This window comes from Pavona decussata, unplaced genomic scaffold, assembly GCF_977016875.1.
Source record: "Pavona decussata unplaced genomic scaffold, jaPavDecu1.1 SCAFFOLD_190, whole genome shotgun sequence".
Taxonomy (NCBI): Eukaryota; Metazoa; Cnidaria; class Anthozoa; order Scleractinia; family Agariciidae; genus Pavona; species Pavona decussata.
Genome location: NW_028145599.1, coordinates 1,336,212 through 1,408,300, shown reverse-complemented (window position 1 = coordinate 1,408,300; position 72,089 = coordinate 1,336,212). Strand labels below are relative to the sequence as shown.

General features: G+C 40.4%; 2 protein-coding genes and 1 pseudogene across 2 annotated transcripts; all 3 read right to left on the bottom strand.

Moving 5' to 3' along the window:
• Positions 1 to 19,072: 19,072 nt before the first annotated feature.
• Positions 19,073 to 49,066, bottom strand: LOC146462262 (uncharacterized). The gene is made up of 18 exons (XM_085085960.1): positions 48,955 to 49,066; positions 43,752 to 43,874; positions 42,485 to 42,633; positions 41,915 to 42,089; positions 39,233 to 39,348; positions 37,440 to 37,557; positions 36,798 to 36,917; positions 35,387 to 35,548; positions 34,172 to 34,405; positions 30,961 to 31,154; positions 29,858 to 29,965; positions 29,154 to 29,504; positions 27,190 to 27,442; positions 25,448 to 25,785; positions 25,264 to 25,356; positions 22,100 to 22,316; positions 20,881 to 21,092; positions 19,073 to 19,369 (listed from the first exon to the last, which is right to left on the bottom strand). Exons 1-18 carry the CDS (start codon positions 49,055 to 49,057, stop codon positions 19,238 to 19,240), a joined length of 3,198 nt encoding a protein of 1,065 aa, XP_084942086.1. The 5' UTR covers positions 49,058 to 49,066; the 3' UTR covers positions 19,073 to 19,237.
• An 8,925-nt stretch (positions 49,067 to 57,991) lies between these two features.
• On the bottom strand, positions 57,992 to 59,076 carry LOC146462261 (adenine DNA glycosylase pseudogene; annotated as a pseudogene).
• Positions 59,077 to 59,587: 511 nt separating this feature from the next.
• On the bottom strand, positions 59,588 to 62,206 carry LOC146462260 (uncharacterized). The gene has a single exon (XM_085085823.1). It carries the CDS (start codon positions 62,204 to 62,206, stop codon positions 59,588 to 59,590), a length of 2,619 nt encoding a protein of 872 aa, XP_084941949.1.
• Between the last annotated feature and the right edge of the window lie 9,883 nt (positions 62,207 to 72,089).

Genomic DNA, 72,089 nt, shown 5'->3' with positions numbered 1-72,089 from the left:
TTAAAGGCATTGATGGGGCAAAGTTCTGGTTACACCGGGGATTATGTAATTTGTTGCGCAACATTTTTACACGGGATGGAATTCACTTGAACGATGAAGGCCATCAAGCGCTGTACCGCAGCTACCGAGGGGCTATTTTATTCGCCCTGAACTGGAAAAGAGATGAGCATGGCATTTAGTCTTAACTCGAATCACATCATAGCTTCTGCTACAGGGCTCGTATTTTAGTTCGCAGTGATATTAGATTGTCATTTACTCTTACTTTCAACTTAAAGCAACCCAAACAGATGGTTACTGTATAGTATTGTGAGACAATTTACTTCTTGTGATAAGTGAAAGAGCGTTAGTGTTTTGAAAATTATTATGATTTCACAGAGATATATTACCAGTTTGTCAAGGTCTTTAAAGTTAGAGCAAACCTTTCAAGTTAGAACAAAGCCTGCTGTATAGTTTTAGATTCCTTTACTTCCTATGAGGATAAATGAAGATTGTTAGTGTCTATAACATTCTTATTGAGTTGACATTATTATATTGCCAGCTTGGGGATCATGTTATTTGTGCGAGGGTACTGGTTGGGGATGGTATCAAAATAGGTTCATGTGAGAGTACCCCTTCCTTCCCAACCCCCCTCCCTCCCCCATGTTATTGTTCAGGGTAAGAGTTACCCATTATCTCCCGTGGTACTGTGTACCGTGAGACTGTGTCTCAGAATGTTGTTGTTTAGGGTACGAGTTACCCATTATCTCCCGTGGTGCGGTGTACCGTGAGACTGTGTCTCAAAATAATTTGTTTGAGGGTACAAGTCACCCATTAACTCCCATGGTATGGTGTCCCGTGAGACTGTGTCTCAAAATGTTAAGTGTCATTTAGCGTACCAAAGGTTAGGGGAGAGCTCGTGGGGGATATACTCCTAACATTAATGGGTGGACCTAGCATTTTTCCTGGGGTAAAAGTGTGCCATGTCTGGCATGGTAATTTTTCGGCAGGGGCTATGTTCCTCGAGCCAATCATGCAATAACAGTGCCGCTGGCAGAGTAAGAATATACTTACCGGTGACTTAACAAGTCAACAATACATACTTCAGGTATTAATGTTTCCCCACTTTTCGGGGTCATACAGTACAATGAAAGCCTTAACAGGCTCTGGCTAGGTGGGAAACTGTTATACTAAACATTGTCAACATTTGTTAACAGTATGCCACCAAAAAGGAAAGCCAGCTACACAACTACAGTGGCCCGAAGGAGGCATATCCAGGAAAATGATCCTCACCCGAGCCAGCTTACCATTCAGCCAGCTACAGCGGAGACTCCACAGAGTTTGGCAGGGGCCAATCCACTGCCAGCACAGAATGAGCAAAGAGTTAATGCAGCCTGGCTGGCTAATTTAGGAAACTCCATAGCAGCAGCAGTGCAGAAAAGTTTACAAGAGGCAGGGATCAGCATCCCTAATACACAAGTACCAAGTCAACCAAGAATACAGTTTGTCTCAGATGTGCCACAGACCAACAGTGTGGGCAGCCATCCACAAGAGGGAGCTGTAGGCCAATCATCCGTTCAAGCAGCAGTTCAACAGGTTACAGCCAACCTAGTGGAAGGAGCCAAAGAACCTCCAAGTAGTAAGAATACATTTGTTTCTGGTGCTGTTCCCTTGTCCCACAGAGTGTCGGACAAAGTCAAAAAACAGATGTGGGGTAATGAGTATGTAGATTTTGCAGTGATATTCAGTAACAATTCAACAAGTGATGATCAATATATGTTTAAGATACTTAATCTCACCTAAATGGTCCGGTTCAAGCACACTAGATAAGGTTAGCCGTTTGAGAACATGGGGACACTTGCTCAAAAAAATGGTAGTCTTTTATACATAAGTCAGTTATATTTCAATGTAATTAGATATTATAATTCAATTTAAAGAAAAATAGTCATCTCAACGCTGTTGATGCACGTTTCATCAACTTCGCATTGGCAAAGCAACTTACGTTCAATTAAGGCACACCAATCGCTTTATATTTTTATGGAAATGACAACTCTAGTTTAGAATTCTGAGATATAACTCTAGAATATCTACAGCTGTAAGTATCTCATTTCATTAGAAAGTAGTAGTTTGTTGTTTAGCATCGGTTCAGCAGGGTTCAGTGTTTAGTAGATAGGTTTTTTCATTTTATACACTAATGTATTACCTAGGATGTATAATTTAGTAAATTGTATACGATGCAAAGAGTATGTAATAAACAGATGGCATTCTTGACATGTACACGTTTGTTCCCTTGGTGTTTCGATTCCATGCGAATTGAAAAAAAAAAAGAAGAACATCCTGTCAAGCAATCATCCAAAAAATCTATATTAATCTCTTACTGCAGCTTACTGGGGCTAAAAAATCGCTTGAAACAGGAAAATATTTTTTAAATCAAGGCAATCCTAGCTGGGGAAATTTCTGTGATGCGCCGTGCATCTTAACTTAATTTTTTTGTCCGGCTGTGAATGTTTTGTTTACACGAGTGCGAATATTTTTTGTCGCGTTTACCAAAGCCTTAAATCAGCAATTGTTTGGAAAATATGTCATGGTTTTCAAATAACCTACCTTTGCCTGTAGCAAACGTTCCGGCTTTTCTAACTTTTCATAACAACTATTCGACGGTAAACGATCGCTGAGGTATAATATACCTCACTTAAATATTACATAATACTTAATATTATTTAAGTCCTAACTTACGGATGGTTTCCATATGATCATCGAGATCACTTGGATCGTTCAGATCTCTGGCCGTTTTTCAGCATCCCAACAACCACATGGAATCCACGTTTCATTAGCATCTTGTATTTCGTCGGGTGAATTGACGTAAGTTCGGGTGAAACGCTTTTGGGCAAGTGGACTTTCAGGCGAAACAACCGCCAGCACAATGGAAGAGGTTTTATCTGGACCTACAATCATCACATTTTTGAGGATCTCCATTTCTGTCCCATCATTCACAGGACATTCTCACTAATACTCTCATCTTACTTGTAACAATATGCATTGTTTGTGGCATGCCTCGTTTGGGTGTCAGTCAGTTTAAAAGTTGCTGTCTTAGGTCTGAGCAGCCATTAAAATAACAGGACACAGTGCCTCTCAACGGCGTGTTCTTGCTAAACTAAACATGGTGTCAGGAGTGGGATATGAACCCACGCCTCCATTCGGAGACCAGACCTCCTGTAGCCTCGGTGATCTTAAAGATTCACTGGTGAGAGACCAGATCATTTGTGGAATCCAAAACCGACAGCTTCGCGAAGAGCTCCTTAAGATCCCAGATCTTGATTTACAAAGATGCCTTAGCGTTTGTAGAGCGGCTGAGTTATCGAAAACACGGACTAAAACTTTGGAAGGAGCAAATGAAGCGAGACAAGGTGCCTGTTAACAAGAGGCGTGACAATTCGTACAACAAAAGGCGCGAAACTCATGAGCAGGAGGCGAAAGATTTCAGCCGTAAAGAAATACAAAGATGCAAATTCTGTGGCAGGAAACACCGGGCTGCCAAGAAAAGTTGCCCAGCGTTCGGAAAGATTTGCTCGTTTTGTGGGAGAATGAATCATTTCGCATCACAATGCTTTACTAAAACGAAAGTAAATCTCGTGGAATCAGAGAGTGAAAGCAAAGTCAATGAATATTGCGGCCATTGCTAGAACTGGCACATACGTGCGCTGGGCGCACTGAGAATGTACTGAATGGGCGGCCATGGCTAAAACTGGCACACACGTGCGCTGGGCGCACTAAGAATCTACCAATACGCAGCCATCTCTAGAACTGGCAAGTAGTGCACTGGGTATATGAGCAAATGGCGACAATTCAAGTGAATTGAATGACGTGACCTGCACAGAATTACTATCAATATTAGGGTTTTCTCTGTGCTATGAGCTAACGAAGGGTTAATTAAGTGCGTCCAATTGAGAACTGTTGGTGCCTCATTTTCAGTGTTTTATGATCCACAAATGCATAGTCCCAAGTGTGACTCTCATGCGAACCCCGGTCTATGCGTGATCTCGTTTGTTTTTCATCTGCCTTACTCAAGTACATGTTTTTCACTGCACATACTTTAGATGCCGGGGTTTGTAAGATATCGCCCCCACCGCCCCTTTCCCATCTCCTCATATTACAATATATGTGGTGTTGTTTTATGGGTTTTGTTATTTTCCTGTATACTTTGCTTCGGAGAGGGGACGTTTCACCATTTACACCCCCCTCACCCGTGACATCGTCAGGAGTACAACACTGAGATGCAGTTGCAACTGTGCTTACTGCCTTTGAAATTACCAGATTAGCCAACACGGTATACCACCGGCAGATACAACTCAGTTATATCTGCATCGGGCGCTGTTTATGCTATCTTTATTGTCTTATCCAACTGGAGCTGGTTATACTCTTAAAACAGTTAAAGGGGAAGGTATCGGCACTCTCCAGAGTGGATCATGCCCGTCGTTATCGGTCGTTACGTGACGAGCTGAAGGCATATCGTCATTCAACAACACGTTCCCTCCTAACCGACATTATCCCAACAACAAGAAGTGTACGTTTTACCGTGACATCATCTCAAAAGAGATTGAAACAAAGATTGCAATGGGAGCTCTGAAAGTGCTGGGGGGAGTAGGGGAAACCCGTCCCCCTGCCATTGTCATGCCATTAAGCAGCGAGCCATCAAAGCCTCACTTGGTACACAATCAACAGTATCTCAACTGTTTCATGCGCTCCTGCCCGTTCACCTTGGATCAAGTCGTTAACCTCCCACGGTACCTCTCCTCTAAATCATTCCACACCAAAATGGACGACAAATCAGGCTTTGATCACTTCTTGATATCAGAGGATAGTCAACGATGCATGGGCGCAGAGTGGGGTGGCTGGTGGCTTGTATGGCAAACCTTACCCCAGCATTGGAAAGAAAGCCCCTATGTCTATCAAACCTTGGGCCTGGTAGCCACACACGCTATATGGGAATTGGGCGTGCCCTGTTCTCAATATATCGACGATCGGCACCTCGGCCAACTACAGCCATCCGGCCTGGAGCGCTGCTCAAGCTTCGACGTGGCGAACTGCACCTTTTTTGTGGGAGCCTCGCTATTGACACAACTGGGATACTTCTTGCACTTAGCAAAGTGTGTACCTCTCCCTACTCAGAAGCTTGTTTTCTTGGGCCACCGTGTCGATACAATACGCCAGACATTTTCAATTCCCAAGGAGAAACAACAAAAGTTTGTTATTCTAAGGGAAGAAATCCTTTCTAAGAAATATGTCACGCTGTCCACTCTGCAACGGTTTCAAGGAAAATGCATTTCCCTTATATGAATGGTTCCCGCGGCACAGCTTTATACTCGTGCGACAGCACACACTATTTCACGTTGCCAGCGCCAATACAAATCATCGGTCAAAGTAGAGGGTGATCTGCGCAAAGAAATCCTTCACTGGCATTTTGTCGACACTTGGACTGGATGTGTCCCTTGGCGCTCGGTAGATCATAAAGTAGTACACCCAATCGGGTCTGATGCTTCACAGTGCGGCTGGGGTGTGACCCTCTCTCTTCATGGAAACATCATCAAGTCAGGAGACTACTTTGATCCATCCCTCCTGGGACAGGATATCGCCACTAAAGAGGCACACGCTCTCCTCAGAGCACTTCAGACCTTCTCATCTCGAACACGCACGCACGGACTCTATAGTGGACAGCAAAGGCCTCTACCACACATGGCTGCGCAGCAGGTGCAGGAACCAAGGTGTCAACCAGGCCATAAAAGACATCTTTGAAACTACCCTGCGCTCCAATATAGCAGTTCACTTACAATGGGTTCCAAGTTCCTCCAACCCTGCTGACGAACCATCCAGAGCTTGGTCAGATGACAATGTCTCTCTTTCCCCCAAGTCCTGGGAAAGAGTCGCATTCTTGGCAGGGCCCCACACCATCAACCTCATGGCCCCAGACTCCAACAGTCAATGCCCCCAGCACTACAGGCCCTTCCCAACCTTGCAATCAAGCGGGGTAAATTTTTTTGTGCAGAATCTGCGCCTGAGCTTGTAAGGGCGCAAGGAGAATGGCTACCTCTTCCCTCCACTCCATATCATTGGCCCAGCACTCTGCCACCTCATTATGACGGGTGCGAAGGCTCCGTCATTGCCCCCAGCATCATCCCGAGACCTTATTGGTGGCCTATATTGTGTCAGAGGGCTAGTGAGAGACACCTCGTCGCTAAGAAGGGGGATCAGGTGTTCCTCCGCTGGCCATCCAAAAAGCACGGTTTCCACCAGCCGCGTACACTCCCGCTGGCGTGGGACTTGTGGGTTTTTTGCATCCCCAGGGGGTGCACCACCGATTAGGGCGCCTGACAACAAGGCTACTTACTTTTGTCTTTTTCTTGTTAGTTGGCTCCCACTATGCTCACATTATGGAGGCCCGCTGTACAAATTGAGCGTGGTCAATGTTTTGCCCCTAACGACCTCCAGTTCCGGCATTGCCAACAGTGTGGTACTCCCCGTCCTCTTCCATCGGCTACACCAGTCCCCTTGCGTCCCGCTGGCAGGAACTGGACCTTGTTTTAGCCTCGTCGAAATACTGCAGAAAGCGCAGTGCCTAGAACAGGAGTTTTCATCCTTCCTGACACGTTTCTCCCCTCCAAAAAATCTACATAATGTGACCCCTGGTATGGAAAGACAAGGATTCAAAGACCCAAGTCCACAAGGACGGCTGCAGTTACTTAGGCTCGGCCGCTCACCAAGTACAGTCTTGCGGGTGTCCTCGCCGCCTTGCCTTCAAGACTGTAGATTCGTATATTGGTCAGATACGAGCTGTACTTCGAGACCATTTAGGAGCATGTGTGTCCTAACCCTCGAGCCAGCAGACGCCTAACCCCGCAGCACACCTGGCAGTAAAACAATATCTGAATGCTGTGACGGAAGAACAACTAAGGGCACGGGCAATCCCCCAACAGGTGAGCCTCTCTTTATCGCAGACCTCCTTTTCCTATGCAGAACGATTGATGCCAGATTGCGCGCGGCCAGCAAGGACCCGATTCACCTCTACATTCATGCGAGAGACTTAGCCCTTTTTCAAACTACACTTCTTCTCTGGGGACAGGCCATCAGACCTCACGCATATTAAAACATCCGAGATTTTGCAGTTCCCCAATGATAAAGGCATCCTCTTTAACCACGTGTTTGGAAAAACCTTACGCTCTGGGAACTCGGACGTCTTTGCGGTGGCACGCCACCCAAACTCCTTCATCTGTCCTGTGCAGGCCCTGGACGACTACAGTTCCATATGCACGGCAATTAGCATATCTGTTCATACTGGTCCCCTTTTTCAGGCCACCCCAGGCAGCTCGGTCCTCACTGAACCATTTTCAACTGACGTAGCTGAGGCACGCCTCAAGTGTTACCTCGAAGCAGCCCGGCTCACAAATAAGACCCTCTACAGTTTCCATTATGGTGGGGCTATCACCATGGCCCTCACTGGGAGTTCCCTCAACGATATTGTGGAACATGTTGGGTGGTGCTCCCACAGCATGGCCAGGTACTACCTCCAGCTGCATAAGTCTCTGCAAACGGATTCTGTCACTTCCCACATGGCCCAGGCTACCCCTACTACCTCTGCTTGGTATGAAGAACTCAATCAACCCAACGGCTTTGAACCGGCTTTCCTTCCACCCTACTTAAAGACAGCAGTGACACCTACGCGTTGCTTACCAAGGAAGAGGACCAACAAAGGACCCTAGTCCCTATAGTTCCACGCTCCACCTAGGCCAGTGTCCATTTTTGTGCCCTATATAGGAAGTTTTGGGGAGTGGGAATTTAGGATTGGTATTAGGATTGGGTATTTCTCATGGGGGTCGGGGTGCAGGGGAGCATACCTGTACCACTTAGGGCAACCCTCACAGGGTTTGCCCTACCTTTTACTGTAAGTATGGGTTGGGATACAGTACTGTCCCGACTCGTGCACACTGTGAAAGATACTATCTCACCTGTCACGCTACCCTTTTACTCAACACACTGTGGAGCTAGGGGTACCCGAGAGCAAACCTGTGGTTCCCTCTGCGCACCATCACGGCTGGCGCAAACCCCACCCGCCCTCCCTCAATCCAACCCATACTTACTCAGTCTCGAGCCCTGTCACGGGTTTTTCCCTATCTTTTACTGTAAGTATGGGTCGGGATATAGTACTGTGCGATTCATGCCACCTGGAAAGTCGACTAAAGAAGCTGTGAAGGCAAGAGTTGAGAGATGTGTTGGAACTCGGTCCTACGAGGTGGTTACCAATGATGTAGCCAGATATATCGTCGCAATCAGCGCCACCTAAGAAAAACAAAGGAGCCCTGCGAGAGTCCTAAACCTAGTTCAGTGGCTGAAGAAGGCGCTAAGCAACCGAGTAAGCAGTTAATGTCCTTTCCTGAATGGGGACAGACGAGTCATGAGCCCACCGTGCCATGTATCCAGACAGACGCCCCCAGTAGTCAAGCTGATGCAACCAATGAGCCTGTTTTGCCATTTGGGAATCCGGAGCCTCTTGCGTTACCTGTGCAAGGCGCAACGACACGTTCGGGCAGAGTATTTAGGAGGCTGGGTTATCTGAAGGATTATGTATAGTAACTTGCTGAAACTTTATCTAAAGGATTGTGTGACATCACTCATTGGAAGTTTATTTGTAACAATCTTAAAGGTTGTACAGAGGTTTAACTAGTTGGTGTTGTTTGCTATATTTTTGTTTTCTTTGGTTTGTTTCTTTGTTTGCTTTTTTTTGTTTTGCTGTTATAAGGAAAAGGATGTAACAATATGCATTGTCTGTGGCATGCCTCGTTTGGGTGTCAGAGTCAGTTCAAAAGTTGCTGTCGTAGGTCTGAGCAGCCATTAAAATAACAGGATGCAGTGCTTCACGACTGCATGTTCTCGCTAAACTAAACATTGCTCAGACAAAAAATTCTTTGCTCAGTTATTCAGGCAGTCAGAGGGTATGACTTGAGGAGGGAGGTGGTCAGTGAAAAAAATAATAATGGAGTACCCAAGAAATTGTTTTTAATTTGTAATTTTCAACTACTACTTTAAAATAAGCTGTGATCTCCCAGTGAAGCTAGTCATATCACACCAGTTTTCAAAATTATACTGGTAACATTGTCTCAGGGAATAAAACTGTGCAATTTTGATGTTTTATGTTAATTTGAGGCTTTCACTTAGCAATCCAAAATTTTGCTTTTTTTAACATTGAAACAAATCAAATAATTTGTTCACTGGCAACAATAATATTATTGAGAATGATATATTAATCAGTAAATGACACAGGCTTACTCGGAAAAAAATCTGAGTGCTCCTATCAGGAGTCGAACCTATGACTTTCCAAATTCTAGTTCAGATGCTCTACCACTGAGCTACACAAGACTCACGGGAGCTAAGGCTATTAAACTAGGTTCATGGGACAAATATTGCCAGTGAACAATATTTTTCTATACAAGAAAGTTTCACAAACAACAGCTTTAGAGTAATTGAGTTTCCCAACACAATACTTCAGACTACCAGGGTTGTTATAAATAATAATAATAAAAATTATTCTCCTCTTCAAGAAATAGATTTCTTGTCTCAATTTGGACTACTTCGTTTACAAAGGCTTAATGTAATGTTTTTAATGTAAGAAGGGTTTCTTTAAAAACAGTGTACATGTAAACAAAGTAATGTGAAGTTGACCCTCTGGAAACTAATCTAACCATTCACCCCTCCTCCCCTCTGGAATTTCCTGGGCCAATGACCCCCCTTCCCCCTCCCCCACTCCTCTGGAATTTCTAATTCCCTTCATGGTGGGGGTATGGATATTTTCTGGAACCACACGTCCGTAAAAATAAAGATTGACAAAGACAACTTGGTTTTACCACTTGCCAGTTTCGGTCTGTTAACATGTTGGTCAGAACAAGTGATGATTTCGCCTTGGCATCCAAATTCCTCTGAATTCACTCTCATTTGGCATGCACTCAGACTGGTTCTTGAGTCAAAAACATACAGTGTAGTTCCATATTATTTTGCTTTGAAATTTGTGGAATGAATTGCCCATCAAGGTTATGACTAGTAACTCAAAACCTGAACCAAATGACGTCATTTCTTCTCTGTTTTAAGTTCAACAAAAGTTCAAATGTGATAACAACTCTCTTGGCCAATGTAGAGCCTAGAGCCTATGTTTTTTTTTTCTGCCTCACCTGAAATCTACACAAACGGTGATACAAGTTGCAACCTCATCAGCCTTAAAACTCGGCCAACAATTGTGGGCAGTCAAGAATTTATCACAGATTGTAAAAGAAACTCAACAGATTCAGGCTTATTCACGTAACATCACTTCTCAGATTACTAATAATAATTCATGAAGGGAAAACAAAGGAAATCACTACCATTAAGAGGGTTTGGAGTACTGAACTAAACTGAACTGAGCACTTTATTTAAACACAATGGAGTATTCAGCAGAGCTGGTGGGGTCGTGTATTCACGGATAAAATAAAAGTAAATAGAAATTAAGTATTAACATCAAATCACAAACCTAAAAATATGTTTAAACGATATGCCATACACAAAAACTGTGGCTACAAATTCCTAATAATATATACAATCATTGTCTTGATACTTAATTAAAGCGGCAATCGGATCAAAATTTATTTTTCTAATGTCAAATTTTGATAGCAGACGTTTAAGTTATTTGCCGCTGATTCTTTGCTGGATAGGGTGTTCCAAGCTATCGCTCCTCTATATTTGATGGAGTTCCTCATAAAATTTGTCTCTGGGCTCGGGAGAACAATATCTCTGTTCCTTCTACTTTCGCGGCTTACCATAAAATTGGTGAATTTCTGCTTTGAGGAAAAAAACATTTCAAGCAAATGTTCCACTTAGCATAGTTTTCCACCAAGTCCTTCAATTCTTCAAGAATTACATGTACATCACACGCTTGAAAAAGTTGCTTAAAAATCTCAGCTGCACTTTTTTCAACCCATTTCTCTGTGCTTGGAAATCAGATCAAACACTCTTTCCTCGTGTTTGATGGAAAAGTGTTTGATATATTACTTCGAATGCTAAATTCACGACTCAGCAAAAATAATAACTGTACCGAAAAACAAGGCAGAACAATTTTTTAAGTAAAGCTTTGCTTCCAAGTACCAAACACATGCCATTTTGTGCTTTGAGGAACAGCCCATGCAAGACAATGATTAATCTAATTTCTGCCTTCAGAAAAAGTGTTCGCCAACAGCTGGGCTCAAAAGTTTAATGACAACAGCATATCCTTAATTAAACCATTCTTTTTTTGTTTTTTAATTAAAGTCACTTACTTTAACATTGGCTGAGATCCCAAGACTTGTCAACTGAGACAGCTGAAACATCTTCTCTAATTGCAACAAGAATACGTGTAAGTTCACCTTCTCAGACCCTCCAGTTTTCCTTTTATGATACATGTACATACATGACCAAGAGTTCTCTAGCATCTTCTTTTGTAACTCAATCTCTGAGGCCAACTCCTCTCAGCTTAAAATGGAGAAACAACACTTCAATAATTTGACTGTCCTACCAGCACTTCATCCTACTACACTCCATAAAAGCTTTATTTTCATATCTTTCGGGAAAGGCAAATGCAGCCATACAGACTTTCAGCTGATGACACAAATTCAAATGAGTTTAATAAAATGCAGAAATATGATTCTAATTCCTTACCTGGATCACCAACATACATCTGTAAACTCATGTTAACTATGATTATGGTTAACACAAGTACAAATACTCAAGATGGATCAAAATCATTTGGTTTCTTTTCATTCCAGGTTTCAGTGATTAAAACCTAAATAATTATCCTACATCTTAGTGGAATGTAACGTGTACAGGCAATGATGGATGCACATTCATGGCATCATTAAAGTGCTACTGAAATGAAATTTTCAAATACATTTTTAACGCCCAAATTTATAGCTTGAAAGGTACATATAAATATGTTGAAGGTTGTCTTTTAAAGAAACAAAAGGGAAAAAGATTATTTTTGGAACCAGAACTGGCTTTTTAGACCACTGGGACCAAGTTAATCCCTTATTATGTCACTGGCTGTATTCATGTTGGGAACAAGAGTAGCTCCTCTCTTATTTTCTGCACTTTTACCGTTCATATTTCCATAGAGTCATGAGCTTTCTGTTGTGCTATTCTTGCTCCAATACAGCTATTTCAATTAACGTTGTCGGATTAAAAAAGCTAAAAGACAAGACCGCAATGTTTTGTGGGATTATTTTTGATGAATTTATTCATAAAAAATCCCACGTAAACTTTCGGTCTTGTCTTTTAGCTTTATGCTTTGAACCGACAACGTTAATTGAAATAGCTGTATATGGCAATTAAAAAGTACAGATGTCTGAGTACTGCCACAGAGTATTTACTGTCGCAGATAACAGGCACTTAGCACTTGATTGAACATTACATGAAATGGCAACATACGAGTGGCATTAAGAAAATAGGACTTAACGCAAGTTAGGAAAACAAGGCACATTAATGTCAATTGAGCCTGGAATTATCACAGCATGGCTCTTTAATTAGCTATTGAAGAGCCAAGAGAATTCTACCCCACACATATAAATGTGGGAGAAATGGTTTGTCATGTTTCAAATCAGTCTTTTATTCTTATCTTCTTTAGGCTCATATTGTGTTTTGGTTGATAATCACTCCAGCTGGATCCACTATTGATTTTAAACAGTAAGCTGGTAAGCTAGGCTGCTGGTAAGCTCTGATTTTCTCATAATCTTAACACACCAATGTATGAATACAAAATAAACACAGATTGTAAAGCAACAAGGCACAGAACATACTTCAAGATGCCTCTTCTTTTTAAAATTGTCAGAAGTAGGGCTCTTGTTTTTGCTGGGCCACAACAATTAGCACTGTAGACAACCAAATTGACGGTCTCCCCTCCCCCCCCAAAAAAATTTACTCCTGCGTGGTAAAAATAATACAACCAGAGACATCACAAGATTTCATTGTAACAAAATGGCCAATTTCAAGCTCACAAAACACCTTCAGTGACCAGATTCCCAAACGAAGTTTGGCTACAGCACTTGCAAAGGTTTAAATGCAAAATTTTGTTACAAATACACTTTAAGGGGAAACCCCAAAAGCTGCACTTGCTGAGTCACATACTGTAAGCTAACTGTACAAAAATCACATTCATGAATGCAAGCTGTACCTCGACACTTCTGAAGAAATATTTTCTTTTATCAGAAAAAAAAATTATTCAAATTACAAAACAGGAGACTATTTTGCCACCATTTTTTTCTGGGTGCCGATTTAAGTCTGTTGATCAGGATGAACGACCTCTTTTACAAAGGCACAAAATTGCACACCTCCCATATGTTTAGCTGGCAGTGTACATGCACTTAGGGTGCCCCCAATTATCTCATAGCTGAATACAGCCCACCCTCACCCCAGGCTGCAACTTGTTGCTTAAATACCCACAGTACTGCTTGAAACAATTTACCCATTTGCTGTGATTTTGTCTCAAAAAGCAATTTAAGACTGCAACTGCAAAGAAAGCCCTGGTTTGGCGCAGGTTTTTTCAGGTTGACTGAAGCCGCAGTGAAAGGCTGAATGCGGTTGAGTTTAAATAGGCTTCTGTCCACTTTGTTTCAAGTTCATTAAAAGTGATTTTGGTGGTACAAATTTCGCTTACAACTGTTGCATGAGATTTCTAGAGAGCGCGATGCTCGCGTCATGCGAAACATCGTACACAACTCGTCATTCAACATTGCTGATAGCCACGATTGTTGTTGATACATTTTTTGTGACGTCCACCATAGTCATAAGCGAGTTCTAGGTTTGATTTGCACAAAACAATTTGTGTCGTAGGCCTGTCATAAGCTTGTTGCATGTGACAAAGACGTACCATGTAAATCGCCCTTTAAACAACAATAGGTGTACTGTCAGGCACCGGTGTGATAAATTTCACATGTAAATATTTGGAATAGTTGGCGCTGAATACTCTCTTGCTTAGGAGGGAATGAGAAATTACAGTAATAACATATGCAGGAACATGGACTTAAAGTGTGCCAGGAAAATTTTTCAGTAAGTTTGGTATGAACAAAGTCAGTCTATTCAACTTATATTCTTGTTTCACACTCCAACAGAAACACTGAAGTTGCTAAAACATTTCAATTTGAAAAGCTACAATGTAACTAGCTCAGTTACACATCTGCCTAGCAATTTTAAAATGATCGAATCACATTAACCAAGACAACAGTTGTTTTGTATATTATTTAACAATCACGCCGAAGATGAAGTAAATATTGGTGATTCGTCTTGGGGAATATTCACCAATATTTACTGAACCTAAGGCAAATAATTGTTTTAGTATAATTACTAAAGATGGAAAACAAGAACCATCCGAAAACTGTCGATTTTGTTTGTTTCAAATTGTCACACGTCACTGAACATGCCGATCACATGCTCAATCGATGAACTGCACATGCCTCAAGCAGTATTCTTTAAGTGCTGCTTCATTGAGATGAAGCATTGACTTCTGTGAATGAACGTTGGGTTTCTCCGACCCGTTTACCAAAATAGATGGAGATGAACCACGCTATTTGGTGTAAAACTAGAGCCAGGAACACAAGCGATAGCACTTTATTGCACAATTTCTTGTTGACATGATGGCTTCACCGGTAAACAGACGTTTATAAATTCCCCTCAGAGATAAGCTGCTTCAGGTAGGAATTAAGTCCTTTATTGGCTTCACTAAACAAGTACATGGTTATCGCAGATGAAATTTTTTTGTTGTGAGGGGGTGACTTTAGATGGTGGGCGAGAGCAGCTCGAACTGACAACAAACTAGTTTTCAGATTATAAAAACTGTCGTCTTTTCTCCTCACTGAAACGTAAAACTTAGACAGAAATTTGCTCATCTTGTTTACTTCCAAGCTTTTAAATTCTATCTTTAATTCATTTTGTTTGAGAAATGATTCAGTCAAATAAAGAAAATCTTATGATAAAAATAAGCGAAAGAAGTTTTACACTAAATGTAATCTTATTCAAGTAAAGAAAATCTTGCACAAATTTAACTTTTGTTGTTGGCTTCATTTTAAGCCATTGACAACATGCAATTTACAAGGGGTTTTTCATTACAATTAGCACAATTTTCATATCTTGCCTTCGAAAAGTGTCACCTCGGGCTCAGCTGTATCTTTAATGCCTTTCGGAATTGCATTTTCTTTCATCCTATTTACTTCTTCCTCAGAAACATCAACAAATCGCTTAGCAACCATTTTGAAAATAAGTGCTCCCGTTATAATCGTCTCGCGCGAGGTGATTATCGCAGGATATGACCCAATCCTCGACCAATCAGATCAACAGAATCTCTATAATCACCTGAGTAACTATACTAAATGCAATTGTTTGGCCTCTTGAAATTTACACACAGCATATCCACACACTTGCTTATAGAATTTGAAATTCACACCATTTAGGGCCTCAACTAACATAAGTACTAGAGAAATAGTTGTCAACGACTATATATATTCGACAAATTAAACAGAATGCCAAATAAGAGTGCTTACTTAGCTTTCCACATACCAGATAATAAAATCTGGACTTTGTAGCAGAGCCATGTTAGACCTTGCCAGTCGTCCCTGTCACGTTGCCTCCTTCCATATTTCTTATAACAAGCCATTCGTCTCTTCCAATTTTAGAAGACAAGAATTGACTACTTGCTCGTGGAAGCCAGAGGGTGAAAAACTGAACTGCAACATAACAAACAAGTCTTGAAGCCAAATACAATTTTTGTCGCCGTTGAACGGTGATAGTAGGGCGCGCAGTGTGTGGCATGCGCGCCGAAAACGCTACATGTTAGATTCAAAGGCATGTATCACAGAAATTAAATACTCTTAGCGGAGAGAAAAAAGAGAAAATACACCAAATCATAGATTACGGTAGCAGCCAAAATATAGGAACAAAATCGAGGAACTAAACCCCACCTGTTGCATTGTGAGCAATGAGAATTCCTCATTTCACTGTTGTCAGACACGGGACGATTCCGGACACAAGGTGTGAGCGGTGACCTGAGCGGTGACTACTAGATAGTAGTGCAGCGCAAAAAATCGACTTTATACAGCTTTGTATTGCACCCACTATTGAGCTGGAACAATATATTGTCTCTTCGTAAATTAAAACTTTCTACTTGTAGAGTGAGAAAGACTCAAAACACCTGCGAAATCGAAAAGAGCGCTTCTCTCCGCTGTTGCCCGTGGTCTCGTGCTCAGTCTCCAGCCTGAGAGAAGCTGCCCGGCCAACTTGCCAGTCCCAGACTCTCAGCTCGCGTCGCGAGGATTATCAACTGTAAATGAGAGGCTACAGGCTACAATATCATTTTCATTGGTGGGATTTCACCCCAAACGCGTACGCAATCATTTCAGGGGATTCGGTTGCGATCAAGGATCAAGATGGTCATTTGAATATTTACCAAGACTACAAACACATCGTGTTGTATTGGGGAATTTTACAAGTAACAACTTCGTGTAAAATGACAGAGGGATGTGTGTATTCCGACACTTGTAGTGATGCTGTAGTACCCAGAAAGCTACTGCTCTAGAGTTTTGCCTAGTGCTACCTAATGATCATTATTGAGTTTAATCTAGGTCCACATCAGCCTTCTGTAACCTGTATTGTTAATTATTTTACGAGAAAAATTAACGCAATCTAACATGACGTTTCGGCGTCATCCTGTCGCCATTATCAAATGCAAATAATAAGGTTGTAAGTTAGAATTTTTAGCAGTCTGAGTGTGAAAATGAATAATGTCAGCTAATTAAACAATGTCAGCTAAGTAAAAAGTTTTGCACTGAAGGAGTCCGCTTGCATGTTTAAAGTTGGCCTTCTTTCCTTGACCAATAGCAAAACTGTTTACTTAGCTGACAAGCTTAGCTGAGAATTGTGGAAGCAGGCTTAGCGGCAAGTGTTCACAATTCTGTTTCAGAAAAGTACACCAGTTGTTGCTCACTGGCGTGGTAGGAGGAACTTAAGCTGAAATAACAAAAATTATGGTCAGCCTTGGAGATGACAACTGAAAGTTTGAAAATAACTAACGTGAATGAACTGAGTGTGTGTGGGGGGGGGGGGGGGATAAAACACTGAGATTCGGGTCGACCTTAGTGGAGTGAAACGAGTTGAACTTACTTACTTTTACTTGTTCCCCGGTGCCAAGGTGGCGCATAGGGCCTCGAGAGTAGCACTTAACGGGGTGTCAAATATTTGGCGTCTTGGTACTAAGGTCAGACAGACTGCATGGACCCGTTAGTCATTAAGTTTATTCAAGCTTGAAAAGAGTATTGAAACTCATCTATGAAATGTTGAAGTATAAAACTTGAGAAAAGTTGCAGCAAATCATTAGTGTACTGGGAAGGAAAATACACCTAAACCTTCGACGAAGGTGACGAAGCAAAATTGCTAGTGCTAGTGCGAATGCTAATAAACTGATAAGAGAGGAAGCTAAAATAAAGGCGATACCAGGGAAAGAACACAACAAAAACCACAATAAATTAGACGAAAAGTTTCCTTTGATCCCTAGGTTTGAATGGACTCCAGAGATAAGAAGTCTTCATATTTGAACTAGCAATAATCAAAGATTGTATGAATGCGTTTCACATCTCAACATTTTAAAGTTCAGCTACGGTAGACCTTTCCCTGTTCCTTTCAATTGGACTTATTTCGTTGTAAATGCCTCCCAATTTTATGCGACTTTTCTTTATTGCTAAAATCATTATCTCTACGGAATATTTGAAGTTTCTTCGCGAAATCAATAACTACAATTGTATCCTGTGGACAGCCCCCCCCCCCCCCCCCCCTGCTGCCCGAGATAAAAAAAAAGACTTCCAGTCCACAGGATACAGCTCAGTGAACGGGAGGCCTGGGAACTAGCAATTGCCATGGAAACATAGACCAAAATACTGACAAAAATTAATGTGAATTGAAAACTCCTGAAAACTCTTTAGTTAATTTCGAGTGTTAATAGACAAGGGTGAATAAAGTCGAGAATAGTAGGAATTGCTTTCTGTTTTCCACTAGAACTCCTAGTTTGTATACGATTAAAGTTTCCCCAAACCCGAGATTGTGAAAGGTCGCTATTAATTTTTGAAGAAAAAACAAAAAAGGTAAAGCTTTCTACAGAGAAGGTATTCCTAAAACAAGGGCGAAAAATTCGCTGCTGTATATCGATTAAGCAACGACAGCATAGGTGTTTTTTGTCGAATGCAGATAGAATGACGACAACATTGCGGAATGCGGATATATAAAACTTCTACAAACGATTATCTCGACTCCTGACTGCGATAATACAAGCAACCGAGAAACTTCAGCTTCAAACGTGATACCTTGCATAAGTTATTACAATAATGACGCTGCATAAAAGCGAGGAGAAGAGCCGGGGCTAAACTTGGTGTTAACCCGCCCAACAGGGAGAAAATTTCCTTCGTCGAATGCAGCAAACTCTCCCCTTTAGTGTCATAAGAAATATACATTGTATAGGGAACATACAGAGTGAAAAATTTGCGGGCTGAAAGGGATGATCAGAAAAACCTTAGACGAAACCAAACCCATGTCAGCATTTCTAAACCGCCTCAAATGTTTAAATCCACTTGAACTGTGAAAATTGATTTGACCAACAGTGATTACTAAAAATGAATGTTAATATATGAAACTGACAAATACTTTGAACTGCGGATGAAAGCCAAGAAAGATCCTCGTAGTTAGTACGCAACTTTAAGTTGCGAAAAGAAAGCCTGGAAAAAATTAAGGCTTGAACGGGATCCGAATGCATGACCTCTGCGATACCGGTGCAGTGCTCTACCAACTGAGCTATCCAGCCAACTGGGAGCAGGTCATACTGTGAGTTCGTAATATACCCGTGAAAGATGAATAATTGAATGTAACTAATATATATGAAACATATATTTTGAACTGCGGATGAAAGATCATATAGAAGAATGATCCTCGTAGTTAGTACGCAACTTAAGCAGTTGATTATCAAATACAGAAGAACACTTTGATCTACTTGTAAAACAAAGACGAGTTGCAGCCTGAATTGCAGCGGTAAATGCCATTTTATTGATGCGTGTATACCTGTCAAATATTTATGTTAATATATTTCTTTACTGATAATTTTATCATTGACTGATTTAACGTCAATACATCAGTTTAGTTAAATTTTAAAGTGCTTTTTACTGATTCCGTTGAGACACCAAAGAGCTTAATATTTCTTGTGCATCTTTGCACGCTTACGTGCAGAATGCTCACACAATCGGTCGTCTGGTCCAGTGGGGTATTGCGCGGCCCAATAGTAAAAATGCGCCCACACGTTCATTTTGGTGAATTTCGTCAGCTGAAATGAAATACAAGAATGTTTACTTTCATGTAAAGTAATGCAGGGGTTATAAACGGGTTCAGGCTCAAAGCCATGCCCTAGTGGAGTCGCACGTAGCTTTTAATGCCTTGTGTTCACTTTAAACAGACTCGAATTGACGGCCAAGTTCAGCTCTTTGTTATTTTGTAAATGTCTTTAAACTTGTGTCTTCTTGCAAGTCGAGCAGGATACCCAAAGTAAACTTATGTAAGTAATTTCGCATTTTCAAACTTCAAATGGTTTGCGACCCCTCTTGGCTTGGTTCATAGAATAATCAAAACGGAACAGTAGGATTTATATGACTCCTAAAGATAATATATGACAGATAAGGTCTTCAAATAACTGTCATTATCTGTTTCAAATGTGTTTTTAGGCTCTTAAGATCCTGAATAGGGGACAAATGAATATGTAGAAGGAGACCTTGCCCAGGTGCTTTACAAAAGGAGAAGGACCTTTACAATTCCTACGGAACTTTTAAAAGTATGTAGAGTAGATGTTCCCGCGACAATTTCACATTGCATAGTTTTTTTTAAGCAGCTCGATTCGGGCACTGAGTTTCAATAGTTTTGAATTTAAGGTAATGAGAAATGTTCCACCCATTTGAGCCGTAATTACCGGGAAATATCATTGTATTCACATTATCTGGTGCAGATAGTCCACCAGGTTTATATTGCCTGACATTTGTCTTTTTAAGAATTACATTAATAAAAAAAAAAAAAAAAAGAAGTTCATCGTAGCTAACAAGGAATATGACATAACCTTCGTGAACAATGAAAAAAAGAATAGTCAATGTTTCTGTTCGAGTCAATCGTGAGGTTCCATGAATGCCGTCTGCTTAAATTAAATTGTGTCCATGAAATAACAAAAAGTTACTGCAGTCTCACCGAAAGCAAACAGAACGAACCAGTTTGTTTGAAATGTTTCTAGCGTCTCAAGTTAAAAACGATGTTAAATTAGGGGAACTCACCACAGTTCAGTGGTGGATCTAGAGAATAGACCCAGGGGGCGTAGGCCCCCAACTTATTCTTCAAGGAAATAAGGCCTCGTGCCCCAATGGTTTGAATTCGACGCTAGTTAAAACATGTTTACTCAGGGCTGACACTTTAGGAAAATGTCCGTCTTTTCGGCTGGAAGATTTCCAGTAGTACAGTAACAGATTGTAGTAGGGACACTAAAAGCCCTCTTTGGGTTGTGCCCTGTGTGAATCCTATATTAGTTTATTCTTACCGCAAACGTAAAGGGCCTCTATCTTTCAAAAATTTGGGGCTACTCACAGACGTTTAGAATTTGTAAAAAAAATTAATTTGTGTTTTATTGAAGTGCCCTAGTGCTTAAAAAGTAACGAGCGACAATAATTATCCGAGGGTACAACCTTGTACTTGCCATCAAGTTCAAAAGCCGAAAATGTTTCGATGCAAGTTAAAACGTGTTTACTTAGGATTCCGCGGCCCCGTCACTGCAGTTTGTAAGTTAGAACTTCAATAACTTACATCCAAGTCGCGACAGTTCAGATGTGTGATTGGTATATCATCACTGCAGGACAGTTCTTCGTCCACTGGAATGTGGAGCTCGTAATTTCCAAATGGGCTTCTGCATTCCTCCATCCCGAGCAGACGATCGTCACCTTGATTACGAGTAAGAGGATGTGTGCACATTGTTTTCCACCGATCATCATTTTGGTTGATGCAAAACACGGAGTTCACTTGGAGTAAAATAGAAATGAAAAGGACAGGAATGCCGTTACATTAAAAAAGTATAAGAATGACACAAGAGCTGAAGTTTGTTTGATGCATGACACTGGTGACAAAAGAAAGGTCAAAAGTTGAGACCCCACGGTGCACCCGCACAACATTCACAACCGATCTCCTAGGCTTCTCTGGGCTGAGCAGTTTAAGTCCGCTTCCCACTCTCTGAAAGACCCCATGGTCTGTGAACTGAAGTAACGCATTGGCTGTAGCAACTGCCGCAAGCAGCAAGAAACAAGACAAATCTTTTAGCCGGGCACCCTTCGTCCAAGTGGACTGAACATCAATTTTGTGTTCTCTGACTCTGTTTCTGGGGAGCATTTCACATGCACACGCTTTCAATTAGCCTCTCGTAGCTCGCCAATTTGTCATCACTTTTAGTTTTTTCTTACTCTACATCTTGTACGCGCTCACCGTTACTTCAAAGCACGGCGGGTGGAGGGTAGAGAACACGTTTCAACTACCCGCCCTGTTTTAAACTGTATAACGTAGCTCGCTTATTTCGTCACAGTGAAGATGTGCAGGGAATCGAAACGTTGGAGGTCAATAATAATAATTAATAATAATTAATATTTCTATGGCGCAAATTAACATGTGGATATGATCAAATGCGCCTTACAAAGTATGTAAGAAATTAAGTATTTAAAACAAATACATATTTGCTTATTTGGTCAATTAAGTATTTAAAACTTTTAAAGAAGTTATTAACCATTCATTTTACAGTAAACAGTATTATCAATATTATAGTCCTTCTCGATAAAAGATTGAAGAGAAGCCGTTCTGGGTAATAAAATAATGAAATTTATCAAATTGTATTATGTTGTGATGTTTCCAGCTCTTTCAATTTTAATATTACACCGAACTGCCCACAACCCTCCTTTTGCTCTCTGCGTTGGCTATGAATGCCTACGAATAGTTTAACAGAGATGCTAATATTTCATATTTTCCTCGTTTGGAGACTTACTTGTCCCACTCTGTTCTGCTTCTCGGCAAGCCTGGACATCAGTGATCGTAAACCGATTAAATGGCACCTGTCTATAGGACCCCAAATCCTGATGGTATAACTTGGTGCTGCCATCCCCAGCCCGGAAGTAGGATGCACTGAGATGGCGCAATTTGCCTTGAATGATACGAGGGACTGTGCTTGCTTGGGGCTCCTCACCTGTTAGCTCGATATGCAACTAGCAAGAAAGGTAAAAATAAGTCATCCTCTTATGCGGCCACTTTTTTTCTGGGGTAGTGCTAGCTACTGTCATGACACTACTAATAGGGAAGGTATCTGTGTGCAAACATTTGTTTTGTAATTGAAACGTGCCAACTGTTAAAAAAGCAGCAGCAACCAATAGGCCTTTCTTTGGTTGCCTCATAGGGTCACTATTGACTATTCTACTGACTGGCGACGCCAACCTATACCTATCACCGAATTATTATTTTTTTAAATTTCTTCCCTTATTTTTTTTACCTTTAAATGTTTAACTAAAGCCAATATAAGCCGAATCTGACCCTCTGCTTACTGGCCCGGTTGGTCTTGCTCATATGCCAAACATTCTGTATATTAATAGAATTTGAATCCCATTGACAGGTAGACACGTATTGGACGAAATGCCATGGTATGTTTTACAAAAAAGAGATGGATTTTATCAATCAGTGACACCGCCAAGTATCCCGGCTTGGAAAACCAAGATGATTAGAGTTCGTTAGTATTCATATTAGTTGAGTGTATTTCTGTAACATAGAAAACACATTTTCAGGTATAAATAGACCAGACAGAAACAATGTTTTTCTCAAAGATGCCTTCAAAAGACAAAGCAGAAATATGGAGTCTATTTATACATCCATTTTGAAATCGCTGGTGATCCTTGGAATCTGATTGGTCCAAAATGGTGCAATTTATTCCCAAATTGCACCATTTTTTGCTCTAAATCGCATCCTTTCTTTAGCACATCAAAATGGAAATGAAGTAACACAAATAGAATATTAATATTGACAATGATACTCTGTGATTTCAAAATGGATGTAATTAAGTGGTAATTAAACTTTGTGTCGTGCAATTTTGGTCTGAAATCATACTTGCGATTTCAAATCAAACTCGCGCTGCGCGCTCGTTTGATTTTGAAATCACGCGTATAATTTCAGACCAAATTGCACTCCACTCAGTTCAATTACCAATATTAATCTCGCTTTCGTCAAACGTTTTGTGTCCTACGTTATTTACGTTATGTTTTCAAGCAGTAAAGTAAACAAACTAAGCCGTTCCGTTTGGTTATGAAGGTTTTACACCGTAGGTATATCGCAATCGGTGCATGCAGTTTCTATGCTGACTGTTTCTGCACCGCTCATTAAAACCGTTTAGAGAAACCTTTCCGCTTGCCTTTCTATGAAAAAAAAAAGGACAAAATGAAGAGAATAGTCATGTATCAGAAGAGGAGGAATGATTTTCATTCGTTTTTACGTATTGGTAATATCTTAACGCCTAGCCTGGATTGGCAGACTTCTGGGTGACACGGATGATAAAAAGGAGGGGATTCGATCCGAATTTCTATCTCTATGGTAGCCACTTTCTTCTCAAATGTAATTACAATATCGCAGCCTTAACTCACAATTTAGCTCTTTTTTCCAAACAAAAATTCATATACTCTTTGGAATAATAAGTCGATAACTGTAGCCAACACTATTTTATTCTGGTTCGAACATAGAGTTCCTTACGTGTCTTGAAATACTAATGGTAGTTTCTTTGCTTTAATGAATTTAAAAATATACTGAACATAAAGACCAATTACCTACGCTGTTTTCAGTCGATTGAAGCTATTCCACGAAATATTAAGAGAAAAGCGACGGGAAATGTAGCTCCCTACCGTGATTTGTTTCCCGAAGACTAACACCTTGCTAATGAAATCGTGATTAATTTGGACCGAAATGTGTTACAAAAACTACCATAAATTGTTTTAATAGAAATTGCTCCATGAATCCAAGTGGCATAAGGAGTTGGCAGAAAACGTCGCCTGCAGATTCTGTCACTTAGAGAAAAAGTTTATTTATAACATATATACAGTAACATTTTTTGTATATATGTACATTCATTTTTTAGTATTTGTCTGTAGTTGTAGATCGTTGTATAACACATAAAATATAGCGTTAGTAAAGCGCGCGCTCTGGTAACGTGAAATTGCTTTCAGTTTGGCTTCTCGGCGACGTCGCTCGTTTGATTTCATCAAGATTTGCTGATTAGAGTCCTTTAGCACGCATCTTGTCTCCAATAGTTCAACTTGGATGATAAATCACCTAAGCAAATTTGTCTTCAACTGTGACGCAAAGAAGTTGAAATCATCGGCTCGTTTGAGATCTTATGGCTGGAGAAATCAATGGTCACAACGGAAGTGAACGAGACTCGGATACATTTATCAGTGATTTATCAGTGCGTTGACTGTTTAAATATGAAAGGCATGTTAAGAAATAACTTAGTCTAAAATTGGCTTCCGAGTGTTGCGCCAAAATATATATCGCCACTGTTACTATACTGTTCATTCCCGTTGCATAACGATGACGTTCTTTGGAAAGTATCATATTTCTGGTGGCGCTTTCACAACACTCGATAATAGACTGACACCCCAGGAAAACGTCCGGCGTTTCGACAGAAAGTTTTTCAAAAGTAAAGTGACAGGATTCTAGTAAGGACACTAAGTCCTTTTTTGGGTTGGGCACTGTGTGAATCCTAAACTAGTGTCTTCTTGCCGCAAACGTAAAGGGCTTCTATCGTTTATAAATATAGGGCCACTTACAGAAATTTCGAATTTGTCTACAAATTTACTATTTATAGTAATGCCCTAGGGCTTGAAAAGACTTTGGAAACGAGCGACACTATCCGAAAGTATCGCCTTGTACTCGCTATATTATGATGCTGAGTAATTGGAAACTGTACCATGAGGCTAGTTCAAACACATTTATCGATGCTATTTTTCGATTTGAGCGCGGCAGAAAAATATTTAGCGCTGTCCCAATCTCTAGTTTAACAATCCTGGCGCTCATTTAATATGGCATTTTTGTCCCTCGTAACAATTTAGCGAGAAATACGTTTGCAGCTGGTCGAGGTTATCTAGTATCTGATAATACGTTACTATTATTACATACCTGTAATAGCCTGATGTTATAGCAGGTGGAGCAACTGCTGTCAATATTGATGGTGAATGTAGTAAAACCGTCAGCATGTAGACTATCGAATACCTATGAAAGGCAAATCCTGGATTAGTGCGTCTTATATCTAGAAAAGCGGGTGTTGGTATGGTATTTGGGACCCATCGTTCTTAAGGCCTACCGATTTATTCTTTACACTGTCGAAAGTCCATCTTTTAATACCAGGTGTGTATATATTGGTAGTGAAACACCTCACTGCTTGGTTTTCAATCGTCTCAACGTTTTGCAGGACTGACACAAGTTCAGTCATTGCATTTAGTTTGCCGGTTCCTCCAGCGTTTTCACTTGCTATTCGTCTGAATGTTGCCAATGGACTGTCCACTTCCCACAGCGTTCGGAAGTTTATAGCTTTTCGCAACCTGTAAACTGTCTTCATAAACGATTCTTCAATCCTGTTGTAACTAGCGAGGAGATTTTCCAAGAATGTCAGGCGAAGGTCTCCACTCAAGGCAGAACCCCCTAAAACCAAACGTACAATTGATGTATCTGTACAAAATACTGCTTGGGTGGTCAGACACATTACATAGCTATAAATGTTGTTACAAGACAATAAATTACTTCCAGTCTTATTACATGGTCATAGCGTGAGAACGGGGAAGCACTAAATCAGATAGATAGGCTATCTCTCTGCGAAATTCACTGACAAATTGTTCCAACGCATAGAACCACAATATCGAAAACTATGCTTTAAAAAGTGTGTCTAGATCTGTGCTTCTGTTGTTATGGTCGTATTTGTTCTCAAAATCCACGATTTTGAGGAAAAGGTTTCATACGTAAGGAGCGTATTACATGGGACCAGTTAATTTCGAGAATTAGAGTATTCACTTCATCTATAGTCTTGCCGCTGGACACGGCAAGGATTTGGCAAGGATTTGGGACGGAAATTTTGCAACATCTAACCTACTGAAACTAAATTGAAAGCAAATTAACTAATCACCGAAGCCAGTTTCCGGCACAAAATACATCAAAATGCAGAATTCGTGAAATGCTGTAAAATGTACGCGTGATTCATGATTGGAAGACAAATAGGTACGTGAGTCGTGATTGTAACCTCTCCCCCCTCCCCTTTACTACACTGAGGTACTTAAATGCAGACTTGATAATGACGAACTTAGTTTCGTAAGAGTGGGGATGCAGACCAGTTACTGACAACCAAAGTTACACAACTTGAAAAGTCCACTTTTGACAACTCTACCGCCGACTTAAAAATAAAAATCAGGTATTGTCAAAGTAGTGAAAAACACACAAATCATGTTATGAATTACGTTAACACTTTGGGTTTAGAGTACCTATGACAATAGTGTAAATTGCTGCCAGGACAGTGATAGCAAGGATGCAAGAATCATATAAAAGGTCCTGTTGATTGAAGAACATCAATCCGAATGGTCCAAACAACGGTTTTCAACCACAACCACATAAGTCACCACCCATTTAGGTTTATCGATGGTACTGTAAGGAACATTTTTGTGTTTTTCTCTCTCAATCTATAAAAATTCACTTTTTACACATTAAACAATAACTGGACCCTTTTCGTAAATTACATTACTTCTCATCTATTCAAACTTCCGATTATTCTTGAGAAGGTGGCCATTTAGTTTCTGTTTCTTCGAAAAAACCTAAACGTAAATTGCGAATCCGACGAAATGAATCTGAAAAGAGATGAATGTGTGTGTGTGTGTAGCGAAGGGGAGGGGGGGGGGGGGGTACAATAGTTTTGGAAATTACTTTGCTACTTTGCTTTTTTCGAACCACTCGTTAGCGTCCGACTTAACGGCAGGTACCAACCTAAGCTGCAGGTTGTTAAGACAATAAGGAAAAATTAAATTACACTAAAACTTCAGACCTCTAAAAAGGTACAAGTACCTTGTGGTTCTTGATTATTTGTTATCGATTCTCGTGTCTGCTGGAAAAGTTGGATATCGAAGTTGAGTCCACCGATCTCATTATCCAGGTCCATTACTTTTGCTATCAGTTCAATGCGTTGCTCTCCGGTTAGAAAAAACGACTCAATATGTTGTTTGAATTCTGCTACAAGTGAACTTTCAGGCAGCGAAGTCACATCTAACATGCAAACAAGCTGACTCGTTAAGGCTTCTTTGTTCATCCCAAGGCTGGCCTGAAAGGCATTTGAAACAATTAAAGGTTTAATTCACGATTATTGTACTACGGACAAACACTCAGAGTTTAAGTTCAAGTTCAACGAGTTCGCCACAGATGTATATTGCGATTACACTGGTGGGACAGTACTATATTAGACTAAGAGAGTGGCCAGTAAAGGTAGTACCGCGTACTTCCAACTTGATATCCAAACTCCAAAGATAAAAGACTACAAATAATACATCTATACCAGTGGTGTTTTAAAGCATTGCAGCCATAAGTATTAAAACATGAAGACCCTTTTTCGTAATGTTTTTATATAGCTTTTAATTAATTCAATTGAATAGTTTATAACATGTTTTTTTCCGATAATTTTCATCGTGTACTTGTTATCTATTTCATTTCTATAACATGTTTATGCCAGTAAATAGTAAGGAGAAACGGGAAAACGACCAGAAACGCAAACGAACAAACAAGTGGAACTAAGAAAGAGTGAACGAACAACCGGATGAGCAAACAGACAGCCCTTAAGACCTTAGTCTCCTATTTATACATTATAGTTCTAATTATCTCCTGTTGTATGCTTTATCATATGTTTTCCATATTGTATTATATTTGTAATTTATTAATATATACTTAAGACTAATACTCCTATTTTCCCTATGGTACGATTTATTGTATCTTTTACATGGCTCTCTGGAAGAGCATTTTTATGAAAGGGATTCCGTGTTTAAATAAATAAAGATGATGATGATGATGATGATGATGACAGCCGAATGATCGAGTTAACAATGACACGGTCAAAAAAGCACTCACCAGTGAAAACAGGGAACAAAAAACCGAGTGAATGAGAGCACGAAACCGGATCAACAGCTGAAAGCCCTGACAAGACAGGTCTTTCATTTGAAGCCCATATCATCAAAGTAGCTGTTTACTCGGTCGTTCAGCTGTTCATCCAGTTTCTAGCGTTCGTTACTGGTTCTTGGTGGTGAGGCCTTAGTGGACCGTTTGATCGTTAACTCGGTCATTTTGCTATCCGTTTACTCCGCTCCAGAACTTCCGTTCGCTGGTTCTTCTACTTGCACGTTCGTTTGCGTTTCTGGTTTGTTAGTTTGGTTCTCCTTTCATCGATCCTCTTTACTATTCATTGGTATAAACATGTTATAATGAATTAAAAGGTCTATTAAAAATCAGAAAGACGTTTCTTCATGTTTTAATACCTATGACTAGATTTCTATAGAGAAAGACTTCTTCTTTCTCCTATCTGAACCACAAAAAACCCTGATCTATATGTAAGACACGTATAAGCACATAGAGTTGGCGCGTAATTTAACAAAAAAATCCTTTCCTTCCTTGGCAGCGTAATTTTTGAAATTGTCTTGTATTTGGTAATACATCTGCACTTACGACCGGCAAGTAGCCTTATCGAGTTCTCCCTGACAGAGATTTAGTAGATTATCATCTTGTTTTCAGTTCAACCAGTTACTCTGGGGTCAGGTTGGCTGTGTGTAAAAAAAAAATAGCGGCATATACGGGGCGCGATCCATTCAACCAGAATTTCCGGAAATTCCGGTACAGAATCGAATGTAACGGAAAAGTTCGTTTCCAAAATTTTGCAGAACCTCTGGATGTGGTCCTTTGGTTGTCTGGCCCTTTGAAATGGAAAATACTGTTCCATTTGACAAACGGGAATTTTGGCCCTAGGGATCGCGCCCAAGATTTGGTGTTACCTGCATAACTTCTGGAACGGAATCAACGTCCATCTGACTGAAATTTAAATCGCCTGAGTCCAACAGAGGAGTGTAGTTTTGACCAAATGTCAACCACTTTTTAAGTTTTTCCTTCATTTTGTCGAGCTCTCCAAGGCATTCTGTATCTGCCAGGTTGGCTATTGTCCCTAACGCCCCGTCAATAGCTACAAAGGGATCTCCGCCGATCCTACCACTCGCGAATGCTGTGACGCCCTGAAGAATTGCTAAGAAATCATCTCGATTAAGCTTGGCTTGACTGTAAACGTCTTGCAGCATATGCTTCAATCTCATCATCATGCCTTCCATCTCTGACTCTAAATATTGTATTGACTGTGGGAAAGACAAAATCTAGCATCTCATGGAATAAAATATACTCGTTACAGTGATGTTTTGTAGGCATGTTCGTCAAACATTTAAAGGCCTGTTTAACTTGTTTCAACCAAATTGAATAAGGGATTATTTAATGGAGATTTTTTCTCAACCGAAACCCTGCTGGTTGATTTTGCGACATCTTCGTCCGTTTTATTTTTTTAAATGCATGTGAGTTTGCTTTGAATATATGGAACGTATGTGGTAGGAAAATGGCTCGCTATTTTTCTTTGCATTGGTAATTTGTTCAAGCGGGAACAGAACGTTCGAGAGTCCTTTTAGAACCAGTTTATAAAACGCTCGATTTTTGTTACCTGAACGTAAAGTTCCTTCTCGTCCAGGGAGACCAGCCTTGCTTCTATCAAACGCTCCTCCTCCACATTAAATTGTAATCCAGCTAATTCGGACATCTGTTGGGCCATCTATAAAGAGCATGACACTGAATTCATAATGCTATCATAAATAGAAATATAAGTAGCAAATGGTCTTGTTGAACGTGCAGTGGTATGTCTTGGTTTCCTCTGATAAAAGGCTTCTCTTGATTTAGCCTATTGTTACTTTGGTCGCTGGTTCTGATCTGTTAGGAAGTTGTTGCGATGTTAATGAAAGACCACGTGACAACGAATGATCTCCCCTCTAACGAATATGAGGAGTAATAAACATGCAATCTAAATGTCGGCATTGTCCACTGTTCATTGTCCAAGACCTTATGTCAAAGACCATTACACAGTTAACGTTTTCAGCTGACGATGACGACTCGGCCTAGCAACGTGTTAATGATTAAAAGTCCTTAATCAACTAGTAATATTCAAAGTCATTTAGTCTGGGTGGACGGATAGTTCGGCCAGATCTAGTTCGAATGATATCAGGGGTCTTGATGATGTGACTTCCTGGGCTCTTAGTGATCCCTCTGTCACTTGTTGGACTCGTGATGGTGTCTTTCTTAACATCCGGAGTCTTGATGATGTCTCTCCTGTTTCGCCTGTAGAGAGTGCTATTGCTGGTCACAATTACTGAACGAGGGGTATGGTCAAGTTTTGTAACTGTAGTAGGCTTCCAGCCATTCTTTGGTTTTAGGCTATAACGAGAATGTGTTGTAAATTTCCAGTGCTTCTTCTCCGAAATGAAGGATATGGCGACTTGTTGCTTCTCGGGTTTCTTTATTGATCCTGAAGCTTCCATGTACAGTTGAAATCGCTGTTTCCACTTACGCCAGTTACCTGCAACATTTCCCTCTAGAGTTAGCGGTGAGGGTGCCTTAAATTAACTCATTTTGAGCGAGATTTTCGTGTTTTAAACTGTGTTTGAATTCTAGCACTTCTGACACCATGCCATGTTTATGACGTAATGATGTAATACATATATCATGGCAGTTGTATGAACCAATTTGGATTACCAATCTCAAATTACCACATACTTGTTCAAACGCTCCATTGTTTTCTATGGAAGCTTTGATGTTATTGTAAGTTTTCTCATAACTCAGGGCAGACGACACTAATGATTCAGCTTTCCTCATCAGTTCTTCCCACTTAATTCGTGGTGCAAACAGTTTGTTGTTTCCGAAGATATCGTAGCCCTCTTTGCCGATGAAAGCAAGTTTTCTCCTTGCATCTGGAACAAAAAGAAATCAGATATTGAATTATTGACCGTGCATAGGTGAATCAATTATGACTGTGAGTCCTCGACGAAATGAACACCGTGAACTTCATCTATCTGTGAGCTATAGTAGATCTTTAATATCATATCTGAGACAACCCTGCTACCAACTAACCAATCACTTAATCAACCACCAACCAACCACCAATCAATCAATCAATCAATCAATCAATCAATCAATCAATCAATCAATCAATCAATCAATTGATTGATCGATCGATCGATCGATAAACTATGTGAAACACGGTTTTAGAATTTGTTAATCAGGTGATTAGATAGTAAATATATTTTCCTCGTACCTGAAATACTTGAATTCACATTTTTTTTTACTATAACTACCGTATTTCCTCTATTTAACCCCTTTCTAATAAGTCCCCTTTCAGAGATAAACAATGTGAAAACACCCTCCATCTTTAAGCCCCTCCCTCATTCTGGTTGCAAACTATAACAGTCTGAGTTTTCGCATCACCTGCTGTCCGTTATGGGGGCCAGAATCACCATCTCACAGAGTGAAATGTGTAACTGTCACAAGTAAAAGAGTAAACAAGATAACATTCATGAAAAATTGTAGTCGTCCTTGTATAGTGAGTGAACCTTCATTTTAATTTCAATGAGGGAAACCTGTTCAAGCATTTGTAGAAATATTGAATAAGCCTCCTCCCTCTATTGAGTTATAACTCGATCGATCATTACTATCACTCTTTATCACTAGATAGTACAATAATAGTTTCAATCAAATACCTAACCCTTGATAAACAAATTATTATTATTATCATTATTATTATTACTAGAAATACGTGACTCGCAAAACATCGCGAAGCTGGGGCTGGGTGGAAAGCCCTCTTTCGTGTTGCAGCATCAAATGAAAAGATTAAAAGGTTTCTCAACATAGCAACTATTTTGATGAGCATGGTCTTTTCGCAGTTCCACAGGCTAGTTTGCGGTTAAAAATCTATTTCTGACGCGATAAAATGTACAATGGGCGTGCAGCGTTGTCGTGTTCAATGAATTTATTTCCCACGGAAAATTATTTTACCGCGGCCACAAAACGTGTAATTTCTTCAATACAATCTTTCACAAAAAAAAGATTTCTAAAAGAAAGGGAAAAGATTCTGGAGAGATAGTTCTGTATCCAGTGAATATTGATGAACATTGCAGTTGAAATTTGATCATGCACGCATATTTTTTCCGATGTATGAAAATTTTTTTCAGACGACGCCAGACATTCTGACGTCATTCATACTTTGTTTTTCATCATTGCTAGGCAACATTACGGACACCTTCAACTAAATATATATACAAACATACATACATACATACATGTATATATAAATATATTTTTCGCTCGAATTCGCGCGGCTTAGCCGGCTCGGCCCGACAAATTTATTAACCTCGCTACGCTCGGGCCATCGGCCCTCGCTTCGCGAGGAATTATTATTATTATTATTATTATTATTATTATTATTATTTATTAGCAAACACTAAATGAATAGGGGTAAAGGTTAGCCGAAAAAGGGTTAATGTAGAGAAATTAGAAATTGGCAAGGTTAGTGACCTAAATGGTGAGACCAAACTGAATGGGGGCAACTCAATGACGAAGAAAGGATCCTATTTCTTGAAAAAAAAAAAGGTCAGGCTATTGTTTTGGATGGCTACTTGTTTTTCGATTTGAATAACGGAGTCCAGTTTGCTTTGTTAAACAGGCGTAGAATAGAGAACACCGGTAAACAAAGTATGGTAATTTTTTCGACTTAATAGGTTTCCATAGCAACAACATATCCCCAGAGCCACCTTAAATTTTGCTCTGAACCCCATTCCATATTCTTTTTTTTAACTTTGCAAGAAGTTGCGTCTCGACATGCTGTTTACAATTTAGTAGTAAAAAAAATTGGGGCCAGCGAGCTCGCTTTGAGCTATAATCACTTAAAGCTAAATTTAGGGCTGTTTTCAACAGGTTATACTGTTGCTATGGTAACCTATTGGGTAAAAAAAAAATGACCATAACTTGTTAACCAATGCTTTGGCATCAGTCAAATTGTAAGTTCTGGAGAGTGCTGGAAACCGGTCCCAGCCGCCTTAATTTGAAGGATTTGAGGTCATCTTCTATTGATTCGTTTTATAGCAACTTTTACTGCGAGTTTGTCAGTTTGCAGCGCGTATGTTGAAGTTGGAAAGCCGTGCTTGCTTCTCTAATTCAGTAGAATGAAAGCCTTGTCACCACTGCTTCGACTTGACTCAGTATGTTGCTCTTGGCTAAGAAAACAATGAAGTTGCATTTCTCCGGAGGGAAAGCACCCATAGCTTCCTGCCAGAGAGATGAAGTTGTTCGAACACCTCGTAAACTGACACCAGCAATCGACCTCTTGGTACCACTCGGGATACCACACTTTATAAAAGTCACAGGCGTTTGCAACTACATAGATCATCTATATTGTTTGCCTGTTTGAAAACAATGCCTCGTTAATGGTGAGACTCTATCACGAAAAGGAGTCGAATGTCAAAGTTAATGGACACAAAATACATGCTATACCAAACGGTCTATGCCATAACCAGATGTCACAGCATCGTTTCTCTCCTTCAAATAACGAAGGTCTGTCAAGCAGAGGGAAATAGCCGCAGGAATGTGCTACTTTTGCGCCAATTTTTCACAGATCAGCGATAATGTGATAAAACTTGTGGTAACCAGACCCGCGTCTTCGCAACCGTGCTCTGCACAGGTATCGTGAGAATCAGTCGGCAAGTGAAAAGAGAAGAAAACCTCAAGGCTCTGAATAAACTTTACGCCGCGCTTTATTTCTGGTTCAGCAGATTTTCCCTTAGAATTCAACTTTTGGCCTTGGTCACTCGCGCCAGACTTACTTTTTAATATTTTACGGGCGTCAGAGTTATGGTCTATAGAAATGTAAATCAGGAAAAAATAGAGCCAGCTTGTTAATCACACGGAGGTTAGTCAGTTAGGTACATGTATTTACCTTTCTCGATAACAGTAGCGGCAGTATCAGTCTTTGCACCTGCAACGTCACGTACAAACGTCAAAGCCGTCCTTCCAACGCCATTGTCACTATCCGCTATCAGCAAATCTTCACTACGTCTCTTCATGACTGTAATAAGCTCCAGAGGATAACTCTCCATGCTTGCGGCATCCAGTGTCCCTGAAGTAATTATTGATGTGGAAACACTTCCTGGTGTTCCCCTACGGTTTGGAGCTACAATGGAATAATGTCATAAATTCAAGCATGTAAAAATTTCTTTAAAAAGTTATAGTTCTATCTGATAATGGCACAAGTTACTGTACTATTTCGGTGCCTAATGAAGTCCTCTTAGAGACTATGCCGTCGATAATACTTGATTCCTGTGTATAGAAGTTTTCATAGATCAGGTTATTGATGGAAAATGTTAATGTTTCTAATGGTTCCTTACAATTGAAGTGTTATATTTTTAAACAATTTTTTCACGAGGCGTGTAGCGCTGAGTTGGCTATAATCATCTCATATCCAACAAGCGTGAGTGGAATAATTGTATCCTCCCATGAAAATGATTGAAAAACTGGCCCCCTTTTTTTTTTTTTTTGGTGTTTCAGTAGGATATTAAAATAAAAAACATTTCAAGCCCACAATGGTTGAGTATATTCTAGTAAGTATGTTTTTGAAAAGGTGACAGGCCAAACACAACTTCCGCTGGTCACAAAATGTACCTCAGAAATCAGAGCTCTTCCGAACACGTTTCTTGGAGATTTTTCCTTTTGATCAAAATGTGATGGAACCGCTCTGCTCAATGGTGTCGACCTTTTGATCTTGATCGTAAAGGGAAATACCCCAATTTACTGAATGCAGGATTTCTTATCATTCGGAGCCGTTTGGATAAGTTTTTTTATGCCAACGCGTGCGCCTTCTCCGTGGCGTTTAGTAAGGTTTCGACGACTCATTTTCACTGCAAGATTTTAGGTAGCGTTAATTAAGAAATTGTCTGTAAAGACATAGGATCTGTAGAATTCTTGTGATTTCTTGTGATCTTGTGATTTTGTGTTTATGGTATTACTACGCAGTAAGATTGCACATTATTTGTTTATCACGGCTACTATTCATTTTACTTAATATACAACTGGAGTATTTTAGACGGCGTCTAGTCACACGTGACCCTAGAACGCTTTACGCGATAAAAGATATCCAATAACAATAACGTCTTACTTGATCCAGGATGTCCTTGATCTCCCGGCGGTCCATCAGCGGCCTGCCCACCATCTCCAACTCTCTTACAAAATGGTGGTATTTTTCTTTTGTGCCATAAAAATCCAACTTCTTTTACGTATACACAGCGGACACCATAGCCACCCTCTCCACCAGCACCACCTTAATTGGGAAGCAAACAATTCTGGGATCAGTTTATTTTGCAAGAGAAGAACCCCACAAAGAAAGCTCCAAACTAGCTTTATACACAAGTTGTAAGATCAATTCAATAAATTTTACACTTGTGGCGTTACCGAACCCTGTGTTGCCCTAGAACGATTTCAATAAACACTCCAAAATCGAGTTCTTTAAACATTGGTAAGGACTTGTGATAGTGTTTGTTTTTGTTGTTGCTGTTGTTGTTGTTGTTGTTGTTGTTGTTGTTGTTGTTTCTAGTCAGCACGAGTTTGCTGGCACTTTTTGTCGCGTTCCCGACTCCGATCGGCGATGAGTCGCGATAAGCCGTTCAACCAGTTGCCAGGATTCTAGCAATCACTTAATTTTTTTCATTGACTTTCATGGCAGGCGGTGGAAAACTATAATTACAAAGATCAGAGTAATACAATCAAAATAGGGAGAAAACTAAGGAAAAGCGACATAAAAATGATTAGTTACACTGTTCACTCCTGGTCGCTACTTAATGTCCGTAATGATAACGATCCTCGTTACAAAGAAATAAAAAGCTCGAAAATAAATGACTTGAACGTACAACTCCGATTACTTCTTACAACACAGTGATAGAGTCCTAAAAGCAAGTAAAAAAAACTAACGTCGGTGAATGTACAAGGGTGCAGTAGTTGAATTGAAATTCATATTTACCCTCCATACTTTAAAATAAATATGTTACAATAAAATGATAAAACAAGTAAAACAGGAACGCTAATGTGCAAAATAACTTTTTAGATTTGGCTGCATGGGTCGCAGCAATTGCGCTGTTACAAGTATGAAAGTCGGAGAGATTCAATTTTTTTGTTGTTGTTTCTAAAAATGTAATCCCGAAGATCTTCACGTGCGATGGTATAAGTACGAAGCTTAATTAAAGGGAAGAATAATAGCAGCAGGGCATTAGTAGCTTGATGGACACAAAGAAATACGACCAGTCCTACAACCACATATGAACCAAGATAACGAATCTATTGAGACAAAAGATTCCTTATCTTCATCCATGTGGCAGTATTGACAGAGTCGGCGCATATTAGCACTGTAAACGTTCATAGTAATGGTAACGGAATTTTCCTCTCTGTCACAAAACTCTATAGGTAGAAAATTGTGATGTCTTGTAGTTGGGAATTTATCTTGGCAGGCAGTCCAATATGCTATCCTATCATACTTAAAAGGGACAACCCTTAGCAAGTACTTTCTGTGAACTTACCAGGTCCTCCGAATCCATTCTTGGCCGGCTCCGCTCCATTCCCCCTGCAGGACATCAGGTACACCCACCCGCGTATCCTCCGATAACGAAACTTTATTTGACCGGCATTTCCTCCATTTCCTGAGAACATCAGCGAACACAGATGACATCGTTTACGTTAACAGTTAAAAATCTTCAGTTTTCTTCAACTATCAGAGCTGGCTTATAGCTGAATTTGTATCCGCAACTTATGTTTTTAATAGTTTTTTTTTTCTAATATTAATAGCACAATTTTTAATAGCTTTTCATGAAACTGAATACAATATTGACAATATTTACAACACTTGCAATACGAAAAAATACATCCAGGGTAAAGTTCAAGGAGTAGTGGAGTAGTGGAGATGGACATACTGCAGGATTTAACAAATATTACTCAGTTATAACAATGAAAGAAGTACCATTACGTGTTTTGCTATAAGTGCAAAACTTTCTTTTAATTCCTCCTTTAGTAATGTAGATTTGTGTCGTCCAAAAATGATCATCTCAAGTTATACATGTACTTGCATTTCTAAGAAATGTAGCAAGAAAAATAATGTAGGTGCGAAGCCGTTGTACAGTTTAAGTCCTTTTCAGTATTATTCATTAAAATGAGCAATTTTTTACCGGGTAATCCTGCATTTCCTCCTCTGTTACCCCGGTGGCCCTTGACTCCTGTCTCACCATCAATATCAGCACATCTGCTTCTTAGATTATAGCAGTCACCGTCATCCTTATCTGGTCTCTTAATAATGAAGGTTTCAAGTCAAATTTCAAGTTTTATAGTTCCCCGAAAAACTTGTCGTAACTTAAAGGGACATTGTCACAGCGATTTTCCTTTTGACGATTCCATCGATTCAAATATGTTTTTTGGCTATTCAAAGTGACACAAAAAATCGGTGACCTAGGTTTTCCATGGCCTTACAATTTCAAAAGATCAAGTGATTTAAAGGCTTATTGTAATTTATTCATTGAGGCTAGCTATCTAAACATAAGCGGCGTGAAAAGTTTACAACACAAAAAGTCCTTAGCAACACAAAGTCCCCGACCCTGGCTTAATCGTGACTTAACACTGCAATCATAAATCAACTGAGGAGTGGATTGAAGAGAGCGTGTCTTCTACAGAAAACGGGAACCGCTTTAAAGTATAAAGGTTTGGCAAGAGATTATGCTATATATAAGGATAGATACGATAAATGCCACTGGATACATTGTCATCATTTCTTTGTCGAAATTCTTAACGTTATCAAAAATGAAATTGATTCAGTTAAAAATCGTTATGTTATTCCAAGGTAAATTGGATTTTTTCAATTTTGTTGTGCTTGGGGAAAACATGATAAAATTTTTGAACCCCCGGATATGGCACCATGAGGATATGTCACATGCCAGGTAGAAAGCATGGTATTTCATGCTCTTGACTGAAGCACAGACGAAGATAAAGGGGAGACCACAGTAATTGGCGCTAGCCCTTCCTTAACCCAGTATTTGTTTATCTTCTGTTTCACGTTGTTATGTTCTGTTTATAGTTTTAATATTTAAGGCGAAGTATAATAAAATAATAATAAAATAAAATAGACGTTTTGTTATGAACCTGGAACCGGAGAGACTATAGATACAGACCTCAAAACAAATGAGCTGTTTTGGAGAGAAGACAAGCACTCCGTGTCACTACTGTGATCCAAACGGAAACAAAAGGATGAAACCAGTCTGTAGTTGGATCATTTCGGCAATTTGGACAACATTATTATTTTTAGTGGATAGTCAACCATCCCGTATAACGAAAGAGTTCTTTAGGCTACAAAGGGGCCGTCTCGTTGTCTTCAATATTAGAGATGTTTTGAAGTCAGAAAAGTCTTACAAAATTGCGCGGTAAACTTTTGTGCTATTTTATTATTCTCGTGCAAAACGTAGAGAAACACTAAGCCTCAGTTACAAAGAACTACAAACCATAATCGCGAAATACACAAACGGCCCTAACGGCTTAGCGTGGTGCACTCTAATACCAATGCATGTGGATTTCAATTAAAATTTCTGTGTAAAATCCACGCGAAAATAAAAGTTATGTTAGGAGAGAGTATGGTCTTGTCGCTCGTAAGAACCGTGATTAATTTTAATTATTTTTTATTTTTTTAGAGCCGAATGGTCATGGAATGTGCGGCTCTCCTCTAAATCTCAGTTTGACCCAAGACAAAAACACACTCAACCCTGGGTGTGGCTCGCTTCAAGCCAAGCGCTGCCCAATTCGACCATAAATACCCTAACTAATTACGTAACCCACATACCAGCGCACATACCTAATCAAACAAAGATACCGATGAGAGGATATTTTCCTGCTAATTCCACAGTCAAACGCAGGAAAATACTATTGTCAGACTCCTCTATTCTCCGATTAAAACAAGATTTCATGTGAAAAGGCTCACCCTGTCAGCACTGGCCGTAGCGACGCTTCCATTGCCTCCTTCTTGTCCTTTGTATCCATCGGCTCCACTTGCATTAACAACAAACGCGCCATTTACAACATCGGTGAAGATTTCAACTGGAAATTTAAAAGGCCACGTACAATAACAATTGTCGTAATTCATGGGTTATGGACATTATGGAGAAAATGAACACTTTTTGCTTGGTCACAATTAACTGAGAAACGATGCTCTCAGCTAAATCAGCCTTTAAAAATGAAGTTTCGCACACTCCATGATTATTACGACTGAGGTTTGACGTCGACAGCAGATTTTGTACCTAGCTAGTTTCTGGTTTTGAGTCGTGGTATAGAGTGTTTTCATTCACGTGACTACCGGCCATATTGGTTTACTGAAACAAAGAAAAGTATTTGCATTAAAATAGAGTTCAATTCCCAGAGGTTTAGTTTGGGACACCAACATGGCCGCCATTTCTTTGTTTTGGGACACCAACATGGCCGCCGTGACGTCATGTGAAAACACTCTATACGTTTTGAGCTATGACCATGTATACGAGCTGAGAAGGACGATTTTAGATCTTACAAGGACATGGTTCAACGAGAAAACAAAACTACCCTCAGACTCTAAAGACTCTGCAAAAGTGAATTTTCGCAACATAATTAGAGAGTTTTAGACCGAGTTTACCGCGAACCTCTAACTGCGGTTTGCGGTTCGACGTTCAAACGTAATTCGATTTAGTTCGTCTTACATATTTACGGCCGCCATTTTGAATCAGCAGCCATGAATGGCACTCGTTTTCAAGATCCAATAGGATTTAGCAAATTTAGCATTTCGCCCGAATTTGTGTCTCCGTTAATGGATAAAGACTTGCTCCACAAGATTTTTGTATCATTACGTGACTGTGAAATAAAACAAGAGTTATACGCTAAAAGCTTTCAGGTAAATGACATACCTCTCCACATTGAAATCGCACGTCGAAAACTTGAAACGTGACCTGAGAGATTGGTCACGTGACACCCAGCCATTCGCGGTTAGCGGTAAACTCGGATCTAAAAGTCGCTAATAATGGAGTCTTGGGATCACCCACACGTAACATAACTAGTTCTTTTATGGGAGGTTTCACATCATCTCTGATTATCATTCAAGACTCAGCTAAACGTTTTACTGACAAAATATCTAGATCACTGTGTGTGTTTGATGTATTAACTTTGAAGTAAAGACAAACGAGGAGTTTTGGCTCGTTGTACACCACATAATCTTCATTTCTTGCAAAATACTCGCCACGGGCCAGATTAAAGTGCCCCTAACCCTTTAATTTTTTTTCTTTTGGTAGATTTCCATATCTGTGAAGATCTCATTTTCGAAAAATTTTTTTAGAAATATTGAATCCTTTTTATTTTACGAGCGCTAAAAGTTACTGAAATTTTTAAATTTTTGCGCCCTTTAAGCCCCGCTGGGCAAATTTTTGTCTCGTGGACTCATTAGGAACGAGCCAATGAGAACGGTCCGATAATTGACACTTTCTTAGCCGTGACGTAAGAAAAGGACACCGGAAGGATTCAGAAGGAATCTTTTGCATGCTGATTCCTTTCTCTACATGTCGAGAGTTGCTGCATCCAAAAACCACACATTTTTCAACCATTTTCTCTGTTTACAATTGAAGCATTACCGCGAATCTTCGAATATTTTTGCACGATGTCCTTTTCTTACGTCACGCTCCATGTTTGGCCGAGTGGGAGACTAATGCGAAAGATAGGTGAAAATATCGACAAGATTGCCTTCACTTCTAGCGCTCGTAGAAAAAAAGGGATTCAATATTTCTCAAAATTTTTTTTCGAAAATGAGTTCATAAAAGATATGGAAATCTACAAAAGAAAACAAATTGAAGGCTTATGGGCACTCTAACGAAGCCCTCTTAAGTCGAGATATATCTTAAGTACTGTTTCTTAACATTACACCACTGTTAGTTCAACAACAGAAACAGTACTTAGGATACATAACTTATAACAATACTCAAAATTTAAATATGTATACAATAAAAATTGCAGGCATAACATTTTCAAAAAGGAGGGCGGCGAGGTTAGGCCTATGTAAACGTTTTCTTTTGTACCCTGAAGAAGGCAGCATTGACGAAACGTCGGTTGAAACTCTCTTAACAGCGTCGATTTTATAATCTTTAAATTCCATGTAAACATTTCCCAAACTAAATTTATAAACTACAAAAAAACATAGTGTAGATTCAAGAAAATGACAATAATGATTTATATAAAATTGAAATATGAACGGCTGTCGTAGATTAATTATATTCGTTTACGTGGACAGAAGCAGCAAAAAAAAAAAAAGGAACTCAATGAATCTTCATCCACTTTTTTTGATTTTTGTTTGAATCTATTGATGTTGATATCATGTCCAAATAGGTAGTTTGGTAGATTGCTCCAATCTTTGATTATTTATACAAAGAAGGAGCACTTCAGGGAGTTCTTAGGAGGGCAGCCCGTGAGTCTGGCCCCAGTGTTCCACAGAAAACTTGGAATAGCCAGAAAACACATCACACACTAAAGTAAAATAAATAAATAAATAAATAAATAAATAAATAAATAAATAAAACATTGCAATGTCATGGGTCGCTAACAGTGTACGTTGAAAAACCAGGAATAATAATAATGCAGAATTTTACTTGCTTACCCCTTGGTCCATTTTTGCCATGTCTTCCATCTTCTCCGTTACTACCTGCGGTTATTCGAGTTTGATAAATTTGGTTCCAGCTCGGCGCTGATACATTCAGCACACTTCCAAAAGAAGCAATAATCTCTCTTGTGTACACTTTCAAATGACTGATCCCGTGAAGATCAACTTTGCCCTTAAAATAAAACGCAAAAAAGAAGAATAGAAATGTAGAAAGTGGTAGCAATTTGAACATTTGATAAACATCTAAGGAATCAACTTTTACGAATCGTTTTCTGGGTCCAAGCAAACAAAGACAGACACAAAAATGCGAAAATTGCAATCATTATTATTTGTAGATAGGTTTTTGAAGTTCGATCATAAAATGAGGAACCTGTCCATAGTTTTTTTTACGATTATCAGATACATATGCCAGATGTACTAGCGGAAGCACTAGCCTCTCTCAATTGTGGCCCGAGCTTTATTTCCGGAGTTGACACCATATGTGATTCAAGCTTATTGTTGGTTCTCGTCCTTGCTTCGAAAGTTTTTTCTGGGTTCCAGTTCCAAAAAGTAGGTTGGGTCTCTTACCTGAAGGTACAGAGTATCTGCCAGAATATCCAGTTGGTTGATCATGCTAATTTCTTGCCTTCGCGAGTTAAAGTCTAAGCTTTGCTGTTGTTCAAGTTGCGTCTTTAAATTTTTTAAATGAACAACTCTGCCAAGAACACGATAGTGACCTAAAAAGATATTGAAAGACGACTTAAAAAGGATTCATTCACAATAATGTTATGTGACTCCGATGTCTTTTCCTCCAACAACGTGACCATTGTGTAAAAGCGGTGGATGTGGTTACATGTGATCGCCTTGTGGTCGCATTTTATCCAGCTTATCGAGTCTACCTCTTCATAATTCTCTGTAATTCAGTAAGTAAATATTTGTGCAGTTCTGGCATAAAACAGCAAAAGCTCCGTGACGATACGTGCAAAAAATCTCTCTAGTTACATATATGTTGTATTCCGAAATGCTCGTTTTCTGGACTATGAAATAAACACTAAAGAGACAGGCACTTTTACGCGGGTGTAAGACATAAAGAGTTGTATTCTTTTGGGTTCTAAGGGGCCGATTATATGGCGAATTTCAGCCCGGTTTCTTGAACAAATCTTCTTGAAACAACGTTTGCGATTACGTGAAGAAAATTTCAGCCCGGGCAAACGGGCTGAAAAACCTCATGTAATCAGAATGAAATTTCAGCCCGGTCTGAAAAGCGAGTTCACCTGGCTAGAAAAGTGACGTGGGCATGCGCAATGATTTGTTTTCAATGAAACAAGATGGCGGCTACCAGGTTTCAGTGGAATAACGGCGATAAAATCGAAAATCTTATTCGGTGCTTGGCGAATTACAAATCGAAAATGGACTACCAGAACGGTGACTTCAACGCAGATAAGGTGAAGCAATATGAAGCTGTTGGGGAAGCGATGGCCCGAATATATGAGGAGGAACCGACCTTCTTTGGACCACCTGCCATTACACCATTGCCAGCGGCAGACCAGGTCGACAAAACCGAGATGGCCGATAAAAAAAATTGGAAATTGAGTGCTAACAAAAGGCTAAATTGCGAGAGAAGCAATGCCCCGATTTTCACAAGTCGAATATTTGACGCCATTTTGATTTCTGTTCACTCTTCCCGCCAAATTTCAAATTTGGCGCACGGGCTGAAATTCGCCGTGTAATTGCAACAAAATTCCAGCCCGCCCACCGGTATGAAATTCAGCCCGGGCTGAAATTCGCCATGTAATCACTCCCTAAGTCTAGTGTTATTTTAGGGTCGAAAAACTCTTTCTTGTGCAATGCTTACCATTTCCTGTCTCCACTATCGATGGAGTCTGGGTCCAACTCATTGGTGGAATAGTCGGCTGTCCTCTATAGGATATATCACCACGCATTTCTCTTGCACATCCATTGACGTCTATGGTCACCGCTGTAAAATGAAGAACGGTCAAAATGTGAAGTGATATCAGTGATCTAGAACTTAACAATAACATTAGCAGGCCCGTAAGGAAGGGGGGTGCGACGACCAACGATTGCAGCAAACCCAGTAAATAATACGGATTTTCAACTTTATTTATTTATTTATTTATTTATTTCTTTCTTTATTTCTTTCTTAACTTTTTGTTGTTGTTTTTTTCAAATGATGACATTATTCTCTAAAAGTGTAAAATACATACGTAAAGTAGTCTCTGCGCCAAAAAAATCCGTTTTGAAGTTCAAAAGTTTGAGTAAGATCTACGTTTATAAGTTCGCTTTTGGCTGCTTGTTTTCATATCATACTGCCTTCAAAACGCACGAACTGCAGTCTCAGACAACCTAATTTTCAAAATTTCCCGGGTGAGCATGCCATTTCTTCCAGAAGATCAAATAAAATTACCTTCTTCCAGAAATTTGGAATATCCTCCTAATTTTTTGGCGACATTCACGAAAAAGATTTCGAATCTCCCGACTTTTAATATCCTGGTGTACCGTAATTATTTCATGTTTCCCTGACATTTTTCCGAAAGTCTCTCCAGATTCGCAGAGGAATTTCCTGTGAAACAGGCCCTTGAACTTGGACACCTAAGGGTTGCAATCCTCCCTGCGTGTGAATGTATTTATCGATGATATATTTTCAAGGGAACGTGTTTAATGTGCAGAATTGGCTTAAAGGCTATATATAGTAAACAATATCCGTCGACAAGGACATGACAAGGGACATGAATGAAACGCTTCTTTCCCTACGATGTCTTCGGGCGACTTGCCAACCTTACTATCAAAATCATTAAAAAAGAGAGAAAAATACCGCCGACAGCGGTACCTCTAGACACTTTGCCGGAGCGTTGTACCATGACGACGCACCACCAGATTTCGGCCCGCGGTTCGCTTATGCCAGCTGGAGATGGTTCCGCGCTGCTTTCCGATACCTTTGTGATGTCTCCTTTAGACACTGAATCATGATGCGTAAGATAAACCGATGATTTTAATGAACACTAGAAAACATCAACCAGAGGTTCGCCATAATGGTAAAAGGCTATCCCAAAGTTCATAACGAGACAACTACTAACCGCAATATCCGGTTATAGGACTTCCGGCTAATTACATAAACATTACAACCTTGTCCCCGACAAGACAGTGAAGGAGAGAAAAGTCGACTACTAGACCATATGAGACAGATCCCTTTCGTTAACACCTCAGTTCCACCTTACTGACTTAAACTGAGATTCAGCCATGTAAATATATGACAATGTAGTGATTTTGTCTTCCATGTGGTACGTTTTGAGGTTTGAGCATGTGCACGGGCTAAAACGATATAATGACAGAAGAATGACTCGTAGTCGAACGTCAAACGACCTGTAGACTTGGACTACCGCTAGTCTTTAACTACTTTTACCTTATTTCGTTCTTACAATTTTTATTGCTGTTTTCCCGAAAACGATTGCTCCTTCGATGGATTGTTGACATTGCTAAGGGAATCCAGTCGTCACTCGAAGAGCTCTGTGGAAGTCGCTGCTATTTTACTGTTTTTGGCTATTAAGTCAACACTTATTACTGTGTCATGTAATGAAAATGTGCCACGTTTGTTACTACAACACACTCAGATGCTACCTTTCGCCTCTTGATGTCTGGTGACATCCAGTGCTGGTACGGATCAATTGCCTCGTGATGAATGCCAGAAGCTTAAAAAGTTGTCACAAAGACAGCACAACAAACTGGCAATCCATGTGTAACTTCCATCGCTTCCTGGAGCGGGTGTACGACGAAAACTCTGACGTTATATGTGTCAATGAGACATGGTTGAACCAAAATATCAGCAGCTCTGAATTATCACATTCTGGCTTTTACAATATTTAGAAGAGATCGGTCTGATCGAGGTGATAGTGGAGTTCTTATCGCAATCAAAACAGCCTCCTTCAAAGCTGTCAAAGAATTTAAACCTGAATCGGAAGCCGAGCTGCACTGGCAGCTTGAAATCATTTTTGCCGAAATTACTACGCATCCTGGTCAAAGAATTCTATTCTGTTTTCGCCACCCAATGAAGACCCAAGTTGCATGGATGTATTCGATTATTTTCTGCATGAAGTTTTTGACCAGGTAGACAATATGGTAATTTCGGGTTACTTTAATTTTCCCGACATCCTCTGGGATTCTATTGACACTGCATCGGGTGTCTTTATTGAAATCCTTCACGACCACCTCTTGGCATGCACAACTCAACAAAAAACCCACTCGTAGCAAAAACGTACTTGACCTTGTAGTCACGAGCCTGCCGAACCGTGTCAATGTAACGAACATATTGTCTTCAAAAGATACGGTTGGTTTTACAGACCATAGTGTCATTATTTTCCAGTTGGACGCTTTTATAAAAGCCCCACCAAAACCCCTGAGATTTGTTTACGATTATGCAAAAGGCGACTGCGTACGCCACTGTCAGAAATTAACCTCTCTTCGATCATTGCCAATGACGATATAAATCATCAATGCAAAGACACGTTTCTTGTAGTGGTCTCTGACTATATACTGACCAAGAGGCTTAGGGAACGGAATCCCATACCTTGGATGTCTGGTAAATCTGAAACTATCTCCCTCGAGCCACCTAAAGGAGAAATTAAAAAACTTGTGCAAAACAGTTAAGCGTATGCTGTGGAACATCCGTGATCAGTTTCTTGGTTTCGTCGAGTCCGACCTCAACACAAACCCAAAGCGTTTATAAGTTACAATTTTCGTTAGTTTTTAAGTTACAAGTTGTAAGTTTGTCTATATTGAAGCTGAATTCCCAATCGCATACAATGCCGGATCGAGTCTCGACGCCAATATAAGCCAGTGCATCCACTGACCCCGTAATCGCACGCCGTTAAGATCTTTGGCTGAAAATCCTCGGGAAATACCCAATCTGTTTAACTCCTACTTCGCATCGGTTTTCGCCCATGACACCGCCTCTCTCAACCCCCCCCCCCCCCCCCCACACTTCAACTGGAAGCGCTGCCAATGCACCAGCCTTCTCCCGATATGTCTGAATTAACGCTTACGGTTAGCGAAGTCCAATCCATGCTCGAAGCCCTTGATGTCACGAAAGCCACAGGATCTGATGAAATCCCAGCGAAATTTCTTAAGGAAACAGCCTCTGTAATTGCACCATCTCTTTGTAAGCTGTTTAAAAAGTCACTAAGCACTGGTTCTTTCCCGCAGAACTAGAAGGAAGTTAACATTGTCCCTGTTTTTAAAAAGGGTGATGCCGAGTGCACAGAGAATTACAGGCCCGTCTCCTTACTGTCACTGGTATCCAAAGTCTTGGAGCGACGTGTATTTAACACTTCAAAGATAGAATGTACGAGGTGGTAAGAGATTGTCAACATGGATTAATTAGAGAGCAATCATGCACCTTCAACCTTTTGGAAGTTTTGGACCACGTGGGCTCCCTACCAGACGACGGAAAACAGGTGGACATGATCTACACCGATATGTCTAAGGCCTTCGAGAAAGTGAACCACGGCTGCCTGCTGCAACAGTTTCACTAGTTCGGATTTAGAGGCAGCCTCTTGCAGTGGTTTAGTTCTTACCTGATAGGTCGCTACCAACGTGTAACAGTGCTGGGTGAAACCTCTGCTACTTTGCCTGTCAGCTCCGGAGTACCTCAGGGCTCCATTTTAAGCCTGATCTTATTTCTTATCTACATGTATGTAAATAACCTGCCCGATTCGGTCCTGACGACCCATGTTCCCATGTTTGCCGATGACATAAATATATATAAACAAATTAAGTCTCATGAAGAAGATGCTGAGTACCTACAAGCTGACTTGCTTGCTGGCTAGTTGATAGACATCACACTTACAGCTGGCTGAGATTTTCATTTCTTAAAAGTCTTGCTCGCTGGCAGTGAAGAGCGGGTATGTTTTTTCCAGGAACGTTAAAAAGTAACCAAAATTGACTTAGAGACACTCAGCTGGTGTTTAGAATAATATTATTAGTCTTCTCTAAAAGGGTCGTTGGGTACTTCGGAATGTACTGGCGGGCGCATAATTGACATAGATAGACATAAAAAAAACAGAAATAGAAATAGATATAGGTCATATAGCCCAGTACTGTTTTGTGGCTTATCCAGCCCAAGGCTGCCCGTGATATACTACATGCTTTCATTTGGGAAGCTTCCTGGTTACATGGAAGAAAATGTCTATAACGCCCTGGTTTGCTATTTTGCTATCGAATTGAAGATCAGCTGAGTTACGTTTCGAAGGCATTGTTTGGTGAGCCCAGTCATTACACAAGCAATATCGGTCAAAAATAAAGCCCGGAAAATTCTACCTAGCCGATGAGTAAAACAAATAGTTTTTGTGTATCGTGAAAACACTGAGTCGTTTAAACCAATCGCACTATGCGAATAAGGTCTCCCTTTTTCCGACTGAAGAAATTTAATAAAGTATATGGCTATGCCAAATGAATTCTAAGCCTATTTTCATGAGTAGGTCTTAAGAAGATGTCTTTTTTTTACGTTCACTTTTGTTTTAGTTTTGTCTTAAGCTTTACTAGTAAAACAATTCGCTATTAATTGTTTTTTTCTCCCAGTTCTCTATGTTCTGTATTTACTTAGGCTAGGGTTGTTTCATAGCTAACTTTTATGATGAAACGATTTGAAAGAGAGACGACAAGATAAGAATTTAACGCAACATAAATTTCATAAATGCTACTTCGTTCGGCTGTTTCATTCTGAATATTTTATTGAATATATGCCTTTAACGATCTTCCAAAAATGGCGTGTTTTACGTTTCATCCTACGTTTTCAATGCAACCATTTTCCTTAAGTCAGAAACCGTAAACATTAAAGAACATTATTCTTTTTCTCGTTAACAACTATATAGCAAATGAAATCAACCTTTTAAGACATATACAAACTGTGTTAAAAACTAGCATCGACAGATTGTCGGATTTTCATTTCTTTAATGATGACAGTGTGTATTCAAAACATCAAGCTTATATGTAAAATTTTCCAGGCAACTGACACAAATATCACTTACATAATAACATTTCCTTACCCGCATGAGTAAAATCGTGAATTGTGAAGACAAAAAGCGAAAACGAAATTAGCTTCCACCAAGTCATGCTGCTTGCTCGAGTAAACGACGACCACAAGTGCATTTTTATGGAATACTGTCTATCTAATACCCCACAGTGCTTTCGTATTCATTCAGCCACGCAGTCATGCCACCCTATGTTACCCGCTCCAGCGTGGCCTACTTCATGACAGATACTGAGTGCAATGACCTGTTAACTCTCTCGTGTTGATTGACTACAACTGAATTGTTAATTGGGATAACAGTGTCATGTTCTTAGCTTGTGAAACGAAAGGGCAGAACGTCATGGTTATGACTGAAAAGCGCTGAGAAGTGAAACATAGACTGGACTGTCTATTTATTTTATCAAAAAATCAGGATAATAAAGCCTACATAATGCTATTTAAGAGACTTCCTCATAGCAGATAATGAAAACTCCTTCACAAATTCATTTGTGCCATTCAATCTATGAAAACAACAGCCTGCTCGCCAAGCTCATTTCAAATGCATGGCACACGGTCTTATGAGTTCTTAAATCATTCAATCAGCGAACCAAAACGGAAAACATGTGATGCTATGCCTTTCCCCTTAAGGTATGGTTGAATAGTTTGAAACTGGAGTTAAGATATCAGCCAATTTTGCAAGTTTGTCATATCGTCTAAGACATTGCTTCTTTTCGACAAATTAATTAATACAATATTCTATTTACTCTTGTCGTTTGAAAAGCATTACCGATTTCCTTGGGAGGAGTGAATTTACTAAATCATTGAAACAGACATGAAGAAATCAAAGACTATATGATGTTTTAATAAACTGTGGATACAATGAAGACAAATAACATATATTTATCTCAACTATTCATCTCAGCCCTCCTGAGTTTTCATTTTGTGTAATTTTGGTTTTGCTAACGAACACTGTTTAGAGGCTTAGTGCTCTCCTTTCCGGAATGCTCCAGGCAACGCTTTTCTACCCTGACTTCAAGGACTGGTGGAATATTCGAAAATTGTCTGAAGACTGTAATGTAGTTCTTTGGTTTCTACAATGATATCAATTCACGGCCTTGCTTTCTTCATTTTGTAGTTCGACTTAACAAAGGGTTATTTCATAGTTTGTATATCTATTATCGTTCGTCGACTTTTAGAAGTGAACTGCATGTCTAGGATCTTGAAAAGCAAAAAAAAAAAAAAAACAAACAAACGAAAAGCCCTTAGACAGTAAAACGAAATTCAAAACAACCAAACAATCTGAAGGAGTTTTACCCCATAATCAAGTTTTTAAAAAATCAGTTGGGAAACAAATATCAGAATGTATTTATGTATTTCTAACTTACATCGGCTCTAAAAATCATTGAATATTTTTAATATAGCGCAACCGACAACAATGTGTTATGTTTTAGCTATCTCTGGTATTTTAGATCACGACACGCGCGCAAAGCACAACTGTTTCTAGAATAGAAAATTTCCCGGGGGCACATTAGGATATTCCAGTATGGTCTCCATCCCCTATTATTGTTCCTGCATACTACAAGTCCAACACCCTCCAGTCTTGCTCATTTGAAATGCTTGAGATACTGTCTTAATAGTTAAGGAAATGCTACCATGAAAAACAAATAAGTAGCAAAATTATCTTCCCACGTTTATCTCATTGTTCACTTTCTTGGTTGATAGGTGTTGTTCGGTCGTTAAAGCTCCAGGCAATGCTTTCCCCTTGTTTTAAGGTCTGGTGGAATATCTTAATATCGCCTTCAGGTTGTCGTATCACTTAAGGGTATAAGCGTTTTAGGTTTTCTCTTGGGTTTAACATTTCTGCAAGAACATTTCTAATATTCACCAAGCCTGGGAAGAGAGAAAATGTTTCGAAAAGGACGTAAACGGAATCATCTTGGTTATAATTTAAAGAAACGAGTTTTCCCTTAGGATTTTAGTGTTATGTTCTCTGTTTCATGAAACAAATGCATTTCGTCTGGTGCTTGTTGGGTAAAGCTGAAAGTTATAAGTTAGTAAGCCGAATTTTCAAATTAGAAATGGCTTCTTCAGTCAATACAGTAATAATGTTAATTCTTGTCGTTTCCACAGAAGGAATGAAGTTACGATATCGAAAGATATAACAAAATAGCTCTTCACTTCAATGCATAAGCGCAATAATAATAATAATAATAATAATAATAATAATAATAATAATAATAATAATAATAATAATAATAATAATAATAATAGTGTCTTGAATTATCCCCTCCCCTTTAGGGGCTTCTCAGGGATAATGAAAGAAACTAGTAGAAACAAATATTTCAAATAGAACATAACATTGAAGAAACCCAAAAGGCAGGTTGCCGACCAGCTGGCCGTTTACAAGCGGAGCCGAGGAGTTGAACTCGGGACTATCGAGAAACAAATCCCAATAGAGGTCAGAGTTGGACATGGAATCTGAACCTGCGGAATACAGGTCGGAGGCCACCAGACCTTTAAATTGCACAATGTGTAACAATATCTATGTTTAGGCTCTTGTATATATAAATAAAATGTCCCTTTCATCGTCTGTGGAAATCTGTTAAAACATTTGATCGCAGTCCAGTTTCTGTTCCACAAGTGAGAGGTGAAAGTTGTGATGTTAGACTAGCACGGCCATATTTCCAACGAACATGTCATCGATCAAACGAATGTAAGCAACAAACCAGGAAATGAGATAACTGTGGCTTTAAAATTTCTCCACGAACACAGATTGAACAATTCTTACCAACTTGATTGTAATAAAAACGCTGGGAAAGTTTCATTAAAGTCCATCACATTGAAACGAATGCATTGTCCACCATGTTTTTCCTTAAGCGCTGATCAGTTCGTTTATTAGCTCAAGCCACTTTAAATTTCTCGGCAAGTTAGCGCTTGCCAATGCACCAGCTTCTCCTGATATGTCGGAATTAACGCTCTCGGTTAGCGAAGTCCAATCCGTGCTCGAAGCCCTTGATGTCACGAAAGGCACCTGAGTGCGCAGAGAATTACAGGCCCGTCTCCTTACCGTCACTGGTAACCAAAGTCTTGGAGCAACGTTTATTTAACACTTCAAAGATAGAATGTACGAGGTGGTAGGAGATTGACAACATGGATTCATTAGAGAGAAATCATGCACCTTTGGACCACGGGAACTCCCTACTAGACGACGGAAAACAGGTGGACATGACCTATATGGATATGCCTAAGGCTTTCGATAAGGTGAACCATGGCTGCCTGCAGCAAAAGTTTCACGAGTTCAGATTTGGAGACAGCCTCTTGCAGTGGCTTAGCTCTTACCTGATGGGTCGCTACCAACGTGTAACAGTGCTGGATGAAACCTCTGATACTTTGCCTGTCAGCTCCAGAATGACTCAGGGCTCCATTTTAGGCCCAATGTTATTTCTCATCTACGGAAATAACTTGCCCGATTCGATCCTGACGATCCATGTTGCTATGTTTGCGATGACGCAAAAATATATAAACAAATCAAGTCTCAGGAATATTCTGCGTACCTACAAGCTGACTTGCTTGCTGGCTAGTTGACAGACATCACACTTACAGCTGACTGTGATTTTCATTTCCTTAAAAAAGTCCATCTCGCTGGCAGTGAAAGCGGGTATTTTTTCCCAGGAACGTTAAATAGTATCAGGCCCGTAGCAAGGATAAAACAACTGAGGGGGCTTAGCAAAATGGCGAAAAAAAAGACACCCCCCCCCCCCCCCCCACCGTCACTCAAAAACAGACTGATTTGGGAGTTTAAGATTCAACGAGAACATAAAAAAAACCCGGTAGATTTAGTAAGTAAAACAATAACTTTGCACCTGGATCACACTCTTAGGTACATGTTTTTGCCTTTTCTTTAACGTGGACTACTACGTGAAGTTTCCTAATTTCACGTTTGAAGGAGGACGTAGACAAACGACGACAAATTTTTCTTTCTCTTTTTAACTTTGGAATCGGGCAGTAAGAATCCGACTACAGGAGACTTTTTTTCTCTGGTCTTGAGGACGCATTTGTGTGGCTTTTTTGTGTGACAACGAGGGAACATTAAATTGTTATAAACTAAGGACATTTGTATTGCTTAAAATGAGCAGATGTCTTAGAAAACAAGAAGTTTATTTCGATAGCTTTCACGGCTTCAGATTTGTTGATTTCAACCCATTTTGATTGTTACTTCCGATTCACAAGATAGGAGTGCCTGTTAGCGAAGGAAACTGACAGGTAGTAAACAGACTATTAAAGGTTGTGAAAAGGCACTTGCAGCGTCAGAATTCAACATTAATTTGTTTTAATTATATATTTTTGGGCACATTGCTTTTTAACTTCCAAACATTCTGGGGGGGGGGGGGGGGCTCAAGCCCCCCCCCCCCCTACACCCCTGCCCCTCCCCGCGCTACGGGCCTGTAATTGGAACCAAATTGAAACTAACAACACGAACGAAAGTGGGACTACGTACAGTCATAAGTACGTAAATTATGATCATCCGGGTGAGTGTAGTCCTGAGAAGGACTGTTTGTGGTGACTTTGACTGACGTTTCGACAACCTGAGCGGAAGTCATCTTCAGAGTCGACTCTGAAGATGACTTCCGCCCAGGTTGTCAAAACGTCAGTCAAAGTCACCACAAACAGTCCTTCTCAGGACTACACTTACCCTGATGATCATAACTTACGTACTTTATGACATGACTCCTGGGTTCAAACCATTTACACTAATACGTACAGTAAAGCATTGAACAGTCACTTTCATGATTTTTAAAATGAAGTTTTACGGTAGTTATATAAAGAGATGATAATAAAAACAGGAGTACCAGATGGGGCCGCTCGACTAAAAACCCGCTCTGCAGGTTGGAATAGAGCTGGCTGGGAACCGAACACATTAGATGGTTAACTGGCTGGAACGTTTCTAAATATCTAGTTTGCTAAGATTTTTTTTTATTCAAACACTGGTTCTACCTGGGTAAAATACGTTTTGTAAAAAATCGTATTTGACTCTTCGCTCTAACACCGTCTTTAACAATGGCTCAAAGGCAAGTAGCACGCCAGGAAATAACGGCGGCTCCACTGTTGTATGTGAAACAAGAGAAAATTTTCTCTTGGTGCAACATACGATTGATTTTCTCTAAAAGTGTCGTTGGGTACTCCTGTAAAAAGGGAGTAGTACAGAGTTCTGTGAAAGTGCTTAATGTCACTCTTAACAAGGAAAGCTAGAGGAGGGCTTATATCCGGGGAGGATTATAATCGGGTGTATTTTTTGGTTAACAGGTAGATGGGCCTATGACCGGAAGGGCTTATAAGCGGGGGGGGGGGGGGGCATATAAGCGGCAGTTTACGGTTGGCCTCTAAACACCCACAAAACCATCTGGAAACAGAAAATGACGCTAAAAAATCCTAAAAGCACACGCCGGCGTTAAACTGCTTTTGGTTGAATAATCGCTTTCGATACGGACTCTGTTTACAAGAGCTGCTTTGCAACAATAAAATGGTCAACGCAGCGAGCATGTCAACATCTTAATGGGTTTGCCGTTCATTTGGAGCCGATATTTGGTACACTTTTGCTCAGAACAGAAGCTTGCTTACAGTTGCTGTAAAAATACGTTTCATAAGGATACAAAGGCGAAGAATGTCTGCATGTTGCGGGAAATAAATTTCTCGCGTTAATGATTTAGCCAGCTTTTTAGTTGCTGAGATTAAAACCCTGGGCCCGGTTGTTCGAAAGCAACGCTAATCCATGATTAAAAGATAACCGAGATTTCCATCTCGCTCGTTAAATATACTTTTGAATGCTACTCTGGTAAATAATAGTTTAATTCAAAACTAAAGGACAAAAATCTCTTTGAAGAATCTTTACTGATTAGTGATTAAACTGGACTCAAAGTTCACACTAATTCAGTATCAGCTTATTGGGCTTTGTAAAAATGGGCCCTGGATAATAATCCGCCTTCAGTACTAATGGCAAGTTCTTAATAGACATAACATCGGCACCTCGCCCCGTCATCCGGTGTACTCCTCATATCCGTTGTATCATTAAAGCGGTTGCTCAGTTGAATGGGTTTACTCGAAATTTTGAAGTTTTCTGTTTAATTGAAAGTTGAATTTATTTTATTTATGGAAAAACGTTTGAATTTATCGAGGGATGGACAAATTAAATGTGAAAAGCATGTTATAGTGTTGCACTATGGTCAAAATATTGCGACACTTCGCCACGCTGGGTGTGTTCATGATCACTGGAACAAGATATCAGTTTGGGTTGATGCTTGAAAGTTTTATTTTGTAAGTCATAAACTAGTTGTTCAACATAGAGAAACGTCTGGATTTATTTAGGTATAAACAAAATCAAACACTCAATTGACAGCTGAGTCATCACTTTTTTTACCGGAGCAGGGGTCATGCTGAACTAAGGGGTGAGGGGTGTAGGGTGGAGCAAAATGGTGACATTTAGTCTCTGAGTACAAATTGGTGGCACTCAGTGACTGTCTTCACTGTGCGAAGTACTTGGATGAACTTTTTTTGGAATGGTGAGGGTGAATCATAGCTGGCATAAGTTATAAATGAAAACTTATCTCTTCACACAACAGTGAAATCAGCATTGAAATATATATCACGTCACAGTGGCAACACAGAATATGATGTTACTGGTCATTGCACAATAATTATTTTAAGTTGTAAACTTCCAAATATAAGCCTCGCACTTTATTTGTTCTTGAAACAGGAAACCAAAAACAGCTAACCCCACCAGTACATTAAATCCTAGTCTGACCTGTTTAAATCGATCTCATTACGTGATAGTATTCAGCTCCAAACATGATCCATTCCTGTAACTCACTGTATGTGTCTTTGTGTTATATTTCAATCTTTTTGTCCAAAAGGTCTGATTGCAAAGCTGCATATTCGAAATATTTGAATTGCCAGTTTCGGTGATTATGCTACCGACAAAAACCTGTTTATTATACAATAATTTTCAACGACAAGCAACAACTGCCATTAACCTCTATATTTTTGTTTTTGTCAGGTATCAGTCAGCTGTGCCGGAGTATTTGTACTCCCATTTTGTATTACATTTTTACAGTATTTGTCCTTCTTTGGAAAGCTGTGGTTGATAAGATGACAAGACTGTTCATCTGACGATGAAATAGTATCATACTGTCACTCGTAAAAGGAAATATTTGAGAATACTTAATTCTCAATACATTCTCAATACTTAATTCTTTGATTTAAAAAATGCGTCCAGCACCATTTGTTTTCTTCCATCACCTTGATCTGCTCTTTTTCTTTTCCTTGAATTGTTCACTGTTCTGCCAACATTGTAATGCTTTTCAAAAGCAGAGAAAACTTTCCTCATGGCAGTAGAAAGAGCAGCACTAGCTAAATCTTCTCTTGACATCCACTTCATATCTCTCTTTCCTTGAGCAGCTTTTTTGGCAGTATCAGCTCCACTGCACTTGTATGCATACTGACAACATACTTGTGATCGGTCAGTATAAAATGCAGACTGCAGACTGCAGATTGCAGACTGCAGACTGGGTATAAAATGCAGACTGAGACCAAAACCGCCATTTTGAATTTTTTAACTTAACTTACGCTAGTGTCATATACAATCGTCTTTCGAGATCATTTCCCATAAAATTGACATTATTATATTGTTTTCGAAAAGCGTCAACCTTGAAATAAACAACCCGAAAGCATGACGTAAGCAATAACACGGACACATGATCTTTACTTCGCAAGTGGTTGACCTTTTCGCCGCTTTGCGTCAACATGACATTGGCGACATCGGTAAGTGGCAGTCAGGGTGGCAGTAAAATAATGAAAGCTACCAAATCGAGATAAAGAAAACAAACTGTTGAGAAATGGGTCAAAAATAAGGTCAATTTCGTGGGAGATGATCTCGGAAATGTGATTGCGTGACACTAGGGTAAGTTGAAAATTGAAAATGTATCCTGTATTTGACGAAGAGACGGTTTTGATATCAGTCTGCATTTTATACCCATTCTGCAGTCTGCAGTCTGCATTTTATACCTAGTCTGCATTTTATACCCAGTCTGCAGTCTGCAATCTGCAGTCTGCAGTCTGCATTTTATACTGACCGTACTTGTGATGAATGTGCGAAAACTGGTGTGAAACGTCCCCTATGCTTTCTCGTCTCTTATTCTTCTCCAAAGAAATCCCCAGATCACTTTCTACAGTACCGTGCAAATGCAAGTTGACAGTCTCGACTCGAAACTCGATCCTCGAAGCTTTCGAGAGTCGAGTATCGAGGTTCGAGGCTCGAGTTTCGAGTATCGAGTATCGAGACGCTCGAAGAATTTTTCGAGGATCTCGATGGCAGATTTCGAGGAAACGATTAATTTCTCGAACCTCAAACAATAAGAGAGAACAAAAGCGATTTTCGTATGGCTCTTGGATGTGTCCTTCCTTAGTTTGGTCGAAAGTTGAAGTAAATCAATTCAGCGGCAGTAAGTGTTCGATAAATCTGTTTCGGCACGTTTCTTCCTTCCGCGTATTATTTTTAAAACACACCCGTTCGCGTTGTTGTGAAATTGAAATATGCTTAGATTTTTCGTATGCTACACCAATTCGTGTTAATCAAACTCAAATTCAAAGAAGCTAACTAAACTACAAGATCGCGGTTTTTTCGCGGAATGTAACACGGTCGCTTCTGAAATATGTTCGCTGCGCAAGCAGTACGCCGCAAGATTATACTTGATTGTACTTGAATCATTCGAATGAAAACTTCGAAAAAAACATTTCTTTATTTAAAAACGCACAACATTTACGGCATCATTCGGCAAGGAACCGGGGAAACTTCGACATGGCCGTTTGCTTGCCTTAGCGCAGACTTTGAAAACCGCCGCGAATGTTTACATCTTCGGCGTAGCGTCACAAATTTGCATAAAATTATCGAGATAATGTCAAAAGGCAATGTCACGTTTTCTTCATTTTCTATCAACTGATTTCGGATGGTAACCGCGTCTTCCTCTGACAGATGACTGGATTACTTGTTCACTAACCCCAGTTTTAACAGCGAAGGAAGCGAAACTAAAAGATTGCAACTTTTTCGGCATGTTTCACAAGCCAAGAATGGAAACACGCGCGATCACTTTTAACCTCACTTACAACCAGTACGCTGTACATAATTATGCTTGATTGTACTTTAAACTTTCGAATCAAAACTTCGAAAACAGCATTCCCTTGATTAAAAACGCACAATACTTTCGATTGTAATCGGCAAGGAACCGAGAAAACGGTTGAAGAGCGAACTCTTTCCAGCTCGAGCATACACGTGCGCACATCGCTCCAACTAAAAACGCAAACACAGTTGGCTGTCTCTGCAGAGTTGGTTCCTGTAAAAAGGAACCGAACTGTGTCGTCGGATAAGACGTGTGAAAAACTAATCACGCGAAAAGTTCTTTGTTTCCCTGTCTCGAAACTCGATGCACTCGACTCGAGACTCGATGCACTCGACTCGAGCCTCGATCCTCGAAGCTTTCGAGTTTCGAGGATCGAGGATCGAGTCTCGAAGTTCGAGTTTCGAGGGACTGTCAACTTACATTTGCACGGTACTGTATAAAGTCAACCAGAGATGAATACATCTTTGTGTCATCAGATTCTACAGTAATGTTAGGGAACTCCCACAAGCCTGCTAAAAGACTTGTTTTTGGCCTCTGAATTGTGAGAAACTGCCTGCCCTCTTCTGAATCTCTTTCTATGACAGCAACAGCCAGTGTCTCCTCCTTTGCCCTCTTCTTCTTGGGTTTACGTGGGTAATTACAAACACCAAGGGACACATCCCACTGGGAGGATGGAAGGCAAAGATCACAATCTTCAATATCCACATGTTTGTCTTCCATTGTGCCATCACCTTCTTCATTGTTCACCTTTTCTCTTGACTTAACAGTTCTCCCACTTAACAGCATAGAAGCAGTCATTTTGTGCTCTTCCATTTGCTTCAGAGCACCACAGTGTGCTCGCAAAGGGCATACAACGCACTGCGGAGTCTGTGGAGTACACAGAGTTGCTCCAAATTCCATTAAAGCTTGATTAAAATCCCCAGGTCTGTCTGCAGGAACTATTTTGTTAGCAAGTTCCCAAAACTTCTCCATAGCTTGGTTACTGGAACTGTTCCCGCGGCTGCCAAATCCAAATCTCTTACCTCGGGTAACATTTTGATGACTTTTTAATGACTACAAGCATTTTTACACCAGCTGTAAAAAACTTACAATCCGTAGTACATTTCTACAAAAACCATGCCATGTGCTCTCATCCGGGTACAAAAACAAAAAAACGTCATGTCCGATTACACGAAATGTCATTAAGATGTAAACAATCAAAATAAAGTCTGACGATTTTATGGCGGTAACATCCTCCCCCCGTGTTCGGCTGAGTTAAATGGGCGAACACTTTTCTAGGAGGGCTAGTTTCACAACAGGACGCTTCGTCAAACCAAACTTGGTCTTCACTTCAGCTGATCTCACGACATTGTCATGGCCAGGGAAAACTCTCACAATTCTGCCAAGAGGCCAGGAGCCTCTCGGGGTTCCATAGTCTACCACAAGCACCAAATCACCAATCTTAACATTCGCCATAGGTTGAAACCACTTCTTGCGAACAGCTAAACCAGGCAGATACTCTCACAACCAACGATTCCAGACGTGGGCGGTGATAACTTGTGCCTGACGCCAACGCTTCTGAGACGATATTTCTTTTTCAGCAAAAATACCAGGTGGCAGATTAGGAGATGCTCTACCAATAATAAAATGATTTGGAGTCAGCGCTTCAAGATCCTCCACATCAGAGCTGACTTCAGTCAAAGGACGACTGTTGACTAGCCACTCAACTTCAGTAATGGCGGTCACTAATACTTCATCCGTGAGGACTTGATTCCGCAGGACAGCATCAAGGGCTTTCTTACAAGACCTCACCAAACGCTCCCATATTCCCCCCATATGGGGTGCGGCGGGTTGATTAAATACCCACTGAATTCCTTCTTGGCTCAGCGTATTTGCAATTCGATCTTGATTCCACTCGCAAAGGCATTCTTTTAACTCGCGGTTGGCTCCCACGAAGTTTGTTCCATTGTCAGAGTAGATGACAGTTGGTTTACCTCGTCTTGCTATAAACCGTCGAAGACACATGATGAAAGAGTCAGTAGACAAAGAGTGCGCAACTTCCAAATGCACACCTCTTGTCACAAGACAAGTAAAGAGGCAACCATATCTCTTTTCTTCCTTCCTGAGATGCTTCACTTTTAGTGGACCAAAGAAATCTACTCCAACTTTCGAGAATGCCGGTGCAACTTGTAGACGATCAGAGGGAAGGCCAGCCATCAATGGTGCTTCTGGTTTTGCTCTTCGCCTTCTGCAATAAGAGCACTGATACAGAATCTTTCGTACTGTTGCACGGCAGCGCAGAATCCAGTACTGTTGTCTTAATTCGTTTCGGACATGTCCAACGCCTTCATGTTTAAGCTTCTCATGGCAGTTTATGATGATAAGACGGCTCAGCTCATGCTCAGGTGACAACACCAAAGGGTGGCGGCCAGAATATGGTATATTGGCTCTCTCACTCCGACCACCAACACGAACCATTCCTTCTTCGTCCAAGAAGGGTGAAAGAGAAACCAATTTGCTCTTGCTTGAAATGGGTAGAATTTTCTTAAGAGTGGCAACTTCTTGGGGAAAGGACTCTGCTTGAGCCTTGCGGATCCAGAATTTCTGAGCTTGCTCCAACTCTTCAACTGACAACAGAGCAATTCGACGTTCAGCCACTGCGCGTCTGCAGTTGTAAATAAACCGAAAACTGAAGGCAGTTACTCTGAGGAGTCGCGTCAAGGATGAGTACTTATCCAAAGAAATGAATTTACGCCTTGAATCTTGCACTGCACCAGTCCAATTTACTGCCATTTCTTGGGTTTGCAGGTCATTCATAGGTTGGTTGGAGGCTTCAAGTTTTGAATTCCCCTTTGGCCAGTTCTCTTCAGGGAGATGTAGGAAGGCAGGACCATTTAGCCACCTGCTCTCTGACCCGATCGATCTAACCGGAAGTCCCCTGCTTCCATCATCTGCAGGGTTTAATGGACCAGGACAGTGGTTCCATTGACTGGGTTCCGTCATGTCCAGAATTTCACCAATTCGATTAGCGATAAATGCGGGGTGGCGCTTTGACTCTCCACGAATCCACTGAAATACAGTGCGACTGTCAGTCCAAAGGTATTTAGAATCAATGTTGTAATCATGCTCCTTGATTACTACAGCAGATAACCTCGCACTCAATACTGCGGCCTGCAGTTCAAGCTTAGGAATGCTCAACGGCTTCTTGGGTGCTACTCGCGTCTTAGCTGTAACAAAGGCACACCTCACAGCTCCACTGGCGTAGCTGAATCTAAAGTAAGCTACTGAGCAGAATGCCAGTTCACTGGCATCTCCAAATACATGCAGCTCAATAACAGATGGATTGTCCACAACATGACGATAAAAACGGGGAACAAAGAATTCTGAAAGCCCCTCCAGTTCCTCCTGCCATTTGGACCACTCTATGAGGAATTCTGGTGGTGGTGCATCATCCCAGCCAATACCAAACTGCCACACTTGTTGAAGAAGGATTTTTGCTCGCACCAGGAATGGAGCCAGGAACCCATTTGGATCGAACAATGATGCTATCAGACTCAGAATTTTGCGTCGCGTGTCTGCCAAGTCCCTTTTAACAACCTTGTAGAAAAAACAGTCAGAATTAGTGTCCCAAATGACACCAAGAGCACGTTCCACAGGCATGACAATTTCTTCTTCAACCACCTTTACAGAGGGAGCTCTCTCTGATACTGGTATACGCTCGATCACTTCCTTCTCATTTGAGATCCATTTGGTCAAGTTAAATCCTGCAAGCTTCAGCATTGCAACCAGTTGCTGTTGCAGCTCCAGAGCTTTGCTGCTCGATTCCACGGACTTGAAGAAGTCATCCATGTAGAAGTTTCGCTTTACTGCAAGGGCAGCAGTTGGAAACTGCAGTTTATTTTCTTCTGCACTTCTAAGAAGCGCATAGTTAGAACAAGTTGGTGCACACTTGGCTCCAAAGATGTGACGCTGGTATTGATAGACTTCTGCTTCAGATCCAGGTGATTGACGCCACAGAAAACGAAGGGCAACTTGATCCTCTGGCGGGACAGCAACTTGATTAAACATCGCTTCGATGTCTCCAGAAATTGCAATCCGATCCTCTCGAAATCGCATGAAAATTTCCACAAGATTGTTCATTAAGTCTGGACCACTCAGAAGATGACTGTTTAGTGATGACCTTGAAACTTAGCAGCAGCATCACATACTTGTCTAACCTTTCCAGGTTTGCTGGGATTTAGAACAGGGTGATGAGGCAGGTACCATTTGTGCTTCACGGGTGCAATTACTTCTTCCTTAGTCAGCTTCTTGATGTACCCTTTCTCTAAGTCTGAGCTGATGGTTTTCTCATAGGCAGCTGCTAACTCAGGATCTCGTTGGAGTCTCCTTTCCAGAACATGAAGACGATGGACTGCCACAATGCGGTTGTCAGGGAGTCTGATGTTCTGATCTTTCCAAATCAACGGAACCTCATATCGACAATCCACCTTTCGGGTTTTCTCATTCAGAAACTTCATGACATTTGCATCCTCAACTGAATGTTGGGTATCATAGTCATAGCGGCAACCAAAGTTCTCAGTCCGCCACCAAGATTTCACTGTTTCATGGAGCTCTTCATCCGCAGTCACCACATGAACGTTACAAACTGACTCACTGTCTTGAATATAACCTGGTAGGCGGCCAGTAATAGCCCACCCAAGTTCAGTACCAATTCCAATTGGTGACCCTTTCGGGCCACTTCGGGTTTCCAGTGGCACAATAAGCTCTGGTACATCACTGCCTAGAAGTATAGTGACCTGTGTTCCAGCAACTTCAGTCAACTCTAAGTCCAACAGGTGTGGCCATTTCTCCTGTATTTCCTTGAGTTCCACCTTTCTTTCAGGTACATTCAGGCGATCAACTACCAGGACTCCATCCACATCAAATCGATTACCAGGGTCGTTCAATGGACTGACTTGTAAACTTACACGCCTTGTCAACAGTTCTGATGTTTTCTGAATTCCATTTAACAACACGCTTTCTAACGGACCATCCAAACCAAGGTTACGGGCAACATCTGCTAACAGCAAACTGCATGTGCTTCCAGTGTCTAACATTGCATACGTGTTGAAGTATCCCTTTGGACCATAAAGTGTTACAGGTACCACTTGTAACAAAACTGAGTCTCTGTTTCTATGAGATGCGCTAGAATGTTCATTGGATGAGGTTGCTGCCACGGAATCACTGCTTTCCAAGGGGGTGACGCTTCTTATAGAGTGCAATAATGCGTTGTGAGGTCGCGTACATCCATTGACACCACACTGCTTCCTATTAGGACAGTTGTTGAGCCAATGCCCAGATTGAAGGCAACGAAAACACAACTTATGTTTCTGAACTTCACTGAGACGTTCCTCAACACTCATAGCTTTGAATTTGGAACAATCAGACAAGTTATGTTGCTGTCCGTCTCCCAAAAGGCACAATTTTGTAGGCTTCTGATGAGATGAATAATTACCAGAGAAAGTGCTCTGCCTTTCAGTTCCTCCACTGGGAATACCTGACTGAAATTTGTTCTTAAAGGGCTGAAATGGGAACTTAGGGCTTGATATCCTTGTATAGCAATCATCATAGATCTCTGCCTGCCCTTTCAACCAGTTGCACAAGTCAACCAGGGTCGGTAGCTGCTGGTTTGCAGCCTTGATGTAGTCTTTCCATTTGACTCTGAGTTCTGGGGACAGCTTATCCACCGCAAGAGAAAGGTTAGCTTCAGCTGCTAGATCATTCTCGTATCCAAACTTCTTGAAAGTCCACACAGTGGTTGACACCACATCTGATAGATTCCTCACTTCATGGGGTTTGTCATTCTGTAGTCGTGCAGATTTTCTCAATCTGTCCAGCGTGACTTTTACAACAAGAGAAGGTTTTCCAAACCTGCTTTCCAATTCCTTCAGTGCCTCGTAGTAAGAATCTCCACTGTAACCATACCCTTCAATTGCAGACTTAGCTTTACCGACCACAGAGTTCTGAAGATGTTGAATTTTTCCATTAAGGGAGAGATTAGCATCATGAACAATTGATTTAAATATTGATGACCAGTCAGACCAATGCAAGGGATCTCCATCAAACTTGCTAAGCTGTAGCTTGGGAAGACAATCACGTGTAGAATAGCCATAAATCACTTGTTTTTGGTCAGCTATAACTGGTGTAATGTCAGGCTGAGAACATGAATTAGGCAAATCTCCAATCCATGACTGTAGCACCTTTACAGGCCTTGACTTACTCAAAGGACCAACAAATGGGATACTAAACTTTGGTTGTTGAAACGATGGGGATGATGTAACAGTACACGAGGTGTTATTAGTTGACAACACAGTTTCACAACTTGTTTGTGCTTGTTTCACAAGACCAGGGGGTGGTTGAGAGACCACACACTGCTCAGCAGTAGAAGAAGGAATTATTTCCAAAGAATCATCCTCAAAATCAAGCAATCGATTAGATAAAGACTCGTGATCATACCTAACAGTGTTTGCTGCCTTTTCAAGGATTTCAGCTTCGGCTGCAAGGCGTGCAGCCTCGTCTTCGGCTTCTTGAGTTTTTCTCCTTTCTTCGGCTTCAAATCTAACTCTCTCAGCTTCGTATTGGACCAGTTCAAGTTTCCTTTTTAGCTCCAATTGTTGCTCAAACTCTTGCTTTCGTCGCTGTTCCTCCATAGCAAGTTGTTTTGCTTTGATTTCCGCCGAAGTCACCTTTGCTCGGATTTCATGAGCACTTCTACTCGAAATTTTACTCGCCTTTAGCGAGCTCAATCCACTAACGCTTTCGTCTGCTCTTTGCTCAAGATGGGCTTCAGCCTCTAATTTCACTTCCTGAACTCTCTCCAGTTCCACTTCGTACCAAGTGAGGGCTTTTTCGTGCTCGTTTTCCGGAATAACAGCCACCAGTCGATCATTTAGAACACTTGCTTCGTTTATACATTCTTCCAGAATATGAACATATCCGCGGATAATGGCCTTTCTTCCAAATTGCTCGATAGAACTGTTCAATTTCTTTATGGTATTCGTAATTCGTCGCTTCACAGACGCTCGCTTGTTTCTCAGGATAACAATTTGTGTATTCATAGCTCCACGCACTTCCAAATGCAGACCGCCATCGGTCGGATCGGTCGATTCCATAACAAATTCTTCGATTCACTCGTCGTATCCGACTCGAAGGACCAGAAAAATGTTCCCGCGGCTCCCAAATCCAAATCTCTTACCTCGGGTAACATTTTGATGACTTTTTAATGACTACAAGCATTTTTACACCAGCTGTAAAAAACTTACAATCCGTAGTACATTTCTACTAAAACCATGCCATGTGCTCTCATCCGGGTACAAAAACAAAAAAACAACGTCATGTCCGATTACACGAAATGTCATTAAGATGTAAACAATCAAAATAAAGTCTGACGATTTTATGGCGGTAACAGGAACTCTGAGCACGAATGCAGCAAAGTCGAGACAAAACTATTATGACATTTCCATCAACCACTCCAGTGCACTCACCATAGGCTATAGATGCAATGACACCAGCTGTATATCTGCCAACACCTGGGAGCTGCTTCAGGAGCTCAGCAGCTGTTGTAGGCATACCTCCCCTCAATTGATCTACCACCTAAATTGTACAAACATAACACAAAAGGGAAAAATTAAAAAAAAAAACACACTGTACAATTATAAATGTCTGGTCACTTGCATCGTCAGATCCTCATACAAACCTGCAGTTCCAAAGACTTAGCCCAATTACGATATAAATATGTGCTTATGGTAAATTCCTGGGATCTTACATTGTGCTGACTAGGAAAAGAAATATCTTTAAGATATGACATGAAAGGGTATGGTTCCATACAATTTCCATACCTCCTACTACTGAAACCAATCACATAAGTGGATAGTTGATAAACTACTCAGACTTTACCCACTGCCATACCTCAAACTGAATTTTACTTTTTAAGTGATAGCATAGTGCTGTAAAGGTGCCTTGATACACCAGACAAAACTGAGTTCGCAAGCTTGTTTTGGTAAACATGACCCAGCCTGCAAAGGAGTTTCAATATGTTTTAGAGCAGACAGAAAAAACGGTTACTGCAAATGCTCAAATTAGCGCCCAGGGGGGGGGGGGGGGCACTTGACCCTGTTTAGGACGAAAATAACCTTAAGTACCTACCCTGTGTAGGACAATGTCCTCAATTTTAAGACCCTATTTAGGACAAAGGACAACATCCAGCTCTTGTGTTACACAAGTGTTTATTGGTAATAGTAATAACATTTAAAGGCCCACTGTCACTTACCGGACGTGATGTTCCACGCGAATACCAATCACAACAGATAAAATAATACACTTCCTAGAAGTGATGGCGAAAAATCCCAAAATTTCACATTAACAGCGGTGAACCTTAAGTGGAAACTCAATTGACGTGAAGCATTGTTCACTAAAATAAATGCAGACTAACGTCTCTGATTTCGGATTGCCAAATACTCGACGACAGTCTTGCAACCATACCCTGTCTAGGACGGGTCCGGGACAGACTCGCTTGAAATTATATACCCTGTTCAGGACAGAGGGGCCAAAAACCATACCCTATCCAGCGGCACGTCCCCGTATAGCCCATATAGGGGAGTACCCTCCCCGGGTGCTGATGCCTTCTATGCGGGGCTTTTAACAGTCTATTTGACCCTGGGAGTGGGGAAAATTGCGGTGTTTTAACACCGGGCCAATGTTAAATTCCCCGCTATGTCACGGGGGTCGGTGTTTCAATTTGACTGATGCATTTATAATACCCCGATGATGCGTGAAGGGGGATCTTGTGTAAAACTACACGAAAACTGAAATCGCCGTAATGTAGAGGGGTATTCTGAAACAACTCCAAAAAAAAAGCTGTATACCTTGAGAAAGTTGAACTTGCTTAAGTTTAGCTTATGTTGTACCGACCTTTTTAGCTCCCTCGTGGAGTCTCTTCTCCGTAAAAACTAAAATCTTACTTTAAGACGTTTTTTACACTTAATTCTGGTGCTGTGGTAAGACAGGGCGTAAATCTCATTTGAAGACGATTCATCTTAAGATAAGACGACTTTCTTCTTATTTTAAACGATGATGGCGTCTTAGATTAAGATGATTTTTTTTTAGATTCAAAGTGCTGTGGTAAGTGATATTTCCATCTTAACTCAAGATTTGAACAATCTTATTCTAGAGGTTTTAAGTTTCGAAGCAAGGTATAAATCTAACTGCAACGGTCACTACATTAAAAACCTGACAGGGAGCGTTTAATACCATTAAGCTTGAACATGATGTAGGGAGCAACGAAAACACAACGAATTTCAATCCATAGTACTTTATTACACCAAATCTAATTTAAATGAGACAACTTATCGAAATCAGCTTACCGTAAATTCACCGGAAAACAGAGGCCGGGCCGCGGCCAATAACTACTGTTTTGTTGGTCTTACAGTCTTTTAAATCATAGAGACCTCTAATAGCAGGGAATGCAGATTGTCACTACACTCATTCTTCTGATCGGTGATGCAGTAGAATTGTTGGACTCATCTTTGGTTTTCAATAAAAAGCGACAGTAATTTCTTCATTTCCATTTTCAATCTTCTGCCTCGCGCATGCCGTCAAATTCGTGTAAGTTACCAGGTTTACCGGGGCTTTAGCCCGTATTTTATGTCCAGATGTCTTGTTATTTAAATATTGAAGTTGCTGTCTCGAAATTCTTGTAAATTCTCCACTTTCCGCTGCTTGATCATGGGGAGTATATTAAATCAGCTTGTCCTAAACAAGGTGAGAGTTTGTGTTGGATCAAAGCTCCAGACTCCGTGTCTGCAGAGTTTGGATCAAAATCAACCAATCAGAAAAGAAGTCCTGTTTCCTATGAGGTCTGCTTTTTTTAAATGAACCAATCGGGAGGGCTTTCTAAGATTTGGATCCTTTTGTGTTGGAATTTTCTATTTCTTCCAAGTTAGCCTTTTTTTATTTATTTATTTTTTTTTTTTTGCCGAGAACTAAAATGGTGAGAGTAGAGATCGGCGTATTAAATCGCCGATATCTGGCATGTCAGATATCGGCGATTAAATTCGCCAAGTGTGCCCGTTCCCGCGATTTTTTTACGCTCATCGCTGCGAATTGCCAGTAAAGTCAATCAGTCAGGTTGGGCAGTTTTATCACGTGAACAACGCCGCGATCGGCGAAAAAAAATTGCCAGGTGTGTCCGCATCAATCGGTGGCGAAAATCACTTGCGATTTTCGCTGGCGATCAAATTCGCTGCGATCGTCGTATAAAATGCCAGGTGTGTCGCCAGCTTAAGGCGTATTGCATCTTACGTAAGATGGCAGTATCTTATAGCCTTCTTAGGCGTCTTAAAATTTCCACAAGACCAAAAAACGTCTTAAAATAAGGACCCCATCGACTCAGATTAATATAATTAAGACTGGCTTTTCTTAAAGTAAGATGCCTCAATGTTGACTAAGATAAGCGCTTCTCAAATGAAGACGATTTAAAGACAATATTTAAGACGATCTTTTATCTTATATACTGAGACTCCGATAGTCTTCATTTAAGATCTCCTGTGTTTAAATAAGATGATCACCGTCTCAATTTAATGTGGTGGTGGTCTTGCATAAGACGGGAAACGTAAGGTAAAATCTTACTTTAAGATTTTAGTTTTTACGGAGAATTCGCGCGTGAATAATACCCCAGCCCTGACCACATCTCGTTCACTTCCTCCAAACTCGCTCGGGACAAGTGTTCTACAGTCGGCCATTTCTCCATCCAGCGATTGTAATAATCACAGACCGTGGCGACCTGTGTCTGTTGTAACATAACTTCAGAAACCCATACAGCATAAGCCCGTTTGTTTGGGTCTTTCTCGGATGCTCGCTCCCTCCATGGAAGTTTCCGGTGGTTTTTATCATACCAAGACAGAAGTTCGTCTCGTATGAACTGGATTTCATCGACCGTGAAATCATGTGAGTGTGGCTTCTTTCCCTCAGCTTTCTGCGACGTCCTCTCCTTCGATTTTGTCTTCCTTTTCGTGTTCATTTCAAACTGGTCGATTCAAAATGGCTGCCGTGAATACTGCGTAAAAGCGCAGGAAAACATAAAAACTGCTGACCACAGGTAGAGAGGATCAAACTCCCAAGGAAGTGACTTGGCGTTGATTGGTTGCCAGTAGACTACGCTCGCCCTACTATCCCTTAGGAAAAATGGGGGACTACTCGTAGTCTAGGTGTTGCCCGTGGACTGCTCCGTGTTCTCGTGCTCAGTCTCCAGCCTGAGAGAAGCTGCCCGGCCAACTTGCCAGTCCCAGACTCTCAGCTCGCGTCGCGAGGATTATCAACCGTAAATGAGAGGCTAGAGGCTACAATAGCATTTTCTTTTGTGGGATTTCACCCCAAACGCGTACGCAATCATTTCAGGGGATTCGGTTGCGATCAAGGATCAAGATGGTCATTTGAATATTTACCAAGACTACAAACACATCGTGTTGTATTGAGGAATTTTACATGTAACAACTTCGTCTAAAATGACAGAGGGATGTGTGTATTCCGACACTTGTACTGATGCTGTAGTACCCAGAAAGCTACTGCTCTGGAGTTTGCCTAGTGCTACCTAATAATCATTATTGAGTTTAATCTAGGTACACATCAGCCTTTTGTAACCTGTATTGTTAATTATTTTACAAAAAAAATTAACGCAATCTAACATGACGTTTCGGCGTCATCCTGTCGCCGTTATCAAATGCAAATAATAAGGTTGTAAGTTAGAATTTTTAGCAGTCTGAGTGTGGAAATGAATAATGTCAGCTAATTAAACAATGTCAGCTAAGTAAAAAGTTTTGCACTGATGGAGTCCGCTTGCATGTTTAAAGTTGGCCTTCTTTCCTTGACCAATAGCAAAACTGTTTACTTTGCTGACAAGCTTAGCTGAGAACTGTGGAGGCAGGCTTAGCAGCAAGTGTTCACAATTATGTTTCAGAAAAGTACACCAGTTGTTGCTCACTGGCGTGGTAGGAGGAACTTAAGCTGAAATAACAAAAATTATGTTCAGCCTTGGAGACGACAACTGAAAGTTTGAAAATAACTAACGTGAATGAACTGAGTGTGTGGGGGGGGGGGGGGGGGATAAAACACTGAGATTCTGGTCGACCTTAGTGGAGTGAAACGAGTTGAACTTAACGGGGTGTCAAATCTTTGGCATCTTGGCACTAAGGCCAGACAGACTGCATGGACCCGTTAGTCACTAAGTTTATTCAAGCTTAAAAAGAGTATTCAAACTCACCTTAGTATGAAATGTTGAAGTATAGAACTTGAGAAAAATTACAGCAAATCATTAGTGTACTGGAAAGGAAAATACACCTAAATCTTCGACGAAGGTGACGAAGCAAAATTGCTAGTCAGGGAAGCCTCACACTCATGATCATGTTGATATTCAATGCTTCACTTGATATGGACAATAATTTTTGGTGATCAAGTTAAGCATGTTTTTATTAACACCTAACGCCACCGGAGGTGGCTTTAGTTGAAGAAATGATCTTTCAGCGCGACTCTCCGCCGTAGGATTGCTTCCAGAGACAACTAGGATGCCTTAATGAGCGGAAAAGATGAACTTCAGAACGAATGCTAATAAATTTACAACTGATAAGAAAGGAAGCTAAAGTAAAGGCAATACCAGGGAAAGAAAACAACAAAAACCACAATAAATTAGACGAAAAGTTTCTTTTGATCCCTAGGTTTGAATGGACCCCAGAGATAAGAAGTCTTCATATTTGAACTAGCAATAATCAAAGATTGTATGAATGCGTTTCACATCTCAACATTTTAAAGTTCAGCTACGGTAGACCTTTCCCTGTTCCTTTCAATCGGACTTATTTCGTTGTAAATGCCTCCCAATTTTATGCGGCTTTTCTTTATTGCTAAAATCATTATCTCTACGGAATAGTTGAAGTTTCTTCTCGAAATCAATAACTACAATTGTATCCTGTGGACAGCCACCCCTGCTGCCCGAGATAAGAAAAAAAAAGACTTCCAGTCCACAGGGACCGTCCACAGGATACAGCTCAGTGAACGGGAGTCCTGGGAACAAGCAATTGCCATGGAAACATAGACCAAAATACCACAAACTGACAAATATTAATGTGAATTGAAAACTCCTGAAAACTCTCCAGTTAATTTCAAGTGTTAATAGACAAGGGTAAATAAAGTCGAGAATAGAAGGGATTACTTTCTTTTTTCCACTAGAGCTCCTATAGTTTGTATACGGTTGAAGTTTCTCCAAACCCGAGATTGTGAAAGGTCGCTATTAATTTTTGAAGGAAAGACAAAAAAGGTAAAGCTTTGTACATAGAAGGTATTCCTAAAACAAGGGCGAAAAATTCGCTACTGTATATCGATCAAGCAACGACAGCATAGGTGTTTTTTGTCGAATGCAGATAGAATGACGACAACATTGCGGAATGCGGATATATAAAACTTCTACAAACGATTATCTCGACTCCTGACTGCTATAATACAAGCAACCGAGAAACTTCACCTTCAAACGTGATACCTTGCTTAAGTTATTACAATAATGACGCTGCATAAAAGCGAGGAGAAGAGCCGGGGCTAAACTTGGTGTTAACCCGCCCAACAGGGAAAAAATTTCCTTCGTCGAACGCAGCAAACTCTCCCCTTTAGTGTCATAAGAAATATACATTGTATAGGGAACATACAGAGTAAAAAATTTGCGGGCTGAAAGGGATGATCAGAAAAACCTTAAACGAAACCAAACCCATGTCTGCATTTCTAAACTGCCTCAAATTTTTAAATCCACTTGAACTGTGAAAATTGATTTGACCAACAGTGATCACCAAAAATGAATGTTAATATATGAAAGAAATACTTTGAACTGCGGATGAAAGCGGAGAAAGATCCTCGTAATCAGTACGCAACTTAAAGTTGCGAAAAGAAAGCCTGGAAAAAATTAAGGCTTGAACGAAATTCGAACCCATGACCTCTGCGATACCGGTAC

Coding starts and splice junctions, on each gene's coding strand:
- LOC146462262 (XM_085085960.1), bottom strand. CDS start 49,057: ATGCACTTGTGGTCGTCGTTTACTCGAGCAAGCAGCATGACTTGGTGG. Junction 42,634..43,751: donor GATAGTGGAGACAGGAAATG/GTAAGCATTGCA, acceptor ATATCTTTTTAG/GTCACTATCGTGTTCTTGGC. Junction 22,317..25,263: donor ATAACATCAGGCTATTACAG/GTATGTAATAAT, acceptor CTTTCTTGCTAG/TTGCATATCGAGCTAACAGG.
- LOC146462260 (XM_085085823.1), bottom strand. CDS start 62,206: ATGAACAATCTTGTGGAAATTTTCATGCGATTTCGAGAGGATCGGATT.